At 36.4% G+C, this 72,089-nt stretch overlaps 3 protein-coding genes across 3 annotated transcripts; 1 reads left to right on the top strand and 2 right to left on the bottom strand.

The window, feature by feature from the left end:
• Positions 1–22,151: 22,151 nt before the first annotated feature.
• Positions 22,152–44,808, bottom strand: LOC121407458 (eukaryotic translation initiation factor 2-alpha kinase 1-like). Its single transcript, XM_041598534.1, has 14 exons — positions 44,736–44,808; positions 41,070–41,194; positions 39,144–39,322; positions 37,195–37,290; positions 35,891–36,040; positions 33,237–33,314; positions 31,428–31,564; positions 29,903–30,903; positions 27,807–27,913; positions 27,393–27,528; positions 26,633–26,736; positions 25,597–25,734; positions 23,916–24,011; positions 22,152–22,652 (listed from the first exon to the last, which is right to left on the bottom strand). Exons 2-14 carry the CDS (start codon positions 41,152–41,154, stop codon positions 22,557–22,559), a joined length of 2,403 nt encoding a protein of 800 aa, XP_041454468.1. The 5' UTR covers positions 41,155–41,194; positions 44,736–44,808; the 3' UTR covers positions 22,152–22,556.
• Positions 44,809–46,877: 2,069 nt separating this feature from the next.
• Positions 46,878–50,758, top strand: LOC121407457 (N-acetyllactosaminide beta-1,3-N-acetylglucosaminyltransferase 4-like). Its single transcript, XM_041598533.1, has one exon. The coding sequence runs from the start codon at positions 47,200–47,202 to the stop codon at positions 48,856–48,858; it is 1,659 nt and encodes a 552-aa protein (XP_041454467.1). The 5' UTR covers positions 46,878–47,199; the 3' UTR covers positions 48,859–50,758.
• Positions 50,759–61,136: 10,378 nt separating this feature from the next.
• Positions 61,137–70,022, bottom strand: LOC121407456 (cytochrome b-c1 complex subunit Rieske, mitochondrial-like). Its single transcript, XM_041598532.1, has 3 exons — positions 69,756–70,022; positions 65,301–65,569; positions 61,137–62,156 (listed from the first exon to the last, which is right to left on the bottom strand). The coding sequence occupies exons 1-3, from the start codon at positions 69,967–69,969 to the stop codon at positions 61,815–61,817; spliced, it is 825 nt and encodes a 274-aa protein (XP_041454466.1). The 5' UTR covers positions 69,970–70,022; the 3' UTR covers positions 61,137–61,814.
• Between the last annotated feature and the right edge of the window lie 2,067 nt (positions 70,023–72,089).

Raw genomic sequence — 72,089 nt, 5'->3', positions numbered from 1 at the left:
AAATCAACATCATCAACAAAAAGAATAGTATCGTCGTGTGGGGGCACACAGGCGTGCGCACTTGACACACGACTGATGTAAATATAGTATCGTTCAAGGAGAAATCCCATCACATATTTTCTTAACATATTTGCAGATTTATAAGCAAGGTTAACTTCTTTTAATAAATTTTGAAGAAAAAAAAGAAAGAAATTCCAGCACTGTAAGCATTGTTTGGACAAAACCATGCACACCTCTAAATATGAAAAATATGCAATGTATTTATGATCAATGTCTTTGGATTTATCATAATAAGACAAGGGCAAACATGGATTAATCCACACAAAGGTGCAATTTTAAGTAATTTATTCATAAATATTGAAACAATGCATAGGTTTCTACAATGTTATCTGAAATGAAAGATATAACCCCAATGAAAATGTCCAGATTTTGTTTACTATATGTTACGATGAGTTGCCTGAAATTATATTAGCGAGTACTTGATCTAAACTAATGCAATTTGGTCGTCTTGGCTTTGACGAGAATTGTATCATTTTCAATAAAGATTAACGAAGCGACAACATATTCCACGAAATAATACAATTTAGATGCCGTTCTCATCCAATGTCAGGAGGCTGCACTCTACAAGCTCCGCTTTTTAGCAGCCTCCTCCATTCTCAACCTGATTTGTAATAATCTTGAATATAATTTTCTGTACAGGAATAATTGAAATATGTTTTGTTATTTATATATGTCAACATGTACAGAAGAAACTGTAATTGTTGAAAATGGAAATAAACGAATGAAATGAAATGAAATTTAGTATATTTCTATTATAACCCAGCCATTCAGGGAACGTATATGGTGATAACATTTGAAGATAAATTACTAGTAATGAACATTCTACAAAAATTGAAATATGATTGCAACACCCTCACCCCCCCAAAAAAAAATAGACGCTTATCTATCTTGTTCCGAAGTGAGCAAATAACGCCATGTAACCTAATTCCTTTACCACGCTTTTCCTTTTGCGCGTTATTTAAAATGTTACATAATTGACTGATTATATTTAACGTTATCTTTGTTATATTTTATTCTCAGTTGTCAGTGTGCAAGCGAGCTTAGCGAGTGAGTTTAGCGAAAAAATGACAACTTTCTGGAGAGAATTGAATCACTTTGTTCATTACTGTTATAACACATACTAGCACAGTATAGGGTAATCAAATTAATGGGTGTTGTACAGTAGTTATGGGGGTTGGGACAACCTTGTGAAAAATTCATCTCTAGATAGACGCCTGCCTACGAGGGGGGGGGGTCATTTGGTGCCCCCACTGACTACTGACCATGCACACTTATTGCACTTGTTAATGAGTCGTGTCTGAATTAGTGAATGGTTGGTATTTCTAATATAGGCCTACCCATATTTCCATCAATGAAGTGTATGAAGCACGTACCACCCACGAGATACTTAGTACTACGAATGTTTACTTTCGTTGGTTATCTTCGCAATCGTTCTTTCTTATGAATACATACATCATGATACTATGAAGTTATTCTACCTGATTTCCCACAAGATAATGCGATGATTCAGATCACCCCAATTCAACACCTCTATACGTTCTCGTAACTTCTCTACAATTTGTCTGTTGTTATTTCTTGTTAGGCATAACCGTAATTGTCTTTTCTTTGTCATGTGATTATTTGAACCCCCAAAAATAAATTGCACGAATTATAAAAATTAATAGAGGAACCTATTATTATTATTTGTAGCCGTTGCTGGAATTATTCGTTGACCGTAAGTGAAACTCAAAATGGTAAAGATGAATATTACAATTTTAATTCCCGAAACAGACATCAAAAACGTCCACATTTCCTCCATTTTAGTTATACTTATTAGCAATAATACAGATAAAAATTATATTTACATTATAACTATCCATGATAATCATACTAACAGGTTGGAATGGAGGGGCTGATAAAGAGCGGAGCTTATAATGCAGTATGTCTTTATCGGTGTATATCGGGACACTGCATGTGAATCTCTGTTATGTTCCTTCGAATACGTAGGTCGCCGAAAGTGTTTGAAATCCTGACGGTAAGTTTTACGGGTTTGTTTTACCCGTTTATTAAAAAAAATGTTTGTGGGGCGGGAGTTTAAGCCCCACACCACCCCAACCCTTTTTCCGCGGCCACCGATCATGGGGGGGTTCTTCTTCTTATTTGGCAACCAATTAATTTGACTATTTTTGCCTATATATGCCTATTTATGGCCTATTTTCCGCCTATATATCGCCTATTTCATGACGATATGCCTGCACCCCTCATCACTGCTTTCAACCGATATCTTCGCAACTGGGATTGACAGTTGTCCTTCTTACATAAAATAATCCGCTGGAGTAGATAAACCCGTACATCGTATTCATGCGGCTTCGCTTGTTGTTCTTACATCACACCTTCATTCTCCACTCCTATTTTTATCATTGCGATGATTTCGGGGATTAACATGATTTTAATGATAAGAAAGGGAGAGGGGAGTGGATAGGTGGACCACCTAGCAAGAAGAAGTAATAAAATCAGTTCCCATTCAAATAGAAAGAAGCTAAATATAGAAACGGCTTCTAAATTCAATACAATGTTAAGAAATTTGTAAATATTATCCCGTCATGCATGCTTTTCATACGTCAAGTAAATTCCAGTACAAATTTCCTCATGGACGATGATAAAATTGAATGGAATTCATGTCCATATCTCTTGTAACAGAACAGGGGAAATATCAACATGACATTTTATACGGTATGTACAAACAATTATGAATCGAAAAATAGGATTTTTCTCCCATTAGTAAACAGAAGAAAATATGAGCAAATTATCATCTGTAGGAATAGGAGAGACCCATTTTAAAATGACATGAATATGAAAGGTCGAGTCTGCCCCAACAAATTGATTTGAATGAAATTTTAGTGAAAATCAAAACAATCGTACCACTAAGCATTTCATCAGGATTAAGGGTTTCTTTATTATCAAATCTACACAAGTTGAACAAAATTATTTTGAATGTCATGATTGTTTTTTATCATCCAAGTTTAATGCATTTGTTTTTTAAATTTTCACCTTTTCAAAATTGAAATCAACGTGTTGCTGCGATGGACCATGGTCCACGAATGGACAAGGCACTTTAATAGTGACTGTACATGTAATAGAATGTATTGTATAGTTGCAGTGATGATTTTGTCGGCTGATGGTATAGTGAATTAGTAGAGGTGGTTGTAGATTGACATGTCGATTGTTGCAGTGGTGGTTGTAGTGGTGGCGGCAGTGAAAAGCAATTATCTCTGGATGTACTTCGGAAAACTTTGAAAATATCTCGTTACTTAATTCTCCCTTTTTTTATTCTATAATCATAATTATCAAGGATACAAAATATTTCCCTTTCTTTTCTTTTATGAGTTCTGATCTTGTTTGACACAAGCATGCTGTTACTCGTCGGGTCTTTTTCAGATTATTTAATGATTATCATCTTGAAAAAAATAATGAGATACACATGACATAAGCTTCTTTTTATTTCCTCAGACACAAAGAACGAAGCTCTGACCACACACCCAAAACAGAAACCAGATTTACGTCTCTTCTAAACCACATCGCACCTTCACCAGCATCATTATCATCTTTTTTTGCGACCATTTTTATATATTTTATTACTTTCCATAGCTGTGACAAGTTGGCTCTGTGTTTTGACGCACCGTGAAACGGCTCGTCCCAACTTTCTGGTCCGTTCGTCCAGCTCCGTTTATCGTCCATATTTGGACATTGACCTTCCACGCGCCACGCGACGGACAAAATCGGCACGCGACCTTCCCCATCTCTTTCGGTTTCTCTCCACCTCTCTCGCTCTCTCTCCTGCTCAATGAAGACCCACTAACAAGACCAGTAAACCAACAATGAATCCCTTCGTTAATGTTCCATTGATGATATCCGCCCCTGGCAGGCTGATCGAGGGGGGAGGATGGAAGAGGAATTCTAGGAGAGGACGACGAGATTCTTGGCATTTTTCTGCAGATGGGGGATGGTGTGGAGGGTGGTGATGATAATGACCATGGCGTGTGCCGGAATCTGGTGTTTCACTCCCGTTATGGAGACATTTCGAGGATACCATCATATCGAAAAAGTGCATCACTTCTTGTGCTGCTAATCACCTAGTTTGTTTCTTTATCTTGCCCCACCCCATCACTAAATCCCCCACTAAATATCTGTCTGTCTGTCCCTCTCCCTTCTCCTCTCAGATCATTATCTTCCTTCTATTCATTTATTTAGTTCTTAGCGCTTTGTTTTCTTATTTTCTTTGAGTGCCATGCAACTTGCAGAATCTAATGATTTATTTTCTTCTTCAATTTCTATTACTGTGCTCCTAAATAAGTATTCCATTTTGGTCATTATTTCTATGTGAATTTCCTTGTTTCATTTAATCTCAACTGTTGGATTTAATCCAAATCAAAATATGAAAGTGACCACGATGACCCCCTCTTCCTCTTTCCCTTTCTCTCCCCACACCCCTCTCCCTCCTCTTTGTCCCCTCCTCTTTTCACACCCTCACCCATTTCTCTCTCTCTCTTTCCCTCCTAACGCTCCTTTTCCCCATTCACCCTCCTTTTCCATCCCTCCTATTTTTTCACCCTTCTTTCTCGCTCTCTCTTTCCATCTCTCCTCCTTTCACGCCCTCTCTCCAACTCCCTCCTACCCGTCTCCATTCGAACCTCTTTATATTGGTTGTTATATAAATTGCTTCCGGAGTGGCACACACACAGTGCAGTGTTTATCACTCTTGTAAATAAATGCAGTCTTTGAAGCTCATCATCAGGCCGACACATCAACTGCCCATCGTATATGAGTTGGGCAGAGATACATCAAGTTCAAAACCAAAACGTGTCCCCCCCCCCTCCCGCATTCTCCGTACTCACGTCATTCACTTAGAGTTGGATCGTTGTTGCGCTCATAATGAAAGCAATGAAAGCAAGAGGGTTTTCTGAACCATAAGGAAAATTAATATGTTTATAACTTCCTCCGCAGACATCAACAAGAGTAACGAAAACAAGTGATATTCCAATAGTAATGATGATGATGGTGATGATGAAGATGAGAAGGAGGATGATGATGAGAATGATGAGGATGGTGATGAAGATGATGATGAATGATGACGATGACGATAGTGATGATGGTGGTGATGATGATGATGATGATGATGGTGATGGGGATGATAAGGATGACGAGGATGGTGATGATGAGGAGGAGGAGGAGGAGGAGGAGGAGGATGGTGCTGCTGCTGATGGCGGTGGTAGAGGGGATGATCGTGGTGAAGGTAGTTATGATGATGATTTCAATGATGACTGTGACGACAACGATAATATTGAAAATGATCAATTTTTATAAAATACATAGATAAATATTAGAAACATGAACAATGCATTTTCAAAAACACATAAGAAACATATCCTTAAACGTCTTTGAAAATACAATAGGAATGTCAGTCTCTATATCTTGAATATGAATTCATTTTTTATTTCATATTTTTACTTTTAACTTTGTCCGTTAGGGAAGTTTGTTTTACTGTATGACAGTTTTGACAGTAGAAGAAGCAAAAGTATATGTTATCCACAACTAGGCTTATATTAATTTAAACTGTCGATCAAATTCAGTGCACTCATCTCTCTCTCTCTCTCTTTTTTACCAGACTCGGAATAAGTAGGATCTATGGTCAGGTTGGTCAAAAATAAAGGGGAAAATTAAAAAAAAATAGTAAAAGGAGGAAAACAATATTTCAACTCTTGTTGGAATGTTCATCAGGGAATGGAGAAAGTGTATAAATTGTTTGCGGGCAAACCATGACCGTGGTAATAATATTTCTATCAAGTTATATTACAGTGAAATATCAAAATTAAAGGGGAAGTTCACCCTGACAATTTTTTTTGTAAAAATAGCAAAAAATAATAAAAATAAAATATTGCGGAAGGTTTGAATCTAAATACATCAAAGAATTAAAAAGTTATAAGAATTTCATTCATTTGATTTGTGACGTCATAGCGAGCAGTATTCCTACATAACGAATGGTAAAATAATCAATAAAATGTCATTTTCTCTGAAAATTTAAAATGGTATTTACTATACCTTTTTTATATCAATAGACAGATCATTTCACACCCGATAAAAAAAAAAAAAAAAAAATAAGTCATCAGGAACAATTAAAAGTATGAAAATCATGCATTTCATATTACATAACACATGGGGCACCTACTCTTTTGTGACGTCACAAATCCAAAACTTAAAATTCTAATAACTTTCTTAATCTTCAACGGATTTTCCTCAAATCCTCACCAATATTTTTTATTATTCTGCTATTTTTACAACAAATTTTTCTTCAGGGTGAACTTCCCCTTTAATACACGCAATCAAAATCTTGAAACTGAGTCTTAATCAAATTTGATACTGTCTTTTAAGTAGAAACCATTATCATCGTCAGTTATGATCTCAACTGCGATAAGGATCTAACACTGTAAAAATTTGGATATTAAAATCAGTAGGAGTTTCAAAGGGACCACACCCTGAGGTGTTAAAATAAAACCCTATTATCGCCAAAGGGTGTTAGTTTAACAACCATAGATATTGTAATAACAATATAGGTGTTAAACTAACACCACCAATATCAACACCTGTGTACTTGGTGTAGTCCGCTATATGTACACCTGTTAACACCGCAATCTTTTTTACCGTGTACCCCTTCTACTACACAAAAGGGTGTTGTAGTCCAAACATAATGAATTATATATTTCAACACCTTGTTCCTATTCAATTAGAACAGTCATGTAAAGTGTCAACAAGTATTGTACTATTTGTTTTGTTACTCTGTTACTTTGTTAATCGTTTATCTTGTATTGTTTATATTTTGATGGTTGAATAAATGAATTGAATTGAATATTTCATTCTCACAAATAGAGGATATTTCATGTTTCACGTTATAAGAAACATTATTTGATATATTGCTCTATAAAAGTATATAATCTTCGAAATAAGCCTTTTTATATCGTACCCGATGAAATTAGATATATATTTTCTTTGCGATAGGTGATGTCAAAATCTCCTTCGAATCATTCTTATATAGAAAACAATACTAAAGAAAACTAAGGACATATATTTTTATCCCCTCATTATTTTTGACCCGACCCTAACTTCTCAAATTCCGGCAGAGATCAGATATTGAGTAAAGATGCCAGGAATAATTCTATTTTCTGTGCATTTATGAAAAAGGATATAGCATGCCCAAAAATGGGCCGAGCCCGCGAGCTCGCGTGCCGGGCAGGATCGGCAGAAAGCGAATCGTGAAAGACGAGCAATAATGGCATAGTCTGCGGATTGTCAGGCGCTGATTCCTTGGACAATGATGGACAGAATCAAAATATGAAAGGGCAACTCCCCTCAAACAAAGTAGATTTGAATTAATAAAGAAAAAATAGATGCTGAAAATAACGATCAAGTAGAGACTTAAACAGAAATAATATATTTTTAGGTAATCCAAAGGCATTGGTTATTGTATAATGTTATCATGAACAAGTCATGTTAAGTTTAATTTAAGAATTTGTAATTATGTTATAATGTTGTGTGTTCAGGGGAAAAAAGAATTTAAAAAATTTCATAAAAATCAGATGTAAAATGAGAATATTAAAATATATTAAGTTTCGCTTATTTTTCATGAAATAGGTTGCATAATATACCCATATACCGTGAGGATCGAATCTTGTTTCACATTATTATGAGATAAACGTAAGATATTAGGTATTTCTTATAATAAAATTACATAATAATTATTGAGTGAGTGACGACACGGTTTTATACATACCCCGATTCATATAGGATGTGCATACAACTTATACTGTTTGCATAATTCAGCGAAACTTTAGATTGCCATAAATTTCCTATTTTTAATAGATCCGATTTAGATGAAATTTTCAGCCTTATGTCATGTATGTTTGCTTGATTCATCTTTTCTCTTCTCATTGAAATAAACTTTTATTTTTAGGTAGGGGGGGGGGTGACTTCCCCTTTAACATAAAAAATTACAGCCTTCCAACTAGCATCCTATAATTATGATTCATGATATAGGTTGGTTCCATCTGGTATCAGTGATGATGATGATGATGATGATGATGATGATGATAATGGTGGTAGTGATGATGATGATGATGATGGTGGTGGTGGTGTTAAAATGACACCAGTTGGTACCCCTAGATTACCACACCTTGAGGTGTTTAAATTACACCCTATAGAGTTCGAATATGACAATAAAAATGTAAAGGTTGGGCATTTAACACCAGAGTAACATGTCTGGGCTCCGAAGAATAAAAGTCACTATTATGGTAACTTTGCAATCCAACAGTAACAGCCATGGTAACAATGCTAAGTAGCCAATCAGAATAAACTCTTTCAGGATAGGTACCATTGTATCCTAACTTTATGCAATGGGCCCCTGGTGTGGTCGATCCTCGCGCCGGTCAACATCACCATTTTTTCTGTATGGTTTTAAATATTGAAAGTGTAAGTCAGTTCCCAGGTTAAAGTATGCGCGCAGTTACGAGTGTATTGGAATCATTGGAATGCTGAGCGGAGTGTCAGAGTGGGTTGCTATAGCAACATTGAGATTTCCTGGATGCGCGCATGCGCTCTTCGAACGGAGAAGAAAGTGGAAGTCGAATGCACACGAACACCGTAAAGATGTCCAATACTATTGTAATAGTTTTTTTTTTGTAAGTGGGGATGTCGATGTCATTCTGACCCATATTGATTCAAAGATTTCACACACATGTACAAGACCCCTTCTTCATATTTGATCGGTTGACCAAAGAAGTTATTAATAAGGAATTTCTTTGCTGATTTCAGAAAAAGACTGAACTCACCAGACCACAAAGGATGAAGTGTACTGAATTCATGGAATTGAAACATCCCAACCAAAGCTTTTTAAGGATGATTTTGCAATTCACACTTTTTGATCAATTAATTGTAATCAGAATTGAGCAAGTCACACTGTAATTCATATCGTTATACTTTGAATCATGGTGCTGATAAGACCACCCTGTGATCGAACTACATAGAACCTGTTGCATGGGCATTCCTTACCGAATATGGGAACAGTGGCACAGCGGTATCGAGCCCCCGTTATTACCCGTGAACTCCCGGTTTGTAGCAACAACCTTTTCCAGCGTTCATCTACTCTCGTTGGTAGAGGCTAAATAAGTGGTACGGGTTCGAATTTCTCGTACGATGATTGCCCTGAGTTAGCAAAAATCTAAATACTTAAAAATTAAAAATCTATATACTGAAACCAGGCTAGACGGAAACTAACCTCTAGAGTAGCTCAAACTCCAACCCTTATTCCTCATGTTTTCTTAATCTATGCAAAAATATTTAATCGAAGGGTGGCGCTACAGAGAGAGAGCGGGGGGGGGGGCAGGGGCGACCACCTCGTTGATTTTTTTTTACAGTATAGGTGATAAACAAGGAGGAGAAATTTCATGAAGACGAAAGGGGGTGGATAAAAAAGACTTATAACAAAAGAGAGGTCTGCATGGGTAGTCTAAAATGTAGAACCCTACTTAAGTTGAAGGAAAGCAACTTTTCTTCTTCTTCTTCCTCACACCCTTCCTCTGCCCCTGACTGTCTTTATCAAAATGGCCTACCTTTATTTTATTAGTACATGTACTATTTATCTTTAATGATTTTAGAAGCATGTCCAGAGGACCAGTGGTGGATCTACGGGGGGGGGGGGGAGGCGGTTTAAGTCCCCTTGTAATGACTACATTTTTGAGCCAATCCCTTTTTCGTGCTTTTTATTTTTTTTCTGGACCAAAATGACATTCATTTTGTAGTGAACCCCCCTATTTTTTTTGGCTTGTTAAATTTCTCGATACCAAAATGACCTTCATTTTGTAGTGAAACTCTTTTTTTTGCTTATCAAATTTCTCGATCATATCCCCTCTTTGGAAAAAGGCTAGTTCCGTCCCTGATTACATTTGTCGTATTCAATATTCTTTTCAGTTATTTGCGAATCCTGTAATTTGATCCGATTATTGTGAAAGTTAAAAAATCTGAAATTTAATAGATCTAAACCCTTACATGCTAATCATCATCATACCTTCATTTTATATGGACTTAATTTCTGAAAGTGTGGTGTAAAATATGGGAAGCCAAGTACAGTGACGTAGTGAACCAAAAATGTGAGGGCTAAATATGATGTATGGGGCATAATTTCTAAAAATGTGCGAGCAAGCAAATAATGTTGAAAAATTTATTACCAAATGGTAATTTTTAGACAGATTTTGACAATATATTAGGATAACAATAAGATATTTCATAATTTCTTTCTTTCTCCCATTTGAGGGGGCACAGCCCCAGCCCCCATCTATTCGCTAATGAGCAAGTGTGACACATATCTGTAGAGATAAAAAAAAATCTCTATTAAGTCCGTTTTAAAGCTATTTTAAGATTTTGCGGCACCAAACAATATTTTTTTTAGCTCTCTATAATTGCTAATATCATTATAGAACGTGTTTATTTCAATAACTTTAATCAATAAATAGATTTGACAATTTAGTTCAGAAAATATAAGGTGTAATCAAATTGAAATAAATATTTATTTTATTCTATTTTCACAAAATATCAATTTTCAATATCATCTATACAAAATTAGAATTTGAAATTTGAATTGAATATAAGGTGAATTTACTGTTTAAAAACTATCAACATCTTGGGCCTAAATAAATATATGTACAAATTTAGACCATGGTTTGATTAAGCCGAACTATAGAATACGGGCAGTTTATTTCAGAAAATTAAGACAGGAATACCATTTGTAGGAGTACAGATGAATAGTCATAGGATGTAGCGCAAAAATGGCGGAATGAGCCAAGCAAAATAATGTAGAGAGGGGGGGGGGGGGTCATGGCTCCGTTGCATAAAAGTTACTAATATGGTAATTTTGCCATCCAATAGTAACTACCGTGGTAACAATGGTCAAAAGCCAATCACAATCCGCGATTCCATGCAATAGACCATTACCATAATGCGGCAAAATTTACTTAAAAAGTAGCGAGCGAGCAAAAATTTAGACATTTTTATATTACAACGATCAAATTGTGTGAAATTTTTGGTACAATCTTCAGAAAATGATATCATATTTTAACTTTTTCTCTTTCGTATTTTTGTTTATTTGGTGGGGCGAGCGCCCATTAATATTACGCCACTGTGCGCCACTGTACTCCATTGATGTAGTGCATGATTCCAGAATAAAAACGTAGGTGTTTATTGTTTTCTACTAAGCCCCAAACCGGACATTTTTGACAACGAAAAAAAAAATATCACGTACGTACGTAGTATTATTACGTACGTACGTAGTATTATTACGTACGTACGTGATAATTATTTTTTATTTTTTGTCAAAAATGTCCGGTTTTCCCTCAAGGATGCACACCCTGAGCTAGGTGTTAAAGTATCCAAAGGTGCTGTAATAACACCTATTAGCATTAAACTAACACCAGAAACTTAACACCGGTGTGGATACCGGTTTACGTCAAAGTTATTGCTGTGAAGGATCGATGGTAATTATAATATTATAAGAGTAGAAATAATCAATATATATCTTAAAATAAGAAATGTTAGTTGAACTGTAATCGAAAGAGTTCACTAACCCCGGGGGGGGGAGGCACTTACATTGACGAGTGGATACCATGCGCGACCAAAAAAAAACACGTAAAAAGGATGTCTTTTTCAAGATAGGGCACGTTACGTACGTAACGTGATAAGGGTGTAAAAAACACAAAAATAATGAAAAAGGGTATCTATTTCACTAGGAAAATTACGTGTTTAGGGTCGAATTTGCGGGGATGATAAAACAAAATCAAAATGCATTATAAAGGATGTCCTTTTTGCCCAAACAATTCGTGTTTAGAGTCCGATTTGCACGAGGTGTCGAAGGTGGGGTCGTACTAAACCAAATAAGGAAAAACCGACGATCGACCGAAGGACCCGTAACAATAAAACATTCCTGTACTTGTTTAGGGGTTCATTTCAAGGAATATTTGCCAAGAACGGTTTTGTTTCCAATACTTGTTAAGGGTAGGGTTTCACATGCCAATACTTGTTAAGGGGTGCATTTTCAGAATACGTGTTTAGGGTGCTTTTCGAGACCTCATGGTCGCGCATGGTATCCACTCGTGAATGGAAGTGCCCCCCCCCCGGTCACTAACCCAATATTACTTTGTTTATGTCCACTTGTTCACTACGTCACACTTTTCTTCCATGAAAATTACCATTAAGGACTTCTTCTTTATACTTGGTTCTAGCTCTCCCTCTCTCTCCTAGTCTCTCTCTCCCTCCCACTCTCACTCACGTTGGTCTTCCTAAACACACCCATTTCCTTCTTATCCAGAAATGGTATATGAGTCAACTGGTTCAAGAATATAGAAACATTGTGATTGACATATCAAGTCCAGGGTATAAATACAGAGTACAAAATATGTATTTAAGAGATTTTGAGCTACCACTCCACCCGCTATTACACAGTTTGTTATCCTGGCCCATCCCATGGCCGTAAACAAAGGAGTCCTATAGTTTTCATATTCATAATTCTTTTTATCGATATTTCATTTGTGCTCCTTCAGTAATTCTTAAACTTGAAAACAAATGAAGTGCTAATTTAGCACTTAATGTCCTTGTATAGTGACTGCACTTTGATTGTTAATTTAGCCATTCAAATTTGAACTAGAAAATCAGCACTCTAAGTGCAGTCACTATGCTAAATTAGCACTTCACTTTTTAGAGTGTACTTCCTTTCTTCCATCAAGAAAGGGTAAATAAATATATCGCATCTTCATCTAACACCGCCTTCTCGTCTCATTTTTCGTCGTTTGTAACATACGCCTCGATACGCCATAGAGCTACTACACTGTAAAACATGAAGTGCTATTTAGCACTTACAGTGCTTGTATATAGTGACTGCACTACGAGTGCTGATTTTCTAGTTTAAATTTGAACTAGAAAATCAGCACTCGTAGTGCAGTCACTAGACAAGCACTGTAAGTGCTAAATTAAGCACTTCATTTTTTTTTTACAGTGTATGCCTTACGAAAATTCGTATAACTATTCTTGTATACATGTACATGAGTGTGTGTATAGGCTTACATGAGTGTGTACGGGACACTCGGGGTCAATGATTCGAAATAATTGAATCTTTTGGACAGAATAGTCTAATCAATGTCATCTGACAAGATTAACATTGGTCATTCCCGTTTCCTGTTATGCAATAGATTTGACATCTTTGAATAAGTGTAGGCCTTCTTTCATTAATGTTGTTCTGTTTGAGTTGGGCAAAGAAACAAGTGTTTTAATTTAACAAAAAGATAAGGTGTATACAGGGACTTCCTGCATGAGTTCCGTTAGTTTGATGGGGGTAAATAAGGATTTAATTTGTATAAAACTGGTGATGCATAACATAAAAAATCACAAGATTCTCTTGGTTAACATGTATCACACTAACAGGTCTGCAACCTGAATGAGAATTTCACAAGATTTTGCATGAAGTTTTTCTAAATTGAATTATGACAAGAGGCGTATACGATGTTTACTTCATCATAATGTCTATAATGTCCTAGAAATTATAACTTACAAGGAATACATATATAAAAGTATATAAAACATCAGGGCAGTGTACTTTTTATATCAGTTGGTTTTACATGCTTCGTCCAAAATACATTGGTAACTCCATGCTCCAATGATGTATTTAAAAAAATAAGCCCACTATATACGAAGACAAACACTACAACTAGAGCATATTGTTATACATGTAGTTATGAACTGTTAGTTAAACATCGCTCGATGCTTTGTTTGCCTCTGTAAATCGGTAGGTGGTTGTAGTCTGATTGAAGTAAATTCAAACAAATTACAGTTAATTCCCTTTTAGCCTCTGTGCGCTCGTATAATATTAACTTTGCCTAGACCCCGCCAAAATTGGCCATCACAATGAAAGAGCTTAAACATTCTAAAGACTCCAATTGGGGTATAATTCATTTCACAGTATGAATAATGGGTAAGTAAAAGTGAGAGAGAGTTGGCATTCTTTTATCCCGGCTTGGCCACAACTTGTTTTGTTCTATCTCAAAACTCAGCGACATGACCTTTCGAAATTAAACGGTATTTTGGTAAATTGGGTTTCGACTCGGGCTAGTTTTCCTTTGACGAGGGCATAGCACCAACTCGATAATGTTACCGAGGAATTTAATCACTGGTTTTACTTCATTGAAATAAATACCTGTAAACATATTGCTGCAGACTTTATGAAAAGAAACTATGAAATGAAAGCTGAATGATATTTCACGTCTTTGGAAAGTAATTTTAGTTAAAGGGGAAGTCCTCCCACCAAACTTGAATAAATAGAGGAAAACATATTAGTAAAATGATGAACATTTCATGAAAAATAAGATTTAAAAAAATAAGAAAGATTGAGTGTTTTATGTTTTCGCTTATTTTCACAAAATAAGTATATTTACAACATGGTGATAAATGAGGGACCCGATGACGTCACCCACTATTAATTTTGTATTTCACATGAAATACAGAATATTTCAAGTTTTATAGCGTTGACAATATAAGAAAGCTTTTTATCACACTTTCTTTTCATATTTCATCCCACAAAAATGTGAGTACGTGTGTTGGCTGTGACAAGTTGTTTGTGGAATCTAATTTCTTGCTATATTGCATTTTTATTAACCATATAAAATGATTTCTTCCATTGAAATGATGCGCATTCCTTTGTGCTGTTATAACAGAATGCGAGAAAGAATTTCTTTTGAAAGAATCATGAAACGGGGAAAACAAAGAAGAACATCCAGGTGGGACAAAAAGACCACCAAAGCAAAGGTGTGGTGAGCCAGGCTTTGTATTCTAACGGAGCAATCAAAACATTAACACTTTCCAAATAATCTGTCACAATGACACACCTTGCAGCCCCTTTTTCCATCACGTGCAAAACCAAATTGCACGATTATAATTAGGACGCACAACGTGGAGTTGGAGTGTTTAATCTTATCATCTTGTCTAAACATCATTTCTAGAACACCTTCTTCATTGAATACGCTGGACTTGATCTTGTCCCATCTTATCTCTACAAGCTGCACACCTAAACCGCGATATACCCGAATAACTTTGCAGGTGAACCAACAAAATGAAATTATTTGACTCTGTCGGTGCTTTTGAGCACCAAAGGATCGGCTTGAGAATGAACGTGTGTTGGTGTTTATTGGACCTACATCGTTGTATGCTAGGGGGGGGGGAACCAAGTCACAACACCCGAATTTTCTTATAATTTTTCATTGCATAGCTTTTCAAAGTTAAGCCCTAAGTGTCTTTTGAAGTACTCAATTCGACCTGGTAGCTTTGCATCTTTGCTTGCATATGATTTTTTAAATATTTTTTTTGCCTCTATAGTAAAAAAAAAGAAGAAAATTCCCATGGACAGTCAGGAACATAATTATGTCAATCGAAAAAGAACATTCGAAACTCTATAAAGCTTTATAAGAAATTAAATTTGAAAAAAAAATGGAAATCAACTAAGTAGCGTAATAAACCAAATATTTTGAAGGGGCTCAACATATGGAAAATATTGGAATATTTCTAAAACATCATGAGCGAGCGAAGCGAGCGAGAAACATTTTGGCCTTTTGGAAATGAAATTCTAAATCAAAGGGGTGTTTAGCTCTTGGCTAGGGACATAGGCTGTGAGGTACATCTGGAACCTCTAGAAATTCAGTAATTTTTCTTTGTCCTAATTGCGACCGTAATTGTATGAAATTAAGCAAGCCTAGATAGACTTTATTCACATACGCCGTCCCGTTGTCTCTTCTCATTCTTTATTTTCATTCCTCGGCAGCCTGGCTTAATTTGTTTTTAATTTCTTAATTTTTCCTCTTTCCTCTTCCCCCCTTTTCTTTTACTTTCCCTTTCTTTCTTCCACCCTTCCCGTTCCCGTTTTTTTTTCTTTCCTTTTCCAAGTGAGATCAGACGGGGGGGGGGCGCCTGTTACGCCACTGGATTTTTCCAAAAGCTCTTGAAATGCCAGTGCATCTATCGCTGATGATCAATAAATGCCCCAGGTAATTCCTCCAAACTAAATGTGCCTGAAAGGAAATTCACACACAGGTGTGATTAACGGGATGGGTTAATAGGATTTAAAAAATCTGTCGGCATGATTGCCAGAGATGAGAGCGGCAATAAATATGACACTATAAAATTAGGGGAAATTAAAGATAAATCATATTCTACAACAGTTTTTAATCAATTTTTTTTATTTTTCTGGGGAAAAAACAAGCCATTGCCATAGCAACGGACCAATTGGAACTATCTTGGTGATCTTGAATATTTTTAAATTTCATATGTCTTCAATTGGGAGCCTAAAAATTATCATTTCGGTCATCTATATCATGTTAATTTACCATTTACATGGGAATGTATGTTATTTTTGAGAAATTAATCCGTTGCCATGGCAACGGCCGAAAATGGCATTTATAAATTTACCTCCCATCTTTAAAATAAATCTTACGGCAAATGCTAATACTTGTGAAAGTTTCATGCTTTAGTCATAATTTGCACAATTGTTCGGCTTATCCGCTCTACTATTTATCTATTCATTCAATTGTTATTCATGATGGCAAAGGACGGTCCATTCCTATTATATGAAAATTGGTATTTATATGTTTCAAGACTACTACTACTACAACTACTACTACTACTACTACTACTACTACTACTACTACTACTACTACTACTACTACTACTACTACTACTACTACTACTACTACTAGGCCTACTACTACTACTACTACTGCTACTACTACTACTACTATTGCTACTACTACTACTACTACTACCACTACCACCACCACCACCACTACTACTATTAATACTATTTCTACTTCTACTACTACTACAAGTACTACTACCTCTTCTTTACCCAGGGTTGCCACTTATACAATTTGCTGATTTTCAAGCTGCCCCTGTTATTATCATCATTTTCCTTACTGAAAAGCCAAGCACCTGACAAGCAGGCAGCAGATCCCATGTTTCAAGTCTTTAGTATAACTCAGCCGGGGATTGAACCCTGGATCTCACATTCATGAGAGGTACCCTACCACTGTGCAACAATTCTCGTTCATTCCACTCTCTCATATGATCACCAATCATACAAGTACAGGTAACCACAGTGCAAAGTACCGCCCTAATAAAAATCATTCTTGTCACCATCCTAAACAAAATGATAACTCAAAGAAAGTAATGAATACTGATATATTCTTGTTTATTTCAGTTTTTTCTCCATAAACCACTAACAATAGCTAGACCATTCTGGCAAGCTTTTCACATACATATGAAACTTAAGATTTGCTCTATTTAATATGAGGAATGGCAGATGTGAATATAATCATACTTTCTTGTTTATTTCAGATGATTATTTATAAACCTCATTAGAAATAATAAATAACATCAATATTGCCACACAATTATATATTCAATAAATGTAATTCTATTTAGGAAAAATAAAGGTTTCACATGAACTTGCATCGTAGAAACCTTTGATAACCCTGATGATTGCATAACTTGAAACATCAAAGTACGAATACTTTCTCATATTAATGATATCTCAAATGAATAACACACAGATTCGATCAAAACATGTCAAATAATGACAGAAAATTTTAAAATAAAATACAAACTACAAAATATATACCATTTAAAGTGGAAGACAAAAATAGAAGTGGAGTCTTTGTTGCTAAAATAAAATAAAGAACAAGTTAAAAAAAATTAGTGTTAAATGAAACTCAAACAGCAATGTTTTAACGCTAAAATAAAAGGCGGTTTTCAAACTAACAATATTGCTCGAAATAAACAATAGGGCAATTTGAATGGTGGGGTATTTACAAATGCTCGTCACCTAAAAAAAAAAACAAACAGATTTTATCAAAAGCACACACATACAAGTGGCATATCAAGGATGGTGAGGGGGGGCATCAAGTTCAGGGGCACAAAAGGGGTACAATATGGGGGGGGGACAAGAAGCAGAAAAGGCAATCAAGGAAAAGAAAGAAACGGTGTCTGAATCTAATGAAAGACCAAATAAAGAAAGTAGCATAATACATAGGAGGCCTGCTATTTCAACAAGTCTATGACATTATACGTTGTCAAGGGTACAAGCCCAACTTATTTTTCATCTGGATATGCCATTGACAGATAGTTATTGCATCCAAAGTGATCGAGACAAAGATAGTTTTTGTGCCCCGTAACACAAAGAGATGCAAACAAGTGGAACGCCTCTGGCAGTCTCGCCTGCAATACGCGATTTAATATAGTAGCAGTGCTAACTTTGAAAACTACTATAAAATAATAATTCACAAAAACACCATTCATATAATGACATAATACCACATGTAGCAGTGCTAACTTTGAAAACTACTATTAAAAAATCATTCACAAAAAACACCATTCATATAATGACATAATACCACATTCTTGTCAATTACACCCATGTCCACATTTCATTCAATCTATCCATTAACTTTCAAAGTTATGATGGCAATTCAACAATAACCCGAACAATGCCTAAGTTTATTGACCTTAACTGACCTTTGACCTTGGTTTTGTGACCTGAATCTCACAGGGGATGTTCAGTGATACTTGATTACTCTTATATCCCAAATTTTATGAACTAGATCCATAAATTTTCAGAGTTAGGATGGTAAATCAACAAATACCCCCAACACGGCCAAAGTTCATTGACCCTAAATGACCTTTGACCTTGGTTATGTGACCTGAAACTCAGGCAGGATGTTCACTAATACTTCCTTAACATTATGTCCAAGTTTGCTGAACTAGATCCATAAATTTTCAAAGTTATGATAGTAATTCAACAAATACCCTCGACTTGACCAAAATTCATTGACCCTAAATGACCTTTGACCTTGGTCACGTGACCTGAAACTCGAGCAGGATGTTCACTAATACTTGATTAACCTTATGTCCAAGTTTCATGAACTAGGTCGATATACTTTCTAAGTGATGATGTCATTTCAAAAACTTAACCTTCGTTTAAGATTTTGAAAATAATTCTCCCAACATGGTCTAAGTTCATTGACCCTAAATGACCTTTGACCTTGGTCATGTGACCTGAAACTCAGGCAGGATGTTCAGTAATACTTGATTAAGCTTATGTCCAAGTTTCATGAACTAGGTCCATATACTTTTCTAAGTTATGATGTCATTTTACAAACTTAACCTTAGGTTAAGATTTGATGTTGACGCCGCTGTCGCCGTCGGAAAAGTGGCACCTATAGTCTCGCTCTGCTATGCAGGCTAGACAATAATTAATCAATCAAAAGTTTCATTCAAAGTTTATAATTGATGGAAAGTGGGTATTTTGAATACTACATCCATACAAAAAGATCATAAATGTTCAATGCCATTTTACAGTATCTGCAAATATTTGTATCACAGGACTATCGTGATTATTTACACCTCATGGTATTAACAAATCTATTTTAGTGGATAAGTCACCTACTAGCACCATATAACATAAGTCTATTACTGCCCAACCTTGGCAAAAGGAAGCGAGTGACACATCAGTCAAATCTGAGTTACTGTTGTTTCTGAAATACCCTTTGTATGTTGCACATTCAGGCAAAATTTTGGGAATAAATGATTGTTTTATGGAAAGATACTGAAGAAAATATGCTTCAACGAGTCTGTATAATTTTTGTTTATGGACCCTTACGAAAAACAGCATTTGCTGAGAGGGTGTTCCATCCAATGAGCAGTAAATAAATAAATTAAAAATAAATTAAAAAAAAGTTTGTCCATCATTCAAGTCAGCTTCTTCACCTTAATGATATCATTAATAAGTTCTCACAATATGAACAAATTACAACATGATGATTTCTGCACTATGTTGGAATGATTGCTATTTCATCATGAAAACAGAGGTTAACAATGATTTGACTTTGAATAATCTGAGCTGCAAGGTCCTGTTTGTCACCCGTTTTCTAAAAATGAATAGCCCCTCCCCCAAAAAAAAAATGTGCCAGAAAGTCATCATTAAGTTTCTCAAAAGAGAGAAATCTAAAGTGACCTGAAACACCTTCTTTATTTCATCACATACACTAACATGTGTTACATTCTTTTCCCCAGTAGATTTAGGAAATAATGATTTATCTGTCACATATATCTTTTAAGTGTCTGCACAAATTTGATCCTTTTTTCTGTTTTTTTTTCATCCATGTGAACAATATAAACTACAACATGATCAAAAGTTCAGTATTTTTGAAATGATTACAAAAAACCTATATAATGTTATGGAAACAAAACATGATACTGTACATGAAAGAATTACCCATTAAACAATTCATCTGAATTTTTAAAAATTACTAATCACAAACTCGTTTTGATAAAACAAATGGTGGCCAGAAAAAAAGAAGAAGAGGAAACCAACAACACAGAAATGCTGAGTTTATTTCTAAGCCCTAAGAGGTGCACTCAACTATTTCTGGCCTCATTTTTTTTACCTCTTTTCTCATAAAAAAAATTGTGTTTGACATAACGCCATGCTCGTTCTGCTTTTTAACCAGAATAAGAGCCCTTATAACATGTTTTGGTGCTTCTTACCTTACATTTCATGACATAACCACAATAGTAGCTATTTTGACCAAAGTTACACATGACTGCAGCTCAGTGTAGATTACATCTTGCTTATTGACTTAAAAAGGAGGTTATGCTCATTATATGAGTATTAATTTTCTATTTCTGCTCAGCATTCCAGGGATGTATACCAGTAGTTGTTTTGGTTTCAGATATTTTCTTTTACATATTGTAGAATGACCTTCCTGACGACATCAATAATGGTATCTTCTGTCGAGTCTAAGTTCTCAAAAGATTTTTAACTAATTCTTAGCCCTTTATTCAACTTAGGCACTCTACAGAGTAGAATGGCCCTTTACGAGTCACATGGTATTATCATCATTATCATTTACACAGGTCATCATTTGTCATTTCAATACGACCACATGAAGTACAATCAAGGTGAAAAAATATGAAACCTCTAGCACCAAATATCTCCTCCTACTTCACTACTGTTAAAATCAGTCTCAATTATCAGTCTCAAAGCTGACCCAGCACAGTGGAATTCTCTCCCGACTTCACTAAATATTACCCAGCTTGAGGAATTCAAAGTACAATTGAAAACCCACCTCTTCCAGAATGTTTGACTAAGTTAGGTTCAACTATGTTTTAATATTATTTGATGTTCATAATGCATACATGATGTCTAATCTTTAAATCCACCACAATTCATGCATAGAGACCTGTAGGTGTTATGCAACTCTACTATCATTATTATCATCATTATCATGTGATATCAATTGTGGACATTGAATGTAAGATGAAGCCCGACTTTATACCAAGAGCAGCATTTAAATTGTTCAATTGCAATTAATGTTGGGTTTGGAAAAGCATTGGCGAAGGCAAATGGTTCAAGGCAAATGTGGCGGCTAGAAAAGACATGAAAGAAGCCGGGGTGGAGGAGAGAAGGAGGGTTGATATGAGGATGGAGGATGCACTGAAAAGTGTCAAGTGGAGAGCGGAGGCCAGGGCGGTCCCCACAAGTGTGAGGTGAATCTGACCACCCTTGTTCAACAGGAAACAAAACAGAATATGAAGGCTTTGTCCCACTGCACTTACAGATGCAGAGAGGATGTAAAACGGAAAAGAATCTTGCCATCCGTTGGAAAACGTTATGTATCTGTTGTGTACTCTTTGCCATACGTGTTTCATACGCTCTATATCCATCGAGCATCCGTCCACTGTGATTTCATTGTTCGCCAATTTTATCCATTGTCTGGTGCCACCCTGACATTTTGCTTTCCGCTGTATCCGTTACGAGTACATTTTGTGTCCGTCGACCAGTGGGACCAGGCCTTAAGTCTTTGGACTTCTAGTTCTATTACAATAATAATGTAGGATTTGAATTAGGCATGTATCCACCTTGCTAGGTGCTCAAGGTGCTCCTATATTATCCAAGCTAAGCTAGTCTACCGATTCTGGTGCACACAGCTTTTTGAGGAATTACTTCCTGCTGGTACCCATTTACCTAATCTGGTTCGAGTGCAGCACAGTGTGGATAACTATTACTAATGGCAAAAGAAAAGTAACCATCTCCTGAGAAAAATAACAGTAATTGATATTTGGTTATAATCAATATCAAGATTTTACTTGAGGGTAGAGGTAAGGGGGAATCCCACGACCATGAGGTGAATCCAGCCATCCCTGTTCAACAGGAACAAAACAGGATTTATTACATACAAAGTCCTTTTCTCAAGAACGAAATTTACCAATTGATATTTGATTATGAATGACATCAAGGTTTTTTATCAGCAGTACTATCCTATGTACCTTGTACTGCCATCAAACGCTGTCCGATGACATGGATTCTCTTGTATCTCAGGCAGGCATCATGAATACTTTTCTTTCATTTGGCTTATCTCGGCATCTTTTTCAGCAAGCAGTTTCGTTAATCTCTCAATCTCATCTGCTTGGCTTTCTATTATCTGCAAATGTGAAGAATCAAGTGAATTCCAAGATAATTAATGCAATTATTTAACTTTGCAGGAGCATTCATAAGAGAAAATATCAATTTTTATGATACTGAAAAGGTATTCTCAAAATAGGTTTCAATTGTACCATGGTACAAAATCATTTGCTAAAGCAAATTTGTCTATTAAAGTGCTTCCTGTTTAGCGTGCATTTAATTGGATTTTTCTTAGTGTACACAAGGAAATAAGTGTAATTATGTTTAAATCTGCATAGTCCATGGTTTTGTACCATGGTACAATTGAAACCTCTTTCCAATGAGTCTCTTTGTCAGATTAAAATTAATTGAAGGTCACCCAAGGCTATTGCCCCATTGATTGTGGCCTCAATACCCTTACTATTGGATAATTTTTGTACCTTTATTAATTCAACCATTTATGTTGTAATATTAATACTTCCCCTTTTGAAAAAGAAATGTAAGGGATGCCACATAGTAAATGGTAAGTTGGTTCTTGGTGTTTGCAAAGTTAGCTCTTGATTAGTATTTCTAAGGCTATAGGCTTACAAGATCCTTCCAGATGTTTGTGTACAATAATCCATTTCATTAAAATTATAAACATGATCACAATTATTGCCTCATTAAAATTTTCATCTGAATAATTATCATGTTTAATGTATTTATGGAATTCATTTTGTATCTTATACAGGACATTCATTTCCTTATGTAGTGTCAGTCATTATTGACAATATTTTATCTTCTTCTATGTCTATCATGTCACTCTCTGCACTACTTTCTCTTTTTCTTTCTACTTCACTCAAATTTCTCTTATCTTAATTCATAACCCCCTCTCTCTGTTTCTTTCTCTCCATCTCTCTTTCTCTTCCATTATCCCTCTTCCTCAATCTTCCATTTATGAGATAATTATATCTTTTATGTAGACTTAAGTTTTGACATAGAATACTGTAATTATGTTTTCGCTCGTTTACTTTGTTATATATTGTACTTCATGAATTTTTGTAAATTGACCCTTTCAGCATATGTATTATACACACTAATAAATATATAAACAAAATAATTAAATTCAGTGAATCCTATCAGAATAATAGAAACCAATTTATCATTTGTATTTTCTCTATTCATGAAAACCATACTGAATTCACAGCAATAATGATGGGAAAAAATTGTAATTTCATCTCTGATTTGTAAGTATTTCATAGCGTTTGGTAAAGCTGCAACTGGAGAATTTCTCTAATGATCTAGCATAGATGTGGTATCCTACCTTATCTTTTGAAGGGAACATATCACCAGACAAAAGATCTGCAGCACTGGGTCTTTCCTTGCTATTATCTTTTGTTAGACACTGGATCGCAGAGTACTACATAAAACAAAATGAGATGAGGAATGTTACACATTCTAATATTAAGTCTTATACTGTTATCATCAATTGTTCTCAGTAAACACTTCTATCAAAAGTAGATTTTTTTCTCCCAACAGAACGAGAGAGATACTGCACCTCGTCATCATATATGTATTATTATCATCAACAATACCTGAACTGTTTGACAAAATGGAAGTCATTTACTATCTAAAAAAACAAGTGGAATGCCTCTGGCCGTCTCACCTGCATCACGCAGTTCAATATAGCAGCAGTGCTGACTTTGAAAACTACTCTAACTCGCACAAGATGTTCAGTGATACATGGTTACTCTTATGTCCACTTTTTATGAACTAGACCAATAAACTTACAGAGATATGATGGTTATTCAACAAAAAAAAACCCAACATGGCCAAAGTTCATTGACCTTACATGACCTTTGACCTTGATCATGTGACCTGAAACTCGCACAGGATGTTCAGTGATACTTGATTACTCTAATGTCCAAGTTTAACCAACTAGACCAATAAACTTTCAAAGTTATGATGGTAATTCAACAGATACCCCCAATTCGGCCAAAGTTCATTGACCCTAAATGACCTTTGACCTTGGTCATGTGACATAAAACTCATGCAGGATGTTCAGTGATACTTGATTAACCTTATGTCCAAGTTTCATGAATCAGATCCATAAACTTTCAAAGTTATGATGGGAATTCAACAGATACCCCCAATTCGGCCAAAGTTCATTGACCCTAAATGACCTTTGACCTTGGTCATGTGACATAAAACTCATGCAGGATGTTCAGTGATACTTGATTAACCTTATGTCCAAGTTTCATGAAATAGGTCCATATATTTTCTAAGTTATGATGACATTTCAAAAACTTAACCTTAGGTTAAGATTTTGATGTTGATTCCTCCAACATGGTCTAAGTTCATTGACCCTAAATGACCTTTGACCTTGGTCATGTGACATGAAACTCTAATAGGATGTTCAGTAATACATGATTAACCTTATGGCCAAGTTTCATGAGCTAGGTTTCATGAACTAAGTTATGATGTCATTTCAAAAACTTAACCTCAGGTTAAGATTTGATGTTGACGTCGCCGCTGCCGTCACCGCCGCCGTCGGAAAAGCGGCGCCTATAGTCTCACTCTGCTATGCAGGTGAGACAAAAATAATAATCAAGGTTTGCCATACACTATATTATACATTTGCTCCAAGAATCATTTGGCATTTATTTTTATTCATACATATAAACACTTTGACCCGTATTCTCAAGAGGTTTCAATTGTACCATGGTACTAAACCATGAACCATGCAGATTTTGTAACATAATTATGCTTATTTCATCGCGTACACAAAGCTAAATCCAATTAAATGCACGCTTTTGGCAAAGTGTGCTTAAAATAAAGTGGGTTCATGAAATAAATCTGCACAGTCCATGCTTTAGTGCCTTGGTACAATTTAAACCTCTTTTGAGAATAAGGGCCTATGGGCGTCATTTCATTAGATTCTGTTCGAACTAATTATTCAAATCGTTTATTTTTCAATCTTGAACAATTGTAATCTATATCATTACCTGCACAGGCCATCTTTTCTGAACTTCTTCTGAGATGATTCCTTTTCGTAGTCTTTCCAAGCACTTGTGTCTTTCCATGCCAGTAACAAACGGGTGGTATAACTCATAGAGGATCAGTCCCATGCTATACATATCAGACTGGGGGATAAAACATCATAATATGAGATATCAATCAATAAAGCAAATTTGAACCAGTTGCCTTTACAGTAGCATCACCTCAAGTCCTAGACCACTCAAATCTGCCCAAGCTGCAAATGAATAATAAAAGAAGTTATTGGGCAGTTGAATGTTGAGATCATAAATAATGTGGATATTCTTTAATTGACAATGCTACCAGCATAGGTGATGTCACAGTTGAACAACTCCCGTTTACTTTCTTACATATTTTACCTAATTGTCACTTTTATCAAGTCTATCCATAGATCAGGGGCCCGTTTCATAAAGAGTTACAACTGTTGTAACTTTGTCATTATGGCAACTACCATGGTAACCTTGATTCTGAATGGCCGCTGAGCCCTGTTGCCATGGTAGTTGCCGTAATGGCAAAGTTACTACAGTTGTAAACCTTTATGAAACAGACCCCTGGTGTTTTCTTTTTTTTCATGGGAGGACATGTAATAGAGGTTTCATAACATACATCATGGACAAAAAAAGCTTGTACTATCATTAGAATGAGCAAAAATAGACGTTTTGGTGTATATTTTCAGTGAACAAAGGAGAGAGTTGTACCTGTGTGACATCACAAATCTTGGATGCATTGCCAATGGAAGGATCTCCATGTCATTAGTGATTTGGACATTTAAATGCCCATAATATGTATGATGACAGAATAATCAAAGAATAAGACCAATGAAAGTTTGAAAACAATTGGACAAAAACTAACATTTTTCTAACATACCAACAGACTAACAGGAAAAGTAAACACTAGGTCTCTGCCAAACTTTGTTCAGGCAAGACAAAAAATAGACTAGTGTCTCTCTTCTGTTAGGCAGGCTAGCAGCAATAAAAGAATATATAGTCCAGTATAACACTTTACCTTTTTGTCATATGTAGTCCCATCCAGCTGTTCTGGTGCTGCATAGGTTTGTGTTCCAACCCCAGATGTATAAGTTTGGGAGACACCGGGGTCAATGCAACACTCTATAAGACACAAGGAAAGAAAGTTTGACCAGTTTTATTTTTAATAATGGTGCTTAATGCATATTTCAAATGCTTCAGGTAATACTTGACCAAAGAGCCAGGTTACAACTTTGGGTAAAAAAAGCCCAAATACAAACCTAGAACTATCACCAAAAGTGATTAATACCCGCGTCGTACACCGTTACCATGGCAAGATTCCAACACAGGGAAGAAATATGTCATGCTTAGTTTTGCCTCAAGACCAATGTGTGAACCAGATTTCATGAGAATTGGTTGAATACTGATAATAGTACGAACCTCAAGATTTTTACCTGATTGGGGCATATAATATGTTATCATGGCAACTTGATTTCCAACACATCTTCACCTCGAAACCAATGCGTAAGCCAAATTTCATGAAAATTGATGAAGTAATTTAAACTGCAAGGTTTTCACCCAATTTTCATCATATTATATGTCATAACCATGGCAACATGATTTCTGACACACACACTCACACAAAATATGTCTTGCAAATATTTATCTCCCCATCTAGGAAATATAAAAATTTACAGCAGTTAAAAATTCATGTCTCCATTGGGGAGATATCAAATATCAATATTTATCTCACGATCATAAAGATATCAAAATTTTCACCAGTTAAAAATTTATCTCACCATCAAATTCTTGGTTCCTCTGAAATCTCATTGGAGTCTTCAGCTCAGTGATGACGTCTACCCGGGCTAATCCAAAATCTCCTATCTTGACTAGAGGATGGTCATCAGCGTTGTGGCTCAAGAATATATTCTTAGGCTGAAGACAAGAACAATTAACAATAGAAATAAATACTTAATAATCCAATTTAATCCAGTAAACTGTAAGCATGAAAAGGACCCATTATATCTAATTAATTGAATTCAACAGTTCTTCAATGCGACACCAACAAATATACAGAATTTGTCATAAACATTTTAGATTACAGCATCTTTCTGTTTTGATTACTTTTTTTGCATGAACTATTTTAGAGGCATTTACTTTTCAACAAAAAAAATTCAGATGAAGTCAACATATATTTAGGATTGAATACTTACAGTCACATCTCTGTGTAGTATATTTTGTGTGTGGATGTAATCTATTCCTTCAAGTATCTGCTTGTAGATATTTTGATTATCTCTCTCATTCACAACATCAAATTGATCTATAATAGAACAGTTTGAAAGAATACATCATGTCAAAATGGCAAAACCCAACGGCTAAACAAAATTAATAAAAGAGAATTCTTTTATATAACAACTTCTGGTTACCTTGTAATAATAATAATAATAATAAGATACAGTTCTTGTATAGTGCATATCACAATTATGAATGTGTCTATGTGTTTTTAAAGGACTTGGATATTATTACCCCCGTTGTAGCTTGACAGCCGTAATTACTAAGATTACAGCGCACACGCATTTCAAGGAATAAATTCCTGCCAGGTGCCCATTCACCTCACCTGGGTTGAGTGCAACACAGTGTTGATAAATTTGTTGCCGAAGGAAATTACGCCATGGCTGGGATTCGAACCCACGACCGTTTCAAAGTCCGGAGACTAATCCACTGGGCCACAACACTCCATTGTAATTCCAACAGTTTCAAAAACTTTGGGGAAGACCTTTTGCTCATGAATCTTTGTCAAGTCTCTTTAACATCTTCTCATTCTGAGCTATTTATGCACCTGAGTACTCTACAGAATGGATTTGGCGCTTTACAAGTCACACTATTAATATTATCATTCTTATTATACAGTGGCTGATCTTGATCTTGTGTCTGTATTCCCATCTATTTGACTTCACTTTTCAACATGACCGACCGCCAAATCATCTTGAAAGTTCAACCATCCTCATTTTTAAAATCTGTAAATTGGTATGGGGAGGTCATTTTGCACATTACCTACTGGGAAATTTGATGATCTCTACACAAAGTCTGTATAAATTTCAGTAGTTAATGAGTTTTAAAAAATTGTCTACTTGATGTTCAAAATTGAAGCCCTAGCTTTGCTTAATCAAAGCAAAGACAGTCTGTGATCAAGATAAGTGGCAAAATTAAACTGGCTGATCCCCAAATGTACATATATGGTACAGAGATTTCAATCACTTTTGAGATTTTGGCATCATCAAACCGTTAGCTACTTCTCAAGAAGTTTCAAGAGATGGAAGGTCAAAATTGCATATGCCTTTTGGATGAACTGGATGAAAAATCAAACATAAACATTGGGTGGGAGATACATGCAAGTCTTGTTAATAGAATAGTAGGCATATTCATACCAACTCAATCACCAGAATTTCATGAAAACAATACCCATTGTGGAAAAATCCCTGCGAAAGTTTTTGTTATTTTGAGTAACTACTATTTTCTTTCAGCAATGTTATGAGTATTTTGCTTTCATATTGGCAAAAATACATGGACGCCATTGCATATAAGTTACTATTATGGTAACTTTGCCATCCAGTGGTATCTTATATGAAATCCTTGATTCTGATTGGCTACTTAGCATTGTAACCATGGTAGTTACCATTGGATGGCAAAGTTATCATTATCGTATACAAATAATAAATGTTCATGAGTGCAATGGACAAAATACTTCATGAGGTGAAAGATGAAATGATCCATTCAATGAGGCGCAGCCGATTTGAAAGAGTCACTTATTTCACCTTTCACCGAATGAAGTATTCTGGCCATTCCACGAATGAAAAGAACATTCATTATTTGGTTTATATGACACCTAAAAATAGATTCTTTTTCATATTATCAATTTTGATGAAAAATATGATCACGCAGTGCGAGCTCGGTCTGTTTATTGTCGCGTACATACAAAGAACGCGCTGCATGCAAACATGAGTGGTTTTACTTGTGGTGCCTATGCAATGGACAAAATCGCATGGATCCAAATTTGCACAATGAATGGATCCAAAATTGCACGGTTTAAGACGTAATTGTAAAATGGGCTGAATGATCGATATCAAACAACCAATCAAATGACAAGGATCTATTTAGATGTCATATAATTTAACCTTTATGCAATACACCTAGTATGGATAAATGGTGGCTAAATGGGCGAGGAAGGATTTTGCTTAAATACGTGTCAACATGAAAACATACTTTACCTACAAAAGGAATTTCCTACACCAGTATAAGAGGTACTCACTCTTAGTTGCTACTCTATCATTGCGCTCACTCAACCACGCTCTAAGTGTACTTTTACACAGCTCCATTTGGATGTAGAGATAATAACGTCTCTTGTACAACTGCCTCGGCCTGGACCAACATCCACCATCTACTTCAGGACTGGACTCTTGACCATCCCAACTTATTGACCGACGGAATGCACCATTTTGTACTGCTCCATATGTACGGGACGATGCACCATGGATCCTTTGGTGAATCTGGGTTGAAGAACTAAGCGACGATGTTATGGTACTCAACAATGCAGCAGTGGCTGACGTAACCGGAATGATTGTACTTTTCACAATATTTTTGGAAGTCGTGGCAGTAGTTCTGATTTCTTCATAGTCGTCAGACTGCACCGTTGTTTCAACATGCCTTTCGAACTTGCGCGACTGCCGCAAGACTTTGTGTCTGGGAGAATTTTGTTCTTTCTGGGATGGTAATTTGAAATCATCACAGTCTGTTCCATCTGACTCCACATTTTGAAAAATGACTGTGCTGCTGGATGTTCCTGATGATTCCGGAGTATTAGTTACTCCCTCAGTGTATGATGTTTGATCAAATTCTTTGGCCAAGGGCCTGATGTTCTCTACATTCTCGCTCGTTTGTAAAAAGAATTCATTGACTAACTCACCACTGTCAAATCTCTCTTCTTCATATGAAACTTTGAACTCTGGATCAAACATATCAATATCTGGTTGATTATTAAACACCACTGTACTGGAATGCTTAGAATGATGCTGTGTGCTTGATTCTACATATTCTGTTATGATCGGAGATGTTGACCCACGTTTGCTGATGCTTTTCTTCTCCTGGCAAGAATACATGAACTTTGATTTATCAGTAAAAGAATCATCTTCATCTTTATTTATGATCAACATCTCCTCTCTATCCCTTTCTTCTTCTTCTTCGTCCTCCTCCTCTTCTTCCTCCTCCTCATCTCCCTTTTCATCATCACTGGATTCCAAGTCATTGAATGACCTGTAATAAAAAAAAAAGTGTTAAATTATCAAGACAGGACAACTGAAGTGACATGTACTACACATAGTTCTGAGAATATTGAAATTCATTCTAATATTCAGATGAAACATGTATGCAACATATACTTGACAGATTTGTTTTCTTTATATACAAGTTTCAATGAAAAGAAAATACAACCTGGGCCCCGTAACACAAAGGTTAGCGATTAATCGCTAATTTGAAAGAGCAATTCTGATTGGTTTCTAGTCAGACTATTGAGCGAAAAGCACGTACAATGATGATCTGGATAGGTCAAATCATTTAGCGATTGATTGCTAACCTTTGTGTTACGGGGCCCTCATAATGAAAATGACCACTGAAATCTTGACAAAATATCATTTTCAGTTTCTGAAGAAAAAATGAATAAAAAAGGACACTTGGCATTTATGTTATACAAGAATAATCAATTTTCATCCCCTCCCCAACAAAAAACACCAATCAAATCAAGACAGTGTGCATAATGGAACTAATATTCATGCATGTACCTGAATTCCAGCATCGGTCGATGTTTGTTTGCATGTTTAGTAACGGCTAGTATTTCCTCTCCAAACCAAGATTGGTGATATCGAACAACGTTAGGATGGCTCAGACAGGCCAGCATTTGTATTTCCCTCTGTATAGACTAGACAGAGTGAAAAAAAGAAGGCCAAATTCAACTTTCTGATACCTATGTTATTCTCTTTTATTTTCTTTTGTTTTACCTTCTTCCTTCCTTCCCTTCCCTTCACCATCCCTCTCCCTTCTCCTCCTTCTTCTCTCTCCAACCCTTTGTCCCAAGTCAGGTTTAACTGAAACCACAGTCTAACTCTGTGCTAAAATTATGGGGAGCCAAAATTAAAAAAACGGTTTATATTGGATATTTCTTATGTTTACCATTTTGTTTCCTATTGTTTTCGTAATGAAGAAAAATACTTCAGTTATCATTCCCAGACAATTATGAACAATTTGGGTGTCATATGAGTTAATATATTGAATGTGTACTGTCAGGGATTTGTGCTCCAATTGGCTCTCCACAGTTAAACCACACCTGTAACCAGGGTTAGATTTAAACCTGAGTTCAGATTTGCTCAAAAACGTGATATCGTGTACAAAGTCAATGCAAATTGTGTTTTTCAGCCCAAAATCATGAATGTATGATTATTTTTACTTTTGTTGGTTTAGATGGATTTATTTTATGTTATTTATGATCACAAAAGTGCCGCCAACAAAGTTCATCGAAAAAAACCCAATATAAAACAAAGGTTTGAAAAAACATACAAATACATGCGTATTAAAAAGAACAAGATACATAAGAAATTAATCATTTTTTTGGCAATTTTTAGTAATTTTTGTTAGAAATGTAAAATTCTTTATGTTCACCAAAAATTATCATTCTACTAGCTTTATTAATTGAGTTAAACGCAAACACATACACAAAAAAACAAAATTAGGGCAAATTTCGAAACCTGTTGTACACATATGCATCGTAAGATTTTTTTCTTCAATACAAATTTTTTTCTTGCACTTGCAGATTAGTATTTTAATTATTGATGTTGCTTGAAATAGAAGTTGTTTTTGCTGTTTTATTTGTGAGTTTTAGGTCTGTTTGACATGTCTTTCTTGAGAGGCACTGATGTTTGTATAATCTAGCCTTAATTTTCAAGAGGGCATCTTATCGAATGCCCACTTGGGTCGATTGATCCCATGCACTCTGAATCGTTGTAATATCCCCGGTCTCTACCCGGCACTCGGCCCTATACCATACCAGGCCAGCAGTGCCTCCATTTTGCCATCCCCATTGTATGCCCCGCCCTAAAAAAATTACACTGTCATATAAGCTCTTGACTGGATCAAAAAAATACTGAATTATGCTGCTGTAGAGCTAAATTATGAGCAGAAAATACAATTTTGTTGCCTATGTTTATTAAAACCAGCCAATGATGTGGAAAAAGGAAGTGACTTTGTAATTGTGGAGTGTGCAGCACAAATTCAAGAGCCCACAAATATTGTTTGAAGCCGCCCAGCGCGAAAAATTAATCCTGTAAAAACAATAGCGTTTATAGTAGTACATGGACTACACACGAATCAGTTCAAATGCAACTTTTAACAAAACTACTGCTACTTTTACAACATCTAACACTTCTTCTAATATTGAAGCAGCTACTTATATTCTAATTAATGTTTTTGAACCAACAAAAAGGACAAAGTTTCACCATATCATTTCTAGCATTCAACAAACAATCCTTCTATTTCTCTAGTTAACTTTTAAAGTGAAGGACAAATCTGAATTCTGTTAAAAATTTTACAAAACTTACCTCAAGGGAGCATGATTTCTTCTTGGTCACTTTAATCTTTTTGATAGCATAATGTTCTTTATCCAACTTATGCTGAACCTGTTTTAAGAAAGAAATGAATTGATATACAATCAAGTGAAGGTACATAAAGAGAGCTGTGTATGAAGAACACCAAAAGGAGACAAGAAAAGAGGCAAGCAGGTGGTTTCTAGTAAGCCTGAGTCATATCGATTATTTTGAAAACCGGTGTTCGACAGCTCTAATTCGATCGAACATCGATGCATCGAATATTGAAGGCGGGGAAAATTTAGTCTTTTGTTTTTACGTCGATGCGATGCGCTTTGCATATTGCACTACGCACTGACGATATGCGCTGGCGTTGGCCGGGTGAGCGTTGCACAAGCAGATGACAGAGCAAAGTTCGTTTGTATTTTCCATGATCACAAAACACACAAAAAAGGCCGGGGACCAAAGCAGAATTCTTCCCAAAATATCTTCAACAATGATATTTGCAGATGACAACATATAAGTTTAAAATGAAACAATAATAAAGACATGAATCACGCAGAGTCGATCCGAATGATTTTCGGTCGACTAGCATTCGCAGTCCATTCACCAGCCCCGTCCGCAGCTCCGTACACTCACTCTCCCGAAACGACAGGCGTGCTTGACGTCAGCGCCAGCAAACAATTGCAATCAACGGAGAGCGCTGTAACTTGCCTGAGATTGTGTAGTTGGATCCAAAATGAGCTCAAAATAAATTTATGGGAATAAATACGTAATTTTCTCTGGATGGTCATTTGAATTGCTATTCAATGCTGATATAACGATTGTGAGGAGAGATTGTGGAATATGAGTTATGACGATGTTCGAGAATTAATCCTGATAATTACAATCCAGTTTTTTAGACGCATGCGATCAAAATAAATACGAATGTTTCGAATCGAGCCCTAAATTCATCTAAATTATTACGATTTAACAAGATTTTATGGTCATACTAAGAATATTGACGATGTCAGCAAAGTATGTTATGTTCATATGGAAGAAATAATACTGGGATTATTTCTATTGTTATTCCATCTCTGGACGTCTCCTCCAAGCTCCGAGAAAATAAGCACAATGCGCATGCGTGTTTGATGACGTATGACATATTTTCCCATTCATGAAATCAGAGCCCAAAGTTGGGCACAAACTAGCTTCAAATTGATGGAAAAAAATATCAAACGCAATTTTCTCTGTTTTGTCATGTAAAATGTTATTATATGGTGATATTACGAACTTGAACAGAGTTTTTGCATGTAGACAATGTTCGAGAATCAATCCTGACGTGATGATTATATTTTTTAGACAAGTGCACTAGCTCGACTCAAGAAGTCAAGTCGATCGTCATGAGATGTCCGCCATTGAAAATTGAAACGAAATACAAACGTTTCACATCAAGCTCTAAATTCATATTAATGATTATCATATGCAAATTATTGTTAAATATTACGATTAAATAATGTTCTATGGTCATGATTTTAATATTGTTCATGAAAGCAAGATTTATTTTACGTTGATCGCGTCAATTTCCGGCCATTTTCTGGTTTGATTAAAGAACAGTACTGCGCATGCACGATCGATGGCCATGACTTCCATTCATGAATTCATCGTGCATAAATTATCTCGGCACGAGCAGACGAGTAAGACTCGAACTATGATCGAAATAAACTTCAAATTAATGGTGAATAGCATCATAATTACTCATTCGGTTTCATTTTGGGGGCAATAGAAATCAAGTAAGTAGTATTAAAGTTGGACATTACTGATATTTTGATGATTGATTGTGTAAACCAAACGAATCGGCCGGCCGACGTATTTTTTTTTTTTTTTCGATGCACCGATTTTGCAAAATCTGCACCGGTGTTCGATGACATCGATCGAACACCGATTTTAAAATCGATTCGACTCAGGCTTAGTTTTTAGAAAGGTGCATATTTGGCACTCTCTAAATGTTTTGTACCATCATCATCATCATCACTTTTATCATTATCATTATATCATCATCATTATCATCATCAACATCATCAGCATCATCATCATCATTATTATTAATGTTATTATTAGTTTTTATAATTTTTCCATTTCTTTAAAAAATATTGTTATTACAATTTTTAGAATTATTATTCATAAAATTGGGGAATGCAATATTTGTTGTTCCTGTGGAGTGTTGACCAATATTGGCCATGCAGAAATATTGTTAGCACTTACAATGCGCTAACAGAGGTCTTTGTCACAACATTATTTTGTAGCGATGCCTAATGTCACAACGACACATTATTTACACCTTGGATCAACGAAATGCGACTGTGCCTACTGTTAGTGCTCTAACTCTGGCAAAAGGAAGCAAGTGACACATCAGTCAAATTTGAGTTATTGTTGTTTCTGAAACACCCTTTGTATGTTGAACGTTCAGGCAAAATTTGGGGAAGAAACAATCGTTCTATGGAAAGATATTGAAGAAAATATGCGGTTAAATTGCATTGACGCTTATGTAAATCACAAACATTGCACATTTACAACAAATGATAGTTTTGTAACTTGCTTCCTTTTGTCAATGTATGGCAGAATAGTGCTAACAGTAACAATGTTTCTGTACAGTCAGTATAAGTAATCGGAAATGAATAATAATTTACCTTGTACACTTTGCCAAATCCTCCTTCACCAATAGACTCCATTTGAATGAAATCTGTTTCATAGCGCTGACGGAAGAAAGCCGACTGATCGTGGTCTGGTAGCGGTAAACGATGTGCAAAGGGTAACAAAGCTCCGCCCCCAGGAGAATCCTATAATCAATTGACATGGTAGAACATCATCCATATTTCAAGCAGGGGACACATGTGTCTGTCTGAGCAACCCTTATTCTCCATATATAAAAATAAATCTTGGAGTTCTTTCATATCATACATTTAAAAAAATACTGACCTGACCTTACTTTTCTAAGACATAAAGGAAGGTCAACTTATGACTTAATACTAACAATCTTCTGTCAGATATTGAAGCTATAACACACAGGAAATGAGATGTACAAAAAAGAGAAGAGCATAAAACTTTGCTCAACAAATGTGAACAAATTGCATTTTGTTTGTGAAAGTTCCAAGAAGTAAAATTACATTAATTAAAGTTTGGCATAATGCCAAGAATACTAAAATCAGAATTTTGCTTTGCTGCAAGCCTTTTGGTCAGAGAAAAATTCAAATTGGATTCAACTCGCAGTCGATGATGACGTCATTGCGATTTGGATTTAACTGCTTCCTATTCCTACATAGAAGCTCAGCATAGACATACCACTATTTGGATAGATCTTTGATTGTTAAAGGGGAAGTTCACCCTGAAGAAAACTTTGTTGTAAAAATAGCAGAAAAAATAATAAAAATATTGGTGAAGGTTCGAGGAAAATCTGTTAAAGAGTAAAAAAGTTATTAAAGTTCAAAGTTTTGGATTTGTGACGTCATAAACGAGCAGCTGCCTCATGTGTTATGTAATATAAAATGCATGAATTTCAAATTTTGTATGGTTCCTGATGACTTAATTTTGTTTTCTATTCATGATCGGGTGTGAAATGATTTGTCTATTGATATACAAAAGGCACAGTGAAAAACCATTTTCAATTTTCTGAGAAAATGACATTTCACTGATTTTTTTTAATCATTCGCTATGTAGGAATGCTGCTCGCATATGACGTCATAAATCAAATAATTGAAATTCTAATAACTTTTTAATTATTTAATGAATTTTTCTCAAACCTTCGGCAATATTTTTTATCATTTTTCTGCTATTATTATTATAAACATTTTTGTCAGGGTAAACTTCCCCTTTAAAGATTTTACAGATTGGAATGTTCATATCAAGTGCGACTAAAATTCCTTTGAGAATCGAATCACAACGGATCATACAGTGTGTACTGGATTTAACAGAAAACTGAGGAATGCTAACTTACATCACTGGATGAAGAGAGAGACCAAGAGACAAGCGTCTTCAAAAGGATGTCATAATTACACTGCTTGAGGGCATCAACATGAGCGGGTGATATAACCTATTAAAAAAAACAGAGAAATGGAATGAACAATAACAATAAATTTCAATACAGAATACTCATTGGGCACACAATCAATAAGAGATTTTTCTGATAATATACAAGGTTGTAGAAAAAGTTATGAAGAAAATAAAAAACATATTATTTTACTTTTCACTGATTCAACCCTTTTTATAAAAATTCCAATATTCAAAGGTATAATACAACATAATACACAGTTAAAATCTATAGGCATAGTTTATCCACATTGTGATGCACTCAACCCAGGTGAGGTAAATATGTACCTGGCAGGAATGAATTACTTAAAATGCATGTGCGCGTAAGTCTTTAGGATCGCAAAGCTAAAGCCGGGATAATAACATCCAATTCCTATGGAAGCACATAGAGACATTATAATCATAATGTGATGTATGTTATACAAGAACTGTTTATAATTATTATTCTTAGTGAGCTCCAAAGGATCATGGGCTTGTAGGTAGTGATCCCTATAAATAAAAAAAATAGAAAATTAATCAACATAATGATACTGTAATGGCACTAGTATTCAACCTGTTTGGAGTGTTTCCTCAAATATATAGAAATATGGAATTTACCTTAATTTCAGACCTGTCTTATTTCCAAGAGTAAATGCTGGTTATTCTTTTTGCGTTATTTTTTCCTTCAACCCGTCGACTGTGTACGCGGGTGATCGAATTATACGGCGATGGTTTTTGGCACTAGTATTCAACCTAGCAATGAAAGATGGCCCTGTCTCTCATTCTGCCCTTGTCCCATCCCATCAGACTATGGACTAGACCATTTGAGATGAGACCAAACAGGGAATTAGTCACAGCCAGAGACTTGCATAGATCTAGATGTAGTTTAGCAATCTTAACCATTTTGAGATTTGCTATCTATCGTCACTAGGTTGAATACTAGTGCAATTCAGTGCAAAACGTCATCGCCGCATAATTCGATCCTCCGCGCATACAGTTGACAGATTGATATAATGATAAAGAAAATAACAGACTACCCTGGAAATAACAAAGGTATGAAATGAATATAAATTCCATATTCTCAATATTTGGGGGAATTTGTTCAAATCTTTGAATTATGCTGGGTTGAATACTTCCGGCATAAGGTACCGTAAGGGCACTAGTAAAAGTAAAATCAATTAATCTGACCCAGAACAACAAGTTTCATCCAAAATCAACAGATTTTATAAATTTCAAACAATTTAAAATTTTGAATGTTTACTTTGAATTCAAAGGCTAAAAAAGATAGTGTCAGAGAGGAAAATAAGCGTAATTTTAACACTAAAGCCTAGTACCCAGGACCTCTTATTTCAAGAGACAGTGCAATTCCACCCCAAACAATTCACAATAATTAGCCATTTTATGGCACATTGTCTCATGAAAATTCATCTGATGCTGTAATGCTATGAATATATAGTAGTCTTGCAAGTCACAAAAAGATTCTGCATTATCTCTATGTATTTCACGATAATATCAGAGACAGGTGGTTCATTACCGGTGGTAGATTGTTAGTATGCAGCGTTTAGAAACAATGTATTAAGCAGTAAATAAATAGGCTTAGGAGGAAATTATAATTTGTTAACAAATTTTCAGCATTACTCCTATTTGTTTAAGATCAGTATGCTCGATCCATAATGAAAATCATAAGTCAGAAAAAATGTACTAAGCACTATATAAATCTTGCACAGAATTATTGTTATTATTATTAAATATTTCATTCACTGTTTTTTAAAGAAAAGTTTAAAACTTCCTCTTGATTAGAATAAGCACCATCTCTCAGGAACATTTTCATTTTTCAAAACAAAGGCCTCGTGGTCATCTCTTTGCAGTTCATCTCACCTTATTATCCTGTAGTTTGCGAAACATCTTCTTGTAGAGTCTCTGACTCTTATTGTCGCTCTTCCCATTTGCCTTGCACCATCCTTTCAGGAGAGAGACAAGAATGACATCTTTATGCAAGCCAGCTGGCTGGATCTGCATCATTGCTTCAGCATTGGAAGCAGGCACTGCATCAGAATCTAACAAAAAAATAACAAAGAGAGTATTTGTCATACAGTTAAAACTGTATATTAAAAAGTGAAATGCCTCTGGCCGTCTCACCTGCATCATGCAGTTCAATATAGCAGCAGTGCTGACTTTGAAAACTACTCTAACTCGCACAAGATGTTCAGTGATACATGGTTACTCTTATGTCCACTTTTTATGAACTAGACCAATAAACTTACAGAGATATGATGGTAATTCAACAGATACCCCGATTCGGCCAAAGTTCATTGACCCTAAATGACCTTTGACCTTAATCATGAGACCTGAAACTTGCACAAAAATGTTCAGTGATGCTTGGTTACTATTATGTCCAAGTTTCATGAATCAGATCCATAAACATTCAAAGTTATGATGGGAATTCAACAGATATCCCCAATTCGGCCAAAGTTCATTGACCCTAAATGACCTTTGACCTTGGTCATGTGACGTGAAACTCATGCAGGATGTTCAGTGATACTTGATTAACCTTATGTCGAAGTTTCATGAACTAGGTCCATATATTTTCTAAGTTATGATGACATTTCAAAAACTTAACCTCAGGTTAAGATTTCGATGTTGATTCCTCCAACATGGTCTAAGTTCATTGACCCTAAATGACCTTTGACCTTGGTCATGTGACATGAAACTCTAATAGGATGTTCAGTAATACTTGATTAACCTTATGGCCAAGTTTCATGAACTAGGTCCATATACTTTCTAAGTTATGATGTCATTTCTAAAACTTAACCTCATTTAAGATTTGATGTTGATGCAGCCGCCGTCGGAAAAGCGGTGCCTATAGTCTCACTCTGCTATGCAGGTGAGACAAAAATGGAGGTAGAAAAAAGATGGAGTACTATCTGACTCAGTTTTAAAGCCATGTTTGATGCCACATGGATAGATTATGTAAGGTATTCTTTCATTGGATTTTTCTTGCAGATTGTAGACAAAAGTTCCTAACTAACTACAGATTTACTGGCTAGATACAAAAGGAAATATGATATTGTAATGGTAATTACTTTTCACTGCCTCTGGTCGGATATTATGAGCAGACATATTGCTAACTTTTATGGGGGAAAGCAAAAATAAATGTTGCAATATTTGTTGAAATAGCCTATGATTTGAAATTACCTGACTGGCTGCATGTGGCCACACATGTGGCACAAAACATTACAAACAGATATATTCCCCAAACTAGTCTTAATTTCTTTCGAAATGTGGAAGTGTATGGAAATTTGTGAAAATGTTAATTTAAAATTGTCAAATTCTGAGGATTTTTCAGATTTTCTTACTGTTATCATACAATATCTTGCCCAATTTTAGGACAATGAGATATACTTTGTCATGTTTGATATCCATATTTTGTGATCAAATAAAATTGGAAATATTCCCAACAAACTGGAGGGCAATTTGACGTCCCCCCAAAAAAAAATCTAAAACAGCCCTGAGAAATTGCAATATAGCCCAGCTGTAATCGGTTTCAATATAAAATGCAATTTTGAATGATTGATAATACAAGTGCTAGAACTAGAAGTAGCTTGTTCCCCTTTGCCCTCCCCCTACAGAAAACTGTTATGTTATCAAAATTTGAATCGTTTCATGTATTTCAAAGGCAGATTATCACTTAATTAACTGTATCAATTATTCCAACTATAACCATAAAAACTATTACTTGTGAGAGAGAATCCTTCTTTTCTCCAGTTGCCAGTATTCCCCTCATCAAAATATCAAAGTACTTACTATCAAACTCTGTGAGGGGTTCAGGCACCACTCTCCGATTCAGACGATCTTGCATCCCTTTGCTGATACTCCCAGAGCCAGCCATCTTTTCTGTAAATTTCTTTTGACCAGCTGGAAAATCTCCCCTATTAATAAAAACAAAGAATATCAGATTATGAGAATGCAAATTTAATATTACAAAAAAAAATGATAATTTGATACTGAAGGGAGCTCTGAATCTTAATCTAGCAAGAGAGAAATTTCATTTCTTCACCCCTGTTGTTACTTTATAGATATGAAACTACCCCATCCTCTCATCCCCAAAACTTCACCTAATGACATGTACCAGAAATGTAAACCAGGGAAATGTTAAGCATTGTCTTACCTGTAATCTTAAGAGATATTGTGATCATGATGATTTTATCAATGGGGTATGAATGTGCAATGCTCTTACGTACATCCATACTCCAACAGGGATTCTGGAACACAATACAAACCGCAGATTGACATAACATTGATATTTCCAGTAAAAAAATGGACAAATCATGAAATTGAAATATCTTTCTCATGAAGGTTAATTTACATATATATCTAACAACAATTTTTTTGGAAAGACTTCCTTATGTCCCCTCCACTAATTAAAATATACTTCTCCAAAACCCCCTTCTTTCATGCTCTTTTTTCTTCTTACTTCCGGTTGGATCTTGGATTCAAACTTCTCGCTCTAGAATGAAGAATCTCCAGTCTGTCGCCTCACTCACTGAGCTAGCAGGAATTGTTGTGTTTATAAGCACATCCTGGTCTGTATGCAAATGAGGAGACTTATGATGTCCTCCACTCACAATAAGCAACAAAAGAAATAGTGAGTGAAGGACATCATAGACTCTCATTTATTTGCATGTCACTGAGTCAGAGTTGCAACGGGGGGGGGGGGGGGGGGCACTCAGTATATAATGCATAGTTGTATGTGCCGTGGAGGGGACCCCCATTTTTACACTCAAATTTCCGTTCCAAGGCATAGCATTTTTGTCTTATTGATAAAAAGAACAAAGAAAGCCGCTCCAAAGCATAGCATTTTCTTCTTATTGAGAAAAAAGAAAGAAATCCGCTCCAAAGCTTCGCATAGATCTACATGTATTTTTCATTACGCCGTTCCGGTCGCATTGATCTGCTACAATATAAGCTGCAATAAGCGCACCCGGCGGCTAGCTGAATCATACACGCATGCCCGTTCAATAGGGATGCAAACGCACTCACACGCTGGAGATCTGTTCCAAGGACCCCCGTTTTCACTACCATTTGGGTAATCCTCTGTTTTAGGGGTCAAAATTATTTTAGGTTGCTAACTTCAGGCAAAAGTCACAAATGCACTTACAATGAGAATAAGTCGTCCGCAAGCTACAAGGCCGTGAACGTACGAGCGCGCTCGATCGCCTATCGGCCTGGCTGGTCAATTGACTGCTCTCCCGGGGAGTCAAGGCGAAAGGTGGGGGGGGGGGTCCAATAGATACATATATATTGCTATATATCACCTCCTCTGTTTGAGCATGTTGAGGGGATTTTATTAATTGTGGCATTGGGGGGTACATTTTAGGGCATAATGATAACATTGGTAGCAAGAAGGGTAGACAGGAATAACCGTCGTTTCTGGGGATTTATTCAACAATTTCTGACATTTTACTACAATCCCCATTTACCGACGGCAATGTGTCAGTACGAGCCTTCATGTGTAATCTGGTCCGACAATTCGGCGGACAGGTTTTGTCCAGATTTGTTACTTCTTTTAGATTCTAAATGACATTATATTATCTTGGACGAAGGTCCACTATTTTCGTTAGACTCTAATCTTTCTATTGATATATACATTTTATAATATTTTGAAAATATACGTTACCGATGAGTTATTCCCCGGGTTATTCCTTATTTTTTGACTTTCTGCCGGAGAGGAAAATATGGCAGCCGTCAACGAGTTGTGCTTTTATCAAGGCTTTCCGATTAAATTTTCGATATCTTGGCCAATCAATGCGAGCGACAAGTTCCGAACGCACGCACATCAATATGTCCAAGCGCAGCGCAAAGCAGCGGCACAAATCGCGATAGGTAGCGACTGGTAAATACGTCTGTAATGATGATGACGTCATCCAAGATGGCAACTTACCTTGACCAACGAAAGGATCGAAGATGACGATATTTCGATCATCATTTCAAAAGAATTAGCGGTAACTGAGGTCTAAGGTACGATATTTCTGAATTTTAAACATTTTTTCGTAAATATGGATGTGATTTCTTTTTCATAATATGACATTTTATGTACAAAAAAACGATCGGAAAATCGGGTTCCCGCTGTTCGATCTAACGTTACTGCTAAAATACGTTGTCTGTACGTACGGGCCTCCAAGCTTTTCAGTCTATGTATTGGTGAGAGTGAGCCAACGCAGTACAGCGGAACAACCAAAATACAGAGACTGAAGCTTTTGGTCTAGGAGAAGGGGTGGTGGCAAGAGGGGATGAACTGCTCCATTATGGCATTATTAAGGGGTGCAGGCACAAGGGGGGGGGGGGTCCAATAGATACATATATATTGCTATATAACACCTCCTCTGTTTGAGGGGATTTTATTAATTGTGGCATTGGGGGTACATTTTAGGGCATAATGATGACATTGGTAGCAAGGAGAAGGGGTGCCACAATTAATAAAATCCCCTCAAACAGAGGTGTTATATAGCAATATATATGTATCTATTGGACCCCCCCCCCCTTGTGCCTGCGCCCCTTAATAATGGAGCAGTTCATCCCCTCTTGCCACCACCCCTTCTCCTTGCTACCAATGTCATCATTATGCCCTAAAATGTACCCCCAATGCCACAATTAATAAAATCCCCTCAAACAGAGGAGGTGATATATAGCAATATATATGTATCTATTGGACCCCCCCCCCACCTTTCGCCTTGACTCCCCGGGAGAGCAGTCAATTGACCAGCCAGGCCGATAGGCGATCGAGCACGCTCGTACGTTCACGGCCTTGTAGCTTGTGGACGACTTATTCTCATTGTAAGTGCATTTGTGACTTTTGCCTGAAGTTAGCAACCTAAAATAATTTGGACCCCTAAAACAGAGGATTACCAACATTTGTAGTTCAAAAGCCCGTTCCGAGGACCCTCCATTTTCCAATAAGCCCACTCCAAGGCCCCCGTCTTTTTGTCTCGCCCGCAGCACACCCCACCACTTTTTAGGTTGTGCCCCCCCACCAGGAGTTGCACATCACTCACTCACTCACTCAAACTGACTCGCTGTTTTGTGAAAAAGAAAAATAAGCGAAAATTAAAAATTTCATAACTTTTTTATTTTACATCCGATTTTGATGAAATTTTCAGTGTTATGTTAGTTTGATTTCTCTCTATTTACTCAAACCAACATTTGTTTGGGGTGAACTTGACCTTTAAAGTTTATTTTAGTGCCAGGCACCGGATATGGATCCGCCGCTACACCGCGCCCGCGGTACCGTAGGCCAACCGCCGGGCCCGGTTCTTCGGCGGACTGCATGATGCAATTTACGTTGAACCGCCGTTTTCCCGCAGCTGTTTTCGTCAAGCTTCAAAATTCAACATAATGACCAATTATGGTATGCCCCAATTTTAATTCAGGTGACAATCCCGAGCTTTACAACATATTCTACGATTTTCATACCTAGGTCAAGACTGAAGAATAGAACGAAGTTTCTGGTTCTTTCGATCCGATCCGCGTCACTCGACTCTCAGGCAGGCTCAGCTCAATCAGAAAATCCCAGAGTTATATAAACCTAAACTGGAAAATCCCCAACAGTTGATGGTATCGCACCATACACAAACAACTTTAAAAATTTCATTGAAGTTGATTTCATACCGTCACGGCAACCAGTCTTTCTTTCTTTTTTTCTTTCTTTCTTTCTTTCTTTTCTTTTCTTTCCTTTTCTTTTCTTTTCTTTCTTTCCTTCCTTCCTTCCTTCCACTAGCGTACCTACGGGGGGGGGGGGGCAGTCTGCCCCCTTGACGAGTCACAACCTATACAAAAGACATATCCCCCTGCCCTCCCTGACGACCTTGAATACCCCTATATTTTGTCCCCCTGACGAGCTTGAAGACCCTTTTTTTTTTTGCTTGTCAAATTTTTTTTCCGGTACGATTGAAGGGCTTTTTGATTGAAGACATTTTTTTTTTTTTTTTGCTTGTCAAATTTTTCGGCGACCGTTTTTGCCCCGGTTTTGGAAAATTCTAGGTACGCCAATGCTTCCTTCTTTCTTTCTTTCTTTCTTTCTTTATACCTCTGCCATTTTTACCGCTGCCATTTTTACCTCTGCCATTATTACCTCTGCCATTGTTACCTCTGCCATATTTACCTCTGCCATTATTACCTGGCACCGGATGAAATAAGCAGATGAAGAAAAAATGTTATCTCATAAAACTTCAAAAGGCACAACTCATTTCGAAAAATGAGCATAATTATTTGTTAAGGATTTTTTGGGCTCACGTGCCTGCCCCCACCCCCGTTTGCGCTGCTCTTGAATTCATAAATGAAAAGGCGCTTATTGCAGTTGATTAAACTAAAAACTTTTAACAAACAAGAAAACAAAAGGGGCATTAATTGGAAAACAAAATAAGCATGATAAGGGCACATTCTAGTCGTAAAGCAGCTCATGCAGCAAGGGGTATTCCACTATAAAAAAAACCAGTGCAATAAAAAAATCGAAAGGGATTTATATTGAATTAACAGAAGCACTTATAGGAAACAGAACGCTAAATTAAAAACAGGTGCCGGTGGGGCATGACAAGAGCTCCTTTTATGAAGAAGGACAACTTATTTGATATGAGAGTGGCCACTTATAAGAAGGTAAAACTGCTGGTCTTTCTAAGATGAATGGGCACTGATGACAACGTGTAAGGGTAATGGGGCATTATTTCTTTGGTTAAAAAAGGGCATTTAGTGCTTCAAAAATTGGTCATCTGTACGTGCCTCTCTGTTCTTACAGCTTGTCGTTACATAAAGATCCCTTGGCCTTAAGTTGACGTATTTGAGAGTGATTTGGACCAAATATTCTCTAGATAATATTTTTTAGCAGTTTAGGCTACTGTGTTATGCAGGGTGGCCACGATCCCGGGGTCACTCTACTATCTACTTGACGAGTGTACCATTCATGTAATGGGAAAAGTTTTAGGCATACAGTGAGTGAATTGGATGTTCACAATACTATTTGGAAAGCCTGGAAGGGGTAACAACACCCGAGTCCCTTCCCGGTGGCTATTCTTGACCCCCTCCAAACATAGAACCGCGTCTGTTTCTCATTTGTTTCTGTAATTTTACATGATGGTTTGTTTTCTAACATTGCATAGGCAAAATAAACATGATAATCCTTTAATGTACGTCAAAATATTTCGTTTTTTTTTACTTAACGCCGTCTATTTCCTTATTGGTTTCTTTTTAATATATTTTCCCTCTCTTCTGTAACTTTCCCCTCTCTGTCCTGTAAAGTTGAGTCTGTTGATAAAGGTGTAGGTCTTTATATTTTCTTGAATATAATTATTGGGAATATCATGTTCAGCTATGCACGACCCACCCATTATAAGAAAAACGAACATTCGTTCATTTCAGAAAAGTTATAGAAAGGCGGATACTATTATGTTGGGAAACGTCGAAACCGTGTTCCAATAATATGTTCACGTTTTCAGATCGTGGATTTCACTTTGTGGCGTGACGTCATAAAGGCAAGATGGCTACTTGTTGAGTGCAGATGAGGTAGGTAAACATTGAGTGTCATACATGGCATGTCTTATGAGGGTGCTGAATAAATAAGCATTAGAATACTTGTCTGGTTTCTGCAAATATGACAGATTGACTGACTTCAATCGCAAAACGCCGACAACTGCAATCATTTTGTGCTTTCACATCGAAAGGATGCTGTCGATGGTCATGATTGCGCAGAAGGAAAACGTCATTTTAAACCTTTAGGCATGTTATCATGCCGTAGTTCGAATAACTCATGTTTAGACTTTTGGTGTAACTTAATAACCAACGAAAGAGAGGTTCAACTCATGATCGACAGGGAAGTTCAAGAAAAAGTGCTAAAAAGATCAATCTGATTTCATTGTTTGACAATCAACTTGGTGAAGGAATCATAATGAAAAGACTGCGTTTGACTCAGGCGATTTTCCCTTTCTTCCTTGGCGCCATATTTATGTACAGCGTACAAATTCTATACAGTTATCCATCACTGGATAAATATTCTAGCTCTCGGGTGCGAGCCATCGAGGAGGGGTATGGGGATCGAGTCCCGCGAGGATATGGATGGAAACACAATGATAGGTACAGACCATGGAAGGATCATCCCAGGGACAAGGTGGTGGATTTTGGAGGAGCAAGACGAAAACGAAGTAAGTTTGAGCTGATGATAGATGAGGCGGAGCAACTCATGGCTCAAGGCACGGAGAATAAAATGCTTAGAGACAAAAATATAGAAGAGAGCAAGAAAAACACGCAACGTAATCTGAGAGACGACCATGCTGAGCGTCGCTTGGCCCAGGATGTCAACAAGGACAATTGGTTAGATAGAGACCCAGAAACAAAAATGAGCGAAAATCAACCTGGACTACGGAAGAAAGAAGAGGAGCACCAGAAGGCCCAGGTCGTCAAGGAGAAAAATATTATTTCAGTAAAATACACAGAAACAAACGATAGCAAAGAGAATATTCAACATACATTGAAAGATAAAAAGAATATTCAACATATACCACCACTGCAGAGAAACAAGACGAAACATCTTCCAAATGAGAATGTCAAGGAGTCAGTTAGAAAGCCAAAAACTGCAGATCGTCAGAAGGATGCCCATTCTGCCCATAAAGACAAAAATATTGTTATCTACAACAAAGATATCACTATACCCAAGCACGAACATTACGTGGATGAACCAGTTGATGCCCACAATTATGCTTACATACATAAACCAAACGTTTGTTCTAAGGCGGATGGTAGGAGGGTAAGGGTCTTGCTTATCTTTATGGTAACCACATCCCCTAAGAACTTGGAGAGAAGGATGCTGATTCGTGATACGTATGGAAATAGGCGCAGATGGCCCGCTCTTTCATCTGGGGTATTTCGGACTGTCTTTCTTTTAGGCGCGGTTGAGAACAAAACCATACAAAACAGCATCCGCAAAGAATCGGAAACCTACAGGGATATCATCCAGGAGGACTTCCTGGACAGCTACGCGAACCTGACCTTGAAGACAGTCATGGGACTGAAGTGGGTGGCGAACCATTGCAGGCATGCCAAGTATACCATGAAGATAGACGACGATTCAATGATTCACCAAGCTCGACTGCTTGGGCTGCTAAAGAATGCCACTTCCGTGAAGTTCACTGCTGCAGAATCGCTGATGAACGCCCCAGTGCTGCGTAACACGAGCAGCAAGTACTACATCTCTGAGACCTACTACCCTGCGCCAACATATCCTCCTTATTTGAACGGACCTGGGTATCTGATATCGACGGACCTTACCGAAGGACTATACAAAGTTGCTATCAAGACGCCTCTGTTTCCTTGGGAAGACGTTTTCTTGGGGATTTGCTTGAAGCGCCTCGGGGTTACACCCAGACACGTTCCTAATTTCATGCACATTGTAGCCAGAGAGCTACGGAACAAGAAAAGAGCAGTAAACTTGTTTAAAAGCCACACTGTGGTTTCGAACCTGCGACCTACAGATATGATGCTCATGTGGACCACTACCCGAATAAGGATAAAAGGCAATATAAAAAGCAACAATAATTTAATAAAATCCTGATTTTACTGTATGTTTGTATCATTTTGTATTCGGCCTTTTCAATTGACAAGTCTTTCTTTCTAATAAGACATAGTTTTACGTATTTGAATGTGATTTAACTTCACTTGTATATTTTTGTTCATGATATTGGTGAAAAACAAAACATTTACTGTTGTCAGTTAACTTTAAAACCCACTCACCTAAATCTGCATACCTTGACAGCAATCTGTGTTCGATTCATAATAACGTAAGAGATGGTACCGCACGTTAATGATTGAATATAAGAAAGTAATAATAAAGTTAATAACGAAATACCAATGAGATAGCACCTCTAACGACACAATCACGATCATTCCAGTAATTTTAAAAAGATGTCAGTATTATAGTTATGTATGTTAAGAACTCTCTATGTTTGCTAATTTTTATATGTTTATTTTTTATTTATGTTAAAGAATTTATCATGGCCAAATCACCTTAGATATTGTCGTGAAATTGCGTTTTGAATTGTGGCTAACTATGACTAATTCACTGCAGATTAAGTTTGAACCAATCAGATGCAATGATTTAAGCATTTTTGTAAGATAATATTAGTCAGTGAAAACCATCATTTGTTTTACGCAATGTTCCCCAGGTAGTTGCATAACAATATTGAATCAATTTCTGTAACACGAAACACGTATTTCTCATAGTGGATCAATATGGTTGCAACAAGGAAATTTGATTGAAAGCTCATCAAATGATTAGATGAGATGAGGAAACAATAAACGAGAGGCCTTGCAATTCTTTGACCCCTGTAATCTTTCTCCTACCCCTCCCCCATGAAAATACACTAGTGACGACTTTGCATTTGTATAATGATTTCTCGATTTTTTCTCCATTATATATATATTGAAATTAATTTTATGTTGGTGTAGACGTTGCTTTTCATCAATGTTTCTCAAGACAATTCGGTGAAAGTAAGAAGAAAAAAAAAGAACCCCCAAACGGCCCCATGCAAGTATGAAGATAGATTGTATTACACACTTGAAATTTCAATTTTCTGTGTATAAAGGCTTGAAAAGGTCCCCCAGTATTATTTTCTCAGGACATTCAAAAGTCATAATTTGCATAGCGCGTGGCTAGGTCTCTCCTATCTGCCTATGCAATATTGTCCATTATACCGAACAAAAAGTGGCTTCAAAATGTCATTTCACTGATCAAAAGGGAAGAACATCGTTTTGTTTGAGCTTTGTCAACAAAATACAATCGCTTTTTCATTCCGTTGTAGCATTGAAGTAGCTGACTTGCCGACTGTCTCTATCAGTCTATTGTATTTCTGACCGCCTTACTTGTTAAGTAGGTCATACGTTACGTAATTATTAGTTTGCACTTCAGAAAAAGAATATCAAAAGTTAGGGAAAATGTAGCATCACAACCAAATATTTTGTTCTTTGTCTACAACTGGCAATCCCACACACGAACGTTTTTAGTCTTCCATTATTGATTTGTAGAATCTCACTTAAAATTGTTATCAAACGAGGAAGACATCTTGGTTGCTTCGGGGATTGCTTGAGCTCAGTGATGGGGGTACTGCATGAGCTACGAAGTAATCCATAGCAAAGACGCAATGAATAACATATATATGTGTTTTCGTGGCTGCCTGTTCTATATCACGTAGATCTCATGTCAAAAGGTATCTTCATGCAGATTCAACACAATTCTATGTCTGGAAATCATAATTAATTTATAAAAGCCGTAAAATATTCAGGTTAAATTATAATAAAAGATAAAAAGGGTATCAATTTCAAAACGTATGCATATTAGATGTACAGGTCTTATAGTTCTTAGTTCTTATGATTAGTGCACTGGTAAAATAATGAGAAAAATTTGCTCAGGTGGAAAAGGCAAATAATTTTGAAAGGAAAAAAGGTAAATTAAATATATATACACGGAAAATTTGTTTTCTTAAAAGGCGACCTTTTCAATATGAAAATCAAAGTTTGTGATAGATTATGAAAAGATATTCCGAAAATATTACATTTCACCGTTTTGTTTATTATTTTATATTACTTTGTATTATGCTTTGAATGGAAATGAAATAAAAGAATTGAATTGAATTGTTTTCTTTAACTTATTTGGTTGTAAAATCTGTTTGCCTCTTTTTTTTTTTGGGGGGGGAGCAATTGCAATCAGGGCCCCCATCTTGTGCATGTGTGTGTGTGTATACTTTATACTGTAACAATATGATAATATACATTATTCTGTGAGTGTGTAAGCCTAAAATACTCTGCTGCCTACTGTAGAATAATATTAAGAGTGAGCGAAACGAACGTGGAAAAAAAACAATTCTTGCTGATTTGATTGTATAATGCATAACCATGATAACCATAATAATGATTCTAATAACAATAATGATAATGAAAATCATTACAATTCTTTTATTTTTTTACTTGAAACTGGGAAGGGGGGATATTGTATACGCTGGAAAGTTTTGGGATGTATCCCCCATTCCCAGCGTTGTCCACCCCCTGTCTATACGTTTTTTCTTATCCATGAACATGCAAACAATACTGAACTAGTCAAAGAGACAGGAGGGTATGTAGGCATACAAGGGAAGGTAAATGCATTTAAAGGACAAGTTCAATCCAAAGAGAAAAATTCAACAAGCATAACACTGAAAATTTCATCAAAATCGGATGTAAAATAAAAAAGTTATGACATTTAAAAGTTTCGCTAAATTTCACAAAACGGTTATATGCACATCCTGGTCTGTATGCAAATGAGGAGACTGATGACGTCATCCACTCACTATTTCTTTTGTATTTTATTATCTGGTCTGTATACAAATGAGGAGACTGATGACGTCATCCACTCACTATTTCTTTTGTATTTTATTATATGAAACCATGAAATTTTCTCCTCGTTCCAAGTGAAACAACGATTGTTTAATACTATGGTTTAGTCAAGTTGGTCCTTAATCAAATCTGTAAAAAAAATGAAATATTGTATAATTCATACAATAAATTTTATTCATTTAGATATAATATTTTCAGTCCGGACCACCCCTTTAAGTTAATCATCTCACATTCACGCAAGAGCACTCATAACTTATTTTGCAACATTATGTTTATAATAATACTTTTTTTTTATGAGTGAGCTCTAAAATGGCGCAAATTGTAGAAAAATGCTGAAATAAGGCTCAGTTTTGTGAATAGTTATAAAATTGCATCTGTCTTTTTTCATGATTCTTTTATAATACGATGGCATGAAAATATTACAAAGGCTTCCCATTTCTTAATAAGTAATTTGAAATTCACCAAAGAAATTGATCTAAAACGATGTTTCCATAGAGAGACAAAAATAATCATTCCGCTTCTGCAGAAAGCAAGTGGGCTCTGAAGGGTTAACGTCAGCATCACTAGCGTACCTACGAGGGGCAGGGGGACAGGGGGCAGACTGCCCCCCCCCCTGACGAGTCGCAACCCATGCAAGGGACGTATCCCCCCAACCTTAAGAGACACAAGTGATCCTTAACGAGCCAAGTGGCCCCCTCCTTTGAAGTTGAAGACCTTTTTTTTTGCTTGTCAATTTTTTTGGGCGGACGATTTTGCCCCCCCCCTGTGAAAAATCCTAGGTACGCTACTGGTCAGCATGCCACACAGAATATCACACCTCCGTGGAATCGTAGGTCCATGGTGGAATGCTCCGTCAAAGACTGGGATGCTTTTGTATTCCTGTAGATTTTCGAATGTGTTCTCGAATTTTGCATCCCTGAGTTCTTAACACGTCCCTGAGTGAAGCGTCGAGTGGATAGAGATCGCACAGAATGTGCCCTTGCTTGTCTGAGTACCTTTTGTAATAGGTATCCAAAGATGTAAGTACAACATCTACGCTCAAAACATAGTCAGTCGATCTCGAACAAAACTGATCTCATCGAATTCGATGGTCTATCATCAGGGGTGTAACGATAACTCATTAGATCGCAGTGTTCACAACCCTCCTCCTCTCTCTCTCCCTATACTTTTTTTTCTAAATTATCTCTTCCATTTTATTGATCTTCTCCCATCCTCATCCTCACAGCTCTCTCTAAATTATCTCTTCCATTTTATTGATCTTCTCCCATCCTCTTCCTCACAGCTCTCTCTAAATTATCTCTTCCATTTTATTGATCTTCTCCCATCCTCTTCCTCACAGCTCTCTCTAAATTATCTTTTCCATTTTATTGATCTTCTCCCATCCTCTTCCTCACAGCTCTCTCTAAATTATCTCTTCCATTTTATTGATCTTCTCCCATCTTCTCCCTCACAGCTCTCTCTAAATTATCTCTTCCGTTTTATTGATCTTCTCCCATCCTCTTCCTCACAGCTCTCTCTAAATTATCTCTTCCATTTTATTGATCTTCTCCCATCCTCTTCCTCACAGCTCTCTCTAAATTATCTCTTCCATTTTATTGATCTTCTCCCATCCTCTTCCTCACAGCTCTCTCTAAATTATCTTTTCCATTTTATTGATCTTCTCCCATCCTCTTCCTCACAGCTCTCTCTAAATTATCTCTTCCATTTTATTGATCTTCTCCCATCTTCTCCCTCACAGCTCTCTCTAAATTATCTCTTCCGTTTTATTGATCTTCTCCCATCCTCTTCCTCACAGCTCTCTCTAAATTATCTCTTCCATTTTATTGATCTTCTCCCATCCTCTTCCTCACAGCTCTCTCTAAATTATCTCTTCCATTTTATTGATCTTCTCCCTCACAGCTCTCTCTAAATTATCTCTTCCATTTTATTGATCTTCTCCCATCCTCTTCCTCACAGCTCTCTCTAAATTATCTCTTCCATTTTATTGATCTTCTCCCATCCTCTTCCTCACAGCTCTCTCTAAATTATCTCTTCCTTTTTATTGATCTTCTCCCATCCTCTTCCTCACAGCTCTCTCTAAATTATCTCTTCCATTTTATTGATCTTCTCCCTCACAGCTCTCTCTAAATTATCTCTTCCATTTTATTGATCTTCTCCCATCCTCTCCCTCACAGCTCTCTCTAAATTATCTCTTCCATTTTATTGATCTTCTCCCATCCTCTTCCTCACAGCTCTCTCTAAATTATCTCTTCCAATTTATTGATCTTCTCCCATCCTCTTCCTCACAGCTCTCTCTCCCGACCTGCATTTTCTCTTGTCATTTTCTATTTTCTCAACATCTATCTAACTTAACTTTTCTCCATATCTCTATCCACTTCACTTTTCACCCTTTCCTCTCTCAAATTTTCTCTTCAATTCACTTTCTTTCTTTACATATCTCAATTCAGGGACAACGGAGCGAGGTTGAAAGTGGGGGGGGGGCACAGGAAAAAGGCACCTTATTTCTTTTTAAAAAGGGGACTTTAAAAAAATGACTTATCTACCCCACTCACATGACTCATGAACTTAAGCCTTTATAAGTAGTAAAAATGAGAATATTATTTTATTGTTTCTTACCAATGTTGCAGTTTCTTTATGACTTGATTTTTGTGCAGTACCCCATATATTGGATTTTGTGTCAGCATGGTCAGTTCTGCTCTACTTTAATGTGCTCATGTGCTTTCACTTTCTGGAGTCATAACTGTGGAATGTGACCTTGTGGTCTGCAAAGCTGTGCTTGAGCTAGCTCCCTTCCCCTGAGTTGATTTATTTGATCTTTCCAGCACCATGTCACCCAAACAAGCAAAATCGGACACTGCTGAAATTGCCCGCCGTGTTGTTGGAGAATTAGGATCAAATTCTGATTTTAAGCAGCTGTTGAAGGAGGCTGTAACTGAGGCTATCTCTAGCCTTGCTGCAAGGCTCGAGGAGCAGGAGTCCAAAATCCTGGAGCTAGAGATGAAGGCGAATGCTCAAGCTGCTGAAATACAGAAGCTGAGGGAGAGGGAGGAAGCCGCCCAGCAGTCGATTCTGGCGCTTCAAGTCAAGGCTGACGATATGGAGCAGTACTCCCGAAGGAAGAACATCCGTATCTACGGCATTGAGGAGAAGGAGGGAGAGTCAACTGACGAGGTGGTGGGAAATGTTGCGAAGAGGATGGGGGTAGAAATATCCCTATCTGACATCGACAGGTCCCACCGCCTTGGACCTGTCAAGGCTGCTGGGGCTGCCGAAAGATCTGGTTCGCGCCCCATCCTTGTAAAGTTTGCGTCTCAGAATGCAAAGTTCAAGTTCGTCCGTGGGAGGCCTTCTTTGAAAGGATCGTCGATTTATATCAACGAAGACCTGACACAGCGAAGACAAAAACTATATCATGCGGCCCGACACGCAGGGAAGGTGGAGAAGGTGTGGGCCGTGGACGGACGCATCTACGCGGGGCTAAAGGACTCAGCTGGTGGCCTCAAGAAAAAGCTGATAACTAACATTAGAGACATTGACAATCTAAAGTAGCGCAGCTCCTTTCCATTTAAGTGGAGTAGGGTTACCTTATTTTAGGCCCTTTGGCGATAACTCAATTCTTTTACCATTTGTTTTCATTTATTTTTCACACCTCAGAATAGATGTGTAGGTAGTTTTTTTTATTTTTTCTATGCTATATTTTGTATGTTATGCTGTATCTTTTCTTTCCTTTCCTTTCTTTTTTCCCATCTTTGTGAGCACATCAACTGTTGTAAATGTTTTACCTTGTATGAGGAAGAGAATTATTTTGAATTGTGTATCACGTTTTGTTGACTGCATGGTCGCACATTACTTTGAACATTATTCCTTTCAATATAATGGTTGAAAATGAAAGAAACATAAGTGAATTTTTTGAGTTAAACACAAACACTTTCTTGCATTTTGATGATGAGCATAATGAGGTATCTCCAAACTACAAGTATTTTGCTGCAAATGAGTTTTTTACCAGCATCAAGGGTGAACCTGAAAATCAGGCACTTACTCTTATCCACATGAATGTGCGTAGCATGTGCAGGAATTTTGATCTCTTTAGTGTCTTTGCCAATCAACTTAATACCTCCCCTGTTATAGGTATCACTGAGACCTGGTTTTCTCCAGACACACTCACAAGTCTGTATAATATTCCTGGTTTTAGTTTAGTTACTAATAACAGGGATAAGAAAAGAGGTGGTGGTTTGGCTGTCTATGTCCCATCCAGATTTGATTTTAACATTTGTCCAGATATCACTATTATGAATGAGAGTTTAGAAACTTTATTTGTTGAGCTATTACTTCCAGGCAGGAAAAATGTTATTATAGGAGTTATTTATAGGCCTCCTCATGGTAATCTGAAGTCATTTTCCGAACAGATGCAGTCAATAATTACTAACAATGTAATGAACAATAAATGTGTGTTTTTAATGGGAGATTTTAATATCAATTTGCTTAACTGCAATTCAGATGATAAGGCTAATGAAATTGTGAATATGTTAATGTCATCTTCTTTTGTTCCACTGATTACTAAACCAACAAGAATAACAAACACGTCTGCTACCCTTATCGATAACATTTTCTGCAATGTTCATCCTTTACCAGAATCTGGTATAGTCATTTCTGATCTTTCAGATCATTTTCCTGTATATTGTAGAATGGCTTTGCTTATGCGTCCATTTATTGATACTACAAATAAACGGTCTCGGGTAAATAGCCCTGAAAACATTGCCAAGTTTAAGAATGCTTTAATGGCAACTACATGGGATGATGTCCTCTCAGATCATGATGTAGATAGTTCATTTAATACTTTTTCTGATAAATTCATGCTATTGTATAATGATAATGTCCCATTTCGATCTGTGGACCGTCCTAGTCATAAGAAATTGCCTAAAATGCCATGGATTACGAATTCTTTACTGAGATCAATTAATAAGAAAAATAGACTTTTTCACAAATATAAAGTTAGTAAATGTGAAAATTCACGAAGAAAATATTCCAGTTATAGAAATATTCTCACTTCACTATTGCGCACTGCTAAACGAAAATATTATGCTAATCGATTAAAGGTTGCGTGTAATGACATTAAGGCGACATGGAAGGTCATTAATAGCTTATTCAAAGGAAAGCAAAAAGTGTCCAATATAAATGAGTTGGAGGTTGATGGCAACTTGATCAATGATCAAAAGATTATTGTGGAGAAATTTAATACTTATTTTTGTAATATTGGCCCTAATTTGTCAAGGGAAATACCAGACTTTCAACAACACTTTCGTCATTATCTTAAGTCACCAAACAAGCAAAGTATTTTCCTTCTGCCCATAAAAGAGAAGGAACTTCTTGATTTAATAGGTGCCTTAAAGAAAGGGAAATGCCCAGGGTGTGATAGTATTGGAAATGGTTTAATTAAGGATGTTGTTGATGGCATATTGAAACCTCTTGCTCACATCTTTAACCTGTCTTTGTTAAATGGGGCTGTGCCTTTGAGGATGAAAATTGCTAAAGTAGTGCCTGTATTTAAAAAAGGGAATGCAAAATTATTCACAAATTATCGTCCAATTTCTCTATTAACAACCTTTTCTAAGCTTTTGGAAAAGCTAGTATACATACGAACTGTAAAGTTTTTGAATGAGAGTAAGGTGTTCTCTCAATTCCAATTCGGTTTCAGAGAAAAACATACCACAAGCCACGCTGTTTTGCATTTTGTTAATAAAATTGCAAATGCCCTTGATAACCACACCCACACAATTGGAATTTTTCTGGACTACTCTAAGGCATTTGATACTGTAGATCATAATATTCTGTTGAGTAAACTGGAATATTACGGAATGAGAGGCACAGCCCTTAACTGGTTCAGAAGTTATTTGGCAGGGAGGAAACAGTTTGTTTCTTTAAATGGTGTGGATTCGGAATTGCATAGTGTAACATGTGGTGTCCCTCAGGGATCACTTTTAGGACCCCTCTTGTTTATATTGTATATTAATGACTTCCAGTATTCATCTAAACTGCTATCTTTTTTACTTTTTGCAGATGATTCCAATATATTTTTTTCCCATAAAGATCCTCAATATCTCCTGAATACCGTCAATATTGAGTTGCAAAAAGTAACAACCTGGATTCATGCAAACAAATTGTCCCTCAATCTCAAGAAGACTAATTACATGTTATTTAGCAACACAATCAAAACTCTGCCTGGTGATATCTCTTTTGATGGTGTATTAATTGACAGAGTGGTTACAACTAAATTTCTTGGTCTTCATATTGATGAGAATCTAAACTGGAAAACCCATATCAACATATTATGTAAGCTGTTGTCAAAGAATGTAGGTGTTATAAACAGGCTTAAATTGTATCTCCCAACACATATTCTGAAAATTATATATTCAACTTTGATTCTTCCTTACATAAATTATGGGATCCTTGCATGGGGTAACTCTCTTAAGACACAGCTGAATAAATTATTTCTGGTCCAAAAGAGAGCTATAAGAGCGGTTAGTAATGCTGACTTTCTAGCTCACACTTCTCCTTTGTTTTATGAACATCATGTTTTGAAGTTGGAAGATGTTTATCTTCTGCAGTTGGGGTCGCTCATGTATAATTTTCATAGAGGTGATTTGCCATTGACGTTAACACATTTATTTCATAGGAACAACCAATTTCATAATTACCCGACAAGAAATGCTACTGCACTGCGTATTCCCCATGCAAGGACAATGTTTGCTCAGAAAACACTGATCTGTACAGGGCCAAAGTTATGGAATTCTTTTAACTCCAACATTACCGGGTCTGTTAGTATTTCTGTTTTTAAAAGGAAATTGAAACTTTTATTTTTGAATAAGTACATTTATGATGTATAATTGTTCTTTTAAATACATGCAGAACTATGTGATTAGCAATATCAATTCTGTAAAATGTCTTGACCAACTGGTACATGTGCTCCTATCATTAAGTACTAGTAGTCATTTCAATTGTATTTTTGTTACAAATCTCTTATCTCTTGCCATTTTCTATCTTGTAACTTCGTGCTCCCCCCTGTTTTTCTATCTTTTTGTCTATCTATTTTTTTATATACCTACTTTTTTCAACATATCCATTATTTTTCTGTAAATAGTTTTTAACCACATATGTATCCCTGTATTTTTTTTTTTTTTTTTTTAGTATTATCAACCAGTTTAGCTAGAATCAAGTTTTGCTTTAAACAAACAAATAATGTATTGTTTCAATACTGAGGGACCGTATAACAAGCCTGGCTTCCAAAGGTCTCCTCGTCTTCCTCGTCTTTATATTACTTTCCTTTAATTATCGATGTTTGTTGCTTTTTAACGTTTTAGACATATGTGTTAGCATATTATTGTACAAGTATCTTGTTATATGTTACTTTTTCGAGGAGGATCAATAAAGTTCATTCAAAGTTCATTCATTCATTCAATTTGCCAAAGTATCATTGCAAACGCTGACTCTTCTTGTCGACATTTTTTGGCAATGGCTGTGAGGTCCAGGGCATTGAACATGCTTACGATTTCCTCAACGCAGCGTTTTGTTTCGAATAACAACGTCCTCGAGATTATGATGTGAAATTCAATTTGAAATGTGTTTTCCAGAATCATCATATGCAGATAATCAGAACCCTTGTTCTAAAGGAAAAGAGACCCCATCAGAAAGTTAACAGACGGAACACTGACTTTTAACAAACTAGAAGAGAAAAGAGTGATTTATCAAAAGTAAATAGGGCATATCATAATTAGAGATTAAAAAGGATGCGAAAGGGGCAAATCATATTTTGATAGGGATTATGCGATTAATTAAAGGATGCACTTGCAAAAGGAGCCAGAACGCTAAATAAAGAAACCGGGCGCTCATCGGGCACGAAAAGAATGACTTTTAAGGCAACTTATCTGATATGAAAAACAGGTACCTATGAGAATTAAGGCAGTGGCACTCGTTTACACATAAAATTGGTCTTTCTCAGGTGAATGGAGAACAGAGCACATTCGTGAGGGGCACTTTTCTTTGGATAAGAAGGGGCACTGATTCGAGAAAGGTACTTACAGGAAGGCAAAGGGAGCACTCACACATAAAACGGGTCCTTTTATTAGGTGAAAGGGGCACAGAACACGATCGTGAGGGGGCATCTGTTTGTAATAATTGGCACTGATACGAGCGGAAATATGGCATAAAGGGACACTTTTTCAGTGCTTCAAAAAGTGGGGTGGGCACTGTGCCCGCCGGATTGCCGCCCATCTCAGTACACCTTGATAAATCTTCATCTTTCCTCCGAGTACTCTCATCATATTTCTTTCACTTTTCCTTTCCCTCTTCCCATCTCTATCTACTCACACTTCACTCCATCCTCTATCAAGAAACTCATTCACTTTCCCACATCTCTATCCACTCAACTCTTCACTCCTTCCTCTGTCAACAACTCCTACTCCCTCTCTTTCACTTGTTCCTCTTCCCATATCTCTTTCCTTCCCAGCTCAACTCTCTCTTCCTTTCACTTTTTCATCTTCTCTCATCGCTATCCACTTAACTCTTTATCTCTGTCCTCGATCAACACCTCTTTAACTCATCCGTGATTTCTCCACCCCTCTGTACTATCTCAACATTTCTCTCTTCTATTCATATTTCCCCTTCCTTCATCTCTATTCACTATCAAAACGCTTCACCCCTTCCTTATTGTACTTTCTCCACATCTCTCTTTCTTCAGATGTACCCCCTCCTTCATCAAACTGTCCACCCCTCCTTCATCAAACTGTCCACCCCCCCTTCCCCCATCCAAGGCCGCATTCTACTCAGCTCTTTTCTCCAAATCTCAGTCTTTGTGTCAAGTTGGTTTTGATTAAAAGCTGCATGAGAGAACGTACTTATAAAGGTTAGAAAGATTCAGAGAATAAAAAAAGAATTGATTTTTTTTCCCAAGCTTTAATTTTGTGACGTCACTCACACGCCAGCCTCTTCTAATCATGTCATATAAAATGGTTCAACATGTTTTTTTTTCACAAGAGCATGTATGAAATTATGTATCTGAGTAGATATTGAATGCAAAATTCAAATAATTGTCAATTTACAAAAGGGACGCTGATTGCATGTAACGTCATAAATAAATTGCCATTCTTTCCTGATGCATTTTAATCATCCCTTTCTAATGCTCCTCTCTCTCAATCTTTTGCTTTTATCAAAACCTTCTATCTTATCATGATGTGAATGCCTTTTATTCAATATACATGTAAACTGCATCTCCAAGACAGAAATTCTTCCTCACATTTACATCAATTCCCCACACCAGGAGCGACTTTAAGAACGACTGGTGATCCTTTCTTGTGGTACATGGTATATTCATTGGCGAGGGTCTAGTGCACAAGAAAGGTTCACCAGTCGTTCTTAACTTACGAACAGCTTTATAAAACGGACCCCAGAACAATAAGAGAATGACATGAATCAACTTTGAACATTCATTTAATAAAGGTCTCTTCAATTTCATTCAACTGTTGTACAAGAGTAAAACACACATCTGTAAAATCCTAGTTTCTGTATGGTTCAACAGCAAAAAGGGTGGGCATATATATATGAATGGGGTTAATGCACAAATAAACTTGAGGATGGATTTTTCAAGTTCACCTTCATAGCACATGCCCAATCTGCTGTATATATTATATACATGTCCTTTTCCACAATCCTTACATCTGGGAACAAAACCGACGCTAATAAAAATGTATTGGGTTTCATAAATGTGTAATATTTTAATAAATAACTTCAATTTGACCATGAAATTCATCTCCTTCGTGAATTCATAAGCTCCACCGATGATCGATAAAGCTAGTAATAATTAGTTACATATTAAACTGAATTTTACAGTGGTAATCAAATGTCTTGCAACTGAATGAATGCTGGCTAGGTTCATATGGTACCTGTGAATTCAATAATCTGTATAATTTCACTTTTATGTATTCCTTTCAGTCAACAAGAATTTTTCTATCTGGTTAAACAAGAGAAGATTATCTTTATATAATGATTGAGGGTGAGTAAAGGATGTTAAATAAGGGCATTGTGGAAAAGCATACATAGAATTCCTGATCACAAAATAAAGTGCCATGCTATGGCTTTGTATTCCAAACGTTAACCTACAACAAGTAAGTCGTCTGTGGGGAAGGCGTATTCAGGGATTTCAAGATTAAGAGGGGCGGGTCCTTTCCTGATCCTGCCCGAGGCATCGTAATGGGAGCCGTGGCAGGGACAGTAGTAGCCTCCGTATTCTCCAGCATTGGCGATGGGTACACATCCGAGATGGGTGCACACCCCGATGAGGACCAGCCATTCATCTTTTTGCACACGTTCTTTGTCGTGTTGAGGGTCTCGCAATGATCCAACATCGACAGCTACCACTTCATCAATCTCTTCCTGCGTCCTATGCCTGACAAAGAGTGGTTTTCCTCTCCATTTGAAGGTCATGTTCTTACCCTGGAGCATCAAAGGAAAAAAAATGAGCACTGGTCTTGAATTTAATGAAAGAAACTCTATCAAGTGTGAATAAAATTGCCAATTGTTCTGAATGAATGAATCCACCGTATATGTAAATTATTTTTCATAAACAATAGGCTCGTTAATCTTATCCTAAGTAATAAGCTTGAATTTGGCGCCATTTTACATGCAATCATTATTGGCTCTTTTCTCAATGGGAAATTCCAAGCAAAAAGTGGACATTTTCCAAAAATTTATATTGGCTCCGTTTCAAATCTGGATCAAAACTCATATGGAATTTCATGAATACAAAAGGGGAGCATAATTAGCCACAATTTTTTTTCCTTATGCATCTCCTTATAGGAGAATCCAAACCATACAAGAAATTCTATACATGGGACTACATATATTGTTATTTACTTAATTTCAATTTAACAGAAAACTATTGCTTGTTTTGTGAAATTTTCTCTTTTGGATAATCTGGAGGTCATTTTACATCATATCAAACAAAAATTTTGAAATATAAGTTCATTTTATGTTGCCCGTGAGTGGATATTTCTCATGTGAATCAGTAACCGTCACTCCGTAACCAAGTATGGGTTTATGTTTTAAGTCATAATTAATGAAATAATACACCAATTTTTTAATGTAGTGCAGCTATTAAAGCTAGAACAACATAGAATCCAATCAATAAATGAAAATTATGATAGCAATTCAAAATTCACAAAGTTTGGGCGATATGTTTTCTCTTCAAATATGCATGCCCATTCGCGTCACTCCATAACCATGATTATGAATATTCATATCTCATTAATTCAGTGGATCAAAATAATGAATTTTATTATTTCAAAAAGTGGGTTTCAGCAACTACTGTCAGGTACCATTTCTTTGAAAATAACTATTCAAATATGGGTGATATCTTTGTTTAAATGCAAAAAAGTTGTTTCTGAATGTCACTCTGTAAACGTGGAACTGCCCAATGTAAAAATTAAAACTTATCAACACATTAATGGATGAAACCTTCATAATATGTGGTTTCAAACAACAGGTTTGGAACTACCTTTGTGAATTTGGGTAGAACAGTCGACATTCTAAAAATGACGATAAAAAGGTATCTTCTTTTTTTCTTAATATCATGACTTCTCGGGTAAAGTAAGAGATAATAATGTTTTTAATTTCATTTTTTTAACCTATAAGACTATTGTCAGGGCTCCACACTAACCCATTTTTTCTACTGGTCCAACCTATTCATGTCGGACCAGTAGATACCCAGTTTTTCAAATTTTTACTGGTCCGAACCTAAAATCTACTGGTCCCAAAAAGTAAAGAAAACATTTAAAAAAAGGCGCAAGTTTATTTTTCTAGCCTTTCGTGACCCCCCCCCCCCGTAAAACGAAGGAATGAAGGACAAAAAGAAAGCAAGACAGAAACGAAGAGAGTAAGAAAGAAAGAAAGAAAGAAGGAAAGAAGGAAGGAAGGAAAGTCAGAAAGAAAGGATGGAAGGAAAGAAGGAAGGAAGGAAAGAAGTAAGGAAAGAAGGACAGTAAGAAAGAAAGAAAGGATGGAAGGAAAGTAAGAAAGAAAGGATGGAAGAAAGGAGGGAGGAAGGAAGGAGGGCGGAAAGAAGGGAGGAAAGAAGGAAGGAAAGAAGGAAGGAAGGAAAGTAAGAAAGGATGGAAGGAAAGAAGGAAGGAAAGGAGGAAGGAAGGAAGGAAGGAAGGAAAGAAGGAAGGAAGGAAGGAAAGAAAGAAAGAAAGAAGGAAGGAAAGGATGGAAATAAGGAAGGAAGGAAAGAAGAAAGGAAAGAAGGAAGGAAAGAAGGAAGGAAGGAAAGAAAGAAAGGATGGAAGGAAGGAGGAAGGGAGGAAAGAAGGGAGGAAAGAAGGAAGGAAAGAAGGAAGGAAAGTAAGAAAGAAAGGATGGAAGGAAAGAAGGAATGAAAGAAGGAAGGAAAGGAGGAAGGAAAGAAGGAAGGAAGGAAAGAAATAGAGAAAAAAAATTAAAAGATTGAAAAGAAAGAAGGAAAGAAAACAGGAAGAAAACAGAGGAAGAAAGCTTAAACTATTATCATAAATAATTTGTTTCTTTTTTGGCTCAATTAAAATAGCTACGAAAGTCAGAAACCAAGTGTATCAACACACACATAAATGCATATGTGGGGCTATATGTATTCAGACGATACCACCCGAGACCCGATCTGTTTGAACCAAACAGAAGTGAAAATTTACCCTTTTACTGCTTACAGATGACAGAGTTACTCCAATTTTTAGGAAATATGGACATTATAAGAGCCTTTCATGAGTATGAACCGTGAATTTTGACAGTTCTGTGAGAGATTTCTGCCAGAGTTTAGCCAGGTTTCGTTCGTGCGGCCAGTGGAGAATTCACCATGTGGATTGTGTGGCTGACTACATGTACACTGTCCGCATGCTGTATAGTACTCTAGTAACACGTGCGATTCATCCTGTGTGTATTCTGTGTGTGAATTGCAGAATTGAACGGGGGAAATGGTTTGCTGTGAATTTGACCATTTCTGGAAAAGTTATTGGCCCAACAGTGGTTTTTATTACTGGTCATGTCGGACCCTTAAATCTTGCTATTTTTGGAAAAATTACTGGCCCGACAATGATATTTTTTACTGGTCATGTCGGACCAGTAAATCTTCCAATTTCTGAAAATCTACTGGCCCAACAGCGATTTTTACCGGTCTGGGACCGTCGGACCGCCGCTAGTGTCGAGCCCTGCTATTGTGATTAAAAAAATAACCAAAGCCTATGGGCTTAACGTTTAATTATTTCCTTTCCTGCTACTGCCATGCTTCCACCACCAACCCAAGGGAGGAGAACATCTGAAACTCAGTCAATGATGTGCTTGCTATCTTCTGGTGATCTTTTGACTGGTCCCATCTGTACCTTGAAGAATGATGCTACCTAGAATTTATCTGAGGGCATCCAATGCCAAGGCTATGGATGACCATTTGGCTGGCTTTAATGCCCTTCTCATTCCTCTTAGCGATTTGTTCATGCCCTTTTATAAAGATTTCACACTTTGCTGTCACAAATGTACCCTAAAAACCCCCAGTAGTTTTACCCTATAAATACGACAACACTGCCCTAAAAACATCAAAATCAAAGACCTGCCTACCTCTGGGATTTCTTCCAGCTTGATTTCAATCTTGGCCATGGCCAACACATCGGCAGAGGCATTCATGGTCTGGATGAAGTCGGTGACGATGTTCTTTGCACTGTATGCTGCTGCGATACTTCCACCGCCAACCAAGAGGTAGGAGAACATCTGACGGTCAGTCGATGATGTGCTTGCTGGCTTCTGGGGATCTCTTGACTGGTCCCGTCTGTACTCTGAAAAGTCTGGTACTTGGATGTCCGTGTGTGCGAACCTTACCTGTCCAGCACCTAATAATAAAGGAAAAATATTAGATCAATGAATAATTACATACATACAAGAGCTACAGAATACCGAGTAATGCTGTGCAATTGTTCCTTTAAAACTTTTCAACTTACAATGACATTAAAGGGGGATCCAATCTACATGTAGGCCTGAGTCAAAAAGTTTAACCGAAGCTCTAACAACTGTTAAAAAAATGTTTACAAAAATAGTAAACATTTAAACCGTTTGGGAAAAGGTGACCAAAAATATCTTAAAACTGATATCTTGAGAAATATTTTCTTTTAAACAATTATATATTTTTTTAATTTTGGACAGATGAAATAATCAAAATGAAATCTTATTTTTCTTTCTGAAAATTAAGTTTGCTGTGAAAGAGCCCCAGGCCTAAATGATTCGTTTACTAAGTAAATTCTATTTACAGACCTAGGATTTCATTTTATAGTATTTCATGATCCCATCCAAATTACCCAAAAAAAATTAAGTAGAGGCAAAATATTATAAAGTTAAAAAAAGAAGAATCGTTTCATTTTTAAAGTGAGGTTTGACATTGAATGAATAGATGTCAGGTTCCAAGATGGCTGCTGGCATGGCCCCCCCCCCCCTCTTCAAACATAATCTGAATATCATTTCTTGAATATATGGCGGTGTGAGCTTAAACCGCAAAGTTAACTTATTTTGTGCACTTTTGAATATCTCAATCTACCTAATATCTTGAAAATCTTAAAACACAAACAGAAAAAGCGACCAAAAATAACCCAGTAATTTTCTTTAGGATGAGGTCTCTATAATTTGTGAAAATATTGGCATAACATCGGCTAACTTTGTTACCTTTTGTGGCTGTTTCAAGGAAATCTCAACTATTCTACAAGCATCAAGAAATCACAATTTTGCAAGCAGAGTTCTACAAACAAGTAGGCCTAAATAAAATGTGATACCAACCAATTTCATAGCATATTAACCTCCATTAACCATTTGATACAATAATCTCACCTTTTCTGCTAGATTTCATTTCTAAAGCTTGGCAAAACGTTAACAATCATGCGCAAATTGAGGTCACACTTTTTCAGCTGAGTGCAGACTAATCGATTACCAAAGAATTTTGAGATAGCGATACCAGAGAACCCTTGGCCTACTTTACAATTCCGTTGAGTGATTTTGACTCTAGCCTCTAGGATCTTGCCTTCCGTTTGGTTTGATTTAAAATCATTTTGTGTGAACTATGAGAAATTTGTTATTGAGTATCAACTAAAAACTTCATAATTTTTTAAATATGCGCAAATTAATGTTGTAAGTTAGAGCAATTATGGGATCGGAGTTCGGTTCGGAAATTTTGCTCCTAAAATCGAAATCGGTTCGGATATCGGATCAGAAGATATTAATAAACAAAAAAAATACATTAAAATTTGTATGTGGCCGGCACGTGGACAAATGCTGCAAGCTACACTGATGGCAGAATTTGTTTTGATCTCCGACAAAAGCGGAGGAAAAGATGATTTGTTTTGATCTCCGACATAATCGGAGGAAGGAAAAGAAGATAATGACGTTCCAGCGCGCGACACTACCGCCGATCAACGATAGGCCTCTTCTCTACAACATCGTAGCAATGGCGGAGGTAATCGTAAACTCTTAAAGGTCGCATGACCTCCCGAAAAAGACGCATTATTATCCAGAGTTGTTTACGATGATATTCACCTTCTCTACAACATCGTAGTGATGGCGGAGGTAATCGTAAACTCTTAAAGGTCGCATGACCTCCCGAAAAAGACGCATTATTATCCAAAGTTGTTTACCATGATATTCACCTTCTCTACAACATCGTGGTGATGGCGGAGTCCGTCGTGAACTTTTAGAGGTCGCATTACTTACCGAAAAAGACGCACTACTATCCGAAGTCGTTTCGGATGATATTCACCTTCTCTACAACATCGTAGATGGCGGAGGTAATCATAAACTCTTAAAGGTCGCATGACCTCCCGAAAAAGACGCATTATTATCCAGACTTGTGTTCGATGATATTCACCTTCTCTACAACATCGTAGTGATGGCGGAGGTAATCGTAAACTCTTAAAGGTCGCATGACCTCCCGAAAAAGACACATTATTATCCAGAGTTGTTTACGATGATATTCACCTTCTCTACAACATCGTAGTGATGGCGGAGGTAATCGTAAACTCTTAAAGGTCGCATGACCTCCCGAAAAAGACGCATTATTATCCAGAGTTGTTTACCATGATATTCACCTTCTCTACAACATCCTAGTGATGGCGGAGGTAATCGTAAACTCTTAAAGGTCGCATGACCTCCCGAAAAAGATGCATTATAATCCAGAGTTGTTTACGATGATATTCACCTTCTCTACTACATGTACATTGTAGTGATGGCGGAGGTAATCGTAAACTCTTAGAGGACGCATAGTCAGATAGTCGTAACCGCGCATGTCAGCGTGTTCAACTAAATCTTATTTGCCTCCGCTTAAGATCAAAACATATCATCGTCTTCTTGTTGTTTTTCTTCTTCCTCCATTTTTGTCGGAGATCAAAACAAATTATCACCAATTATCATCATCATCTTTTTGTTCTTCCCCGATTATGTTGGAGATCAAAACAAATCATCATCTTCTCCTCCATCTCCCTTTCTGCTAATATCGGAGATAAAAACAAAATCATAATTTCTTTTCCTTAATCTTCTTTTTCTTCCACCACTTTTGTCCGAGATCAAAACAAATCACCAGCGCATTTTGACGGCAAACAGGTCGCCACATGTTTTTTTTTTGTCTTATGTTTTGGTTTTTCTGATCCGATTTTTTCCCCACTGGTCAAAAATCTGAGTTTTTTTTATTATTATCATTTATTGGTATATGCACATATATTGACCAACAGCAGGGCTGAAAGGGTCAATTTACAATATCAATACAAAGTACAAAAAACAAAACAAGTACAGTAAATATAATTTTGGCCTAATGATTGAATGGCATTATAAAAATCAATTTACATGAAGATATATGTATTACTTGAATACAAAAGGATAGATAAGAGAAAGAAAAGTGAGAGAGCAGGGGGATAGAAGTAGAAATGTATTACAGAAAGAGAAACCTGAGACGGGGAAATAGATATAGCTCTAGGGAGGTCAGAGAGACTAAAGAGGAGACAGAAAACAAGAACATTATAAATGTTTACAAAAAAATTAATATAAGTACATTAGTGAACATTCTACACCTTCACATATATAATACAATTATCATTATCATTATCTAATCATCCATCTACACTTCATGGCAAATATTAGAGTAAACAAGGAAAGATAAAGAAGAATGGGAGTAGAATTAAATTAAAGGAGACAAAATAGAAAAAGATGAAGAAGGAGAAGATGAAGAAGAGAGGGAAAAAGGATGGTATTGGAGAAGAACAAAAGGGGAAAGAAAAGGAAAGAAAGAGAGGAGGAAGTTTGCGAAGAGGAGTGAACGTCTGAAAGTACAAACAATTCATAACAATTTCAAAAAGTAAATTAAAAGGCATACATGCAGTTAAATTTGTCATGAAAATACAAGTTCGGAAAAATGTAGAAAAAAGGGGAAAATCGGATCGGGCATTGGAATAAAAATTGGTTACAACATTAGCGCAAATTATGGTCACCAAATAATATACATATAGTGAGTACCGTACATGTACTCCGTAGATCTTGTGTAATAATGCGAGTAAATAATACACCAACAAGTTTAACTTGGGAATAATTTTTGTATTCACCAGAGTGCTCAAAAACTTGAATTTTGGGCATACATGTATTTCTGTGTACGCCCTCTATTAAATGGTGGAAAGTAATATGGCAAGAAAATTTTCATTTTTCGATCTCTATTTTTAATTAAGAAAACATAATTTAAAGAATCAAATTTACATAAGAGCCAAGTTATATGATAAAAACCTGTAATGGAAACTGACAGTGTAAAACTAAAGTAAAAAAGCATTTGAAATTTTGACTTGTCCCAACGAAAAAGAGAAAATAAGCCAAAACATTGCCAACCATATTTTGCCACACATCACATGGAGATGTAACAGAGAACAAGGTAAAAGGTTATATCATAACCTTGTTCATTGAATGAGAGCTGGTGACTAGATTTATAGTTTAGACCACTTTCATATTTTTAAGCCTACTCATTTGCTCTCACACTACCCTAAAATGCACATTAGTCATTACCTTGGACTCCACACGTAGCCCGTGTACCATGACTCTTCGGTAGCAAAGCGCCGAGCTTCTCAGACGTAAGTCTGTCTTCCTTCTCAGGTAGTGTGAATTTGTGAAAAAATGTTGGAGCTGTGACGACTGCTTGTCTAAGCTGAGATCCTACATTCTGAGCTGTTGCGGACACAAATGGAGCAACTACCCCTACTTTGGAAACAGCCGAAAACATTTTTAATATCGATGAACCCACCCGGCGTCTTTTCTCGATGTATGTTACAGTAACACCGGAAGTTGGCCTGTGACGTCACTGATATTATAGATCTTGTTTGCGGGCTCATGATTTTGCTCGAGTTTGCGGGGTTTGCAGTAAAGTACAAATTGTACAAATTTGTGATATCATTGAATTTGTCTTTTTCAATATCATTAACTTCAAGAAATTACCATATTCCTTTACATGTTTTTTATATGCCTAATACCTTTCCATTGAAAGATTGACATCGCGCCCTAAGGAAAACTCGGACCATAGTACAACCGATAGTTCTCAATTACCTACATGTAGACCCATTTCAACACTTTATTATTTTCTGAGGTCTAGTGCAAGCACATAATATTATTATGCCGGATATAATATGTTCGTTGAAACATACAAATGATTTTTTGTTCGAACTTTTTTAACAATTCAAGAACAATCACAAGCTTACACAATATTTTGTTTACTAATTGTTCAAAAGTTTTAACAATTTGTTGGAGTGACATGTGACCCCGAGTGTGGCCAGTTTTTGCTCGAGAGGCGATTCCACTAGAACTTAAAAAATATCATAAATTTCAACATGCTTTCAATAAGTCATAAGTAGTGTAATATTTTACTATGATACCTAAATTTTATGAAAATATTGAATTTTAACCAGAAGTGAAGTCAGATATATATATATATATTTTTTTTTTGGGGGGGACAATGTAATTTTCAATTTTCAATAATTTTGCTAATTAAATAGTCAAGTACAAACACATACTGCCTGAAACAATTATTGGCAAAGCACGAGAAGATTGAAAACATTGCAGGTCAATGGAATAATGTATCATTTAATGTTCCAAATAATATCTACAACATTTCATGATCCATAATAGGGGCAGCCCTGATTTTTCCGAACCTATTTTCGGCAATGTCCCCGTACGACACATGAAAGTGCAAAAGTTTTTCCCACAATTTTATTTTTTATGATGCAATTTCACAAAATCAGTTTCTCTATCTGGACCGCCATGGGTGATCGATTTATCTCATAAGGATCTAATTACTGCCCTTCATTTTTCAATAATTGTCCTATTAATAGTTGTCCCATACGACACACAATATTTAATGCATTTAATTACAGGATTTGGATTCAGAAATTATAAACCTATTTTAATTCAAGTAATTGATTTGACATAAAGTGAACTGAAAAAATACTTTTTTTATCTCCATAGAACATGAAATAGGTGATTCTAACCATTTTTAGTGTAGGCGTATTCTTTTGTGAATCCCTCCAGCTAAACTGGTGATTTTCACTGGTCAGAGCAGGTTAATTTCTTTGTCATTGAGCATGAAAAGAAAACCTTTATAATTGATTCACCCTAGCCTGGAAGACTGACTTCCTCCTGCATGTTAATGTGGAATAAGATGTAAAAAAAATTACATATATCAATCATCTATTTGGACTTCCCTTGATGATCACTTACTTTTTTATCTGATGGAAACTCCTTACTTTTTCAGGTTGAAAGAAAAATCTGGAAAATAAGACAAACCATTTTGTTCACAAAAAAATATGGAAAATAAGACAAACCATAGATAGTTTCATGAAATGCAGAAAGGTTTGAAAAGTAGAACCGCAATTCTTCAGAAAAAAATATTTTGTGGAATTACAAGTGACAGTTGTGACATATATCATGTATGTATACATTTTGAATGAAAAATTATAACATTTTAGCCCCATAATTTACACAAACAGTTTCATTCATTCATTGTTTAAATAGTGTATTGGAAATCATCAATTAATTAACTAAATATAACTTCACACAAAACCTCAAGTTTTTTCAGCTCGTAAAAATGCTGTGAACCCTTGTACATTTCCCATCATGAAAAAAATGATAACATATTGCTCCCGATTGTATTTATCGAGGTTAGTACTTAATTATAATGTCCTGAATGACTACTTATTAAAAGACTTTTCATTAAAAAGAAAGAATTTAGGGGCAATGCTCCCCTTCTGATAAAAAGTTCATTCTTTTATTCAGGCTGCCGAGTACAACACGCAAGTGCCTGCAAGGGGGGGGGGTAAGTGTCCCGTATACGACACAGAAGTGTCCTGGCAT

Source organism: Lytechinus variegatus, chromosome 2, assembly GCF_018143015.1.
Source record: "Lytechinus variegatus isolate NC3 chromosome 2, Lvar_3.0, whole genome shotgun sequence".
Taxonomy (NCBI): domain Eukaryota; kingdom Metazoa; phylum Echinodermata; class Echinoidea; order Temnopleuroida; family Toxopneustidae; genus Lytechinus; species Lytechinus variegatus.
Note: the sequence above shows the minus strand (reverse complement) of the source record. Positions and strands in the feature narration are given on the sequence as shown.

Excerpts from the sequence above, each read along its gene's own strand:
- LOC121407457 (XM_041598533.1), top strand. The coding sequence starts at position 47,200 with ATGAAAAGACTGCGTTTGACTCAGGCGATTTTCCCTTTCTTCCTTGGC.
- LOC121407458 (XM_041598534.1), bottom strand. The coding sequence starts at position 41,154 with ATGGCTGGCTCTGGGAGTATCAGCAAAGGGATGCAAGATCGTCTGAAT. Across the intron at positions 27,914-29,902 it reads TGATAGAGTAGCAACTAAGA|ATCAATTTGATGTTGTGAAT; the intron begins GTGAGTACCTCT and ends GTTCTATTATAG. Across the intron at positions 22,653-23,915 it reads TGTTCCCTTCAAAAGATAAG|ATAATAGAAAGCCAAGCAGA; the intron begins GTAGGATACCAC and ends TCACATTTGCAG.
- LOC121407456 (XM_041598532.1), bottom strand. The coding sequence starts at position 69,969 with ATGTTTTCGGCTGTTTCCAAAGTAGGGGTAGTTGCTCCATTTGTGTCC. Across the intron at positions 65,570-69,755 it reads GGCTACGTGTGGAGTCCAAG|GTGCTGGACAGGTAAGGTTC; the intron begins GTAATGACTAAT and ends CTTTATTATTAG. Across the intron at positions 62,157-65,300 it reads AGCTGGAAGAAATCCCAGAG|GGTAAGAACATGACCTTCAA; the intron begins GTAGGCAGGTCT and ends TTGATGCTCCAG.